At 41.7% G+C, this 72,089-nt stretch overlaps 2 protein-coding genes across 4 annotated transcripts; one reads left to right on the forward strand and one right to left on the reverse strand.

The window, feature by feature from the left end:
* The first annotated feature begins 10,236 nt into the window (after nt 1-10,236).
* Nucleotides 10,237-20,707, forward strand: LOC308103152 (reticulon-4-interacting protein 1 homolog, mitochondrial-like). The gene is made up of 9 exons (XM_080453036.1): nt 10,237-10,875; nt 11,388-11,539; nt 11,995-12,063; nt 12,958-13,082; nt 13,448-13,496; nt 15,241-15,377; nt 15,937-16,120; nt 18,253-18,348; nt 20,062-20,707. Exons 1-9 carry the CDS (start codon nt 10,575-10,577, stop codon nt 20,266-20,268), a joined length of 1,320 nt encoding a protein of 439 aa, XP_080309162.1. The 5' UTR covers nt 10,237-10,574; the 3' UTR covers nt 20,269-20,707.
* Nucleotides 20,708-20,881: 174 nt separating this feature from the next.
* On the reverse strand, nt 20,882-59,137 carry LOC308103487 (uncharacterized protein). 3 transcript variants are annotated; one of them, XM_080453462.1, is made up of 23 exons: nt 56,894-57,105; nt 56,641-56,706; nt 54,715-56,180; nt 49,486-53,143; nt 48,826-49,143; nt 48,376-48,414; nt 47,240-47,358; nt 46,513-46,663; nt 44,405-44,547; nt 42,205-42,331; nt 41,215-41,250; nt 40,707-40,867; nt 38,906-39,035; nt 38,048-38,193; nt 33,045-33,171; nt 32,097-32,126; nt 31,837-31,949; nt 30,685-30,817; nt 30,049-30,188; nt 28,603-28,726; nt 24,628-24,786; nt 22,575-22,734; nt 20,882-21,505 (listed from the first exon to the last, which is right to left on the reverse strand). In XM_080453462.1, the coding sequence occupies exons 2-23, from the start codon at nt 56,680-56,682 to the stop codon at nt 21,417-21,419; spliced, it is 7,611 nt and encodes a 2,536-aa protein (XP_080309588.1). In that variant the 5' UTR covers nt 56,683-56,706; nt 56,894-57,105; the 3' UTR covers nt 20,882-21,416. The 3 variants fall into 3 exon arrangements, with proteins under 3 accessions (XP_080309588.1, XP_080309590.1, XP_080309589.1); XM_080453464.1 differs by having other exon boundaries at nt 48,826-48,960; nt 49,030-49,143; nt 56,641-57,105; XM_080453463.1 differs by lacking the exons at nt 56,641-56,706; nt 56,894-57,105 and adding an exon at nt 58,919-59,137.
* Nucleotides 59,138-72,089: the final 12,952 nt, after the last annotated feature.

Below are 72,089 nucleotides of genomic sequence, written 5' to 3' on the forward strand. Positions count from 1 at the left end.
TGTTCTGTGATTATCTGTGGGGGCAAAAAGAGAAAGGATGCCGGTTCCTCCATGTTCTATTTACCTGTCAAAAACACCTGACAGAAGGCTGCTCGCATAAGCCTAGCACACGTAACAGGCTTACAAGACATCTCTGAGCAGATTGCTCTAAATTTAGAAATAACATTCAGAAATATAACCATCATCAGCACAGAATGTCAGATTAAAAAACATGCTATAAGAGCATCGCCTATCCCAATAAGCTGTACACCTGTACTTTAAGCACCCAACTGTGAGTGACAAAATGATAGATAATGATGATGGCTCAGGCTCATCATCATTGTACCATGATGTTTAATATATGAATGTCAGGAAAAGTATTCAAAAAGATTGAGTATTCAGCAATAAATACTGACGTTTATGTTTTGATAATGTCGAATACATTTCAGTTTACCTTCCAATAGTATTCTAATGGACTGAATCTATAGTTGAAAATATCAGTAAAATTATGTTGTGGGAGAGTTTTAACATTTAATTAATTGTCTGTGTGTTTCTTTGTGTTATGTGTTGTGTTATTTCTGTTTATTTGACTTTTGTGCTGTTTGTTTTATTTTAAAACGTTTTTTATGAAACTTAAATAAAAGCAGTTGAAAGGAATCTATTCATTATTTGTGATTCAGCCCACTGATTTGTCAGTGTAAAACAACACAAGGAAGTCATTTTTGCCTTTTCATATTAATTAAATGCTTCACTCAAGACTAGTATATTATAGTATATTACAAAAGGTGCATTCCACCAAAACAAATATCACAACAATGAAGACCACTGATTGCATACATCTTTTACTTTTACTATTTCCCCAATTTAGTCATTGCCAATTCCCAGCATGCCACTAATGCTAACCCAGAAACCCACAACTAATTGCCTTTTCAGTTCAAGAACGCTGTATTCAACATGAGGAACACAACAGACATGTCAGTGTAAAGCTTTCATCAGCGCCCATTTATATCTGGCACACAGTGTTGATAAACACATTAATCCTAGTTAATGAAATCTTAGTGTGAAATTGCACAGACAACAGCTTTTAGAGACGACATGGCCCCATTACCACGATGTGCCAATCATTCACCATAGTCTTGCTAAAACAATGCTTGTCAGCAGTTCTAAGAAACACCATGGGAGCAGGAGCACAACAGAGAAGACCATTCAAGTGACATAGCAGACTAGAGTGTTTCTCGAATTCCAACTCCCTGCAGTGTTAGAAACAGAGACCAGTTGGCAATATTGCAGACAGAAGTACCTCTGACTGATACACAGCCAAGGGAATTCTCTCTCATATTTGCACTAGGTCAAGGATTGTAGGTTGACTACTGCATTTTAAGACTCTCCACATCTCTGAATCCCTAGCCGCTATAGTTGAATCACTACCTCCCATGCCCTCCTCTCGGCCCGTTTTCTTTTCAGACATCCGTGGAAGGAAGTCCTGCATCATTGTGTGCTCCTTGTGACATTCTGCAGGGCCCTGCTGTGTATGTGGGGGCCACTGTCTCAGCTCCAACATGGCACAACACTTACTGTACAGCCGTATGCTGTAAAGTATAGGAAAGTACTTTAAGAAATGTTTTGGTCTGGAAGTGAAGGCATGTTGGCTTGCAAGTGTGTTCTGCTGCTTATTGTCTCCGCCAGGCCGAAAGGCATGGCGAGGGAGTATGTTTTACCCCCTGTCCGTCCGTCCGTCCGTCCGTCTGTCCGTCCGTCCGTCCGTCTGTCCGTCTGTGGACAGCTAATCTCCCGCACCGCTGGCTTGATCGCAGCAAAACTGTGCACACACACTCCCTGGATGCCAATTCAGAACCTCTGCCCCAATTTTTTCACATGGCCCTGTTATAGCGCCACCAGGAGGCCGCTTTTTGCAAAACACATTTTTTTCACAGTACTCCTACAGATTTTGTCCAAACGTCACGCAAATCGGTACACAGTATCTCTATAGTCAATAAACGAAATGAGTCTTTCAGATTTTTCATATTCCATCCTGATTGGCTAAAAATGGCTTCCAAAGTTTGCAGGACTGCTCCGTTTTGAACAAAATGCCTCAAATTATGAACACAGCATGCAATTTCCGTGAAACTTTGCATGCACATTCCCACTATGCCGAGGAAGAAATGCCACTTGAGATTTTTCTAATGAGCCTCATGGTGGTGCTATAACAGCCCGATTCGTGTTTTTACCTATAACTGCACCAATCTGTGTAAAACTTTGTATGCGCACTCCCTAGAGGTCAAGGAAAAACCTTTGCCCTGCATTTTTCACATCTGCCTTTTATAGCGCCACCAGGTGGCCGACTTATCTAAAACATATTTCTTTACATTACTCCTTCCGATTTTATCCAAATTTCACGCAAATCGGTACACATGATCTCTATAGTCATGTGATCAAGACGGATCTGTTTAATTTTTTATATTCCATTCCGATTGGCTAAGATTCACACCTAAAGTTTGCAGTAGTGGCCCGTTTTGAACAAAATGCTGTCAATCATGAACGCAGCGTCCGATTGCGGTCAAACTTTGCATGCACATTCACACTATGTTGAGGAACAAATGCTACCCTTTTAACATTTGCCTGTTATAGCGCCACCAGCAGGTCTAATATAGCAAAACACATTTTTTGAACAAAATGCCTCAAATCACGAATGCAGTGTCCGATTGCCGTGCAAGGCCTAAGAAGAAATGGCACCCTTTTCACATTGGCCTATTATAGCGCCAACAGGAGGCCACAATAACCTACCTGACCTGGCGGAGACCTGTGCTCCGAGGAGCACTTTTTCTAGTTAGTATTCAGTTTCTGATACACACACAAGGAAGAGGATACGTTTTGGATCCATATACAGTACACACACACACCCTTCAGGCTATGTACTGATGATGCTCCCTATGATAAACAATGTTGCTCTTGGGTGTACATGAGGTGAGGACAAACATGATTTTTCAATAATTTGGGCAGCAAAGGACAGTACGTTCTATTCTATTCAGTCATGTGGTTTATAGAATAAGTTCACATTAAGTTTGGGTGAATAGGTGAATGTGAGACAAATTGTTACTGTAAGTGCTTTGAGTAAGTTCATATTATACATTATGTGAATGTGACACACAATTACTGTAAGTGCTTTGAGTGGTCAGAAGACTATATTTAAGCCATAAATGCTTACCATTCCAAGTCATTATGACAGAGCCCCACTTCCTGTTCAAGCCTACAGAATCTGTAGGCGGAAGGCTCTGTCATATGATGTATCTAATGGTACAGATCACCTACCATCTTCAAAACAGGAAGTGAGTATGTGAGATTTGAATGGTAAATTAGATACCTGATTGGCAGAGGAAACATTGGAGCGTTCTGAAACTGGTTGTGGAGTATGTGAAATACAGGGGACTGGCTACATTTGAGTGGCTCCAGATGAAAATCTGCTATCTGCACATGACAATCAGGCTAGTGGTAACTTACTCATCTCAATGGTCCACAGCTCATCATCTCCCTGATTAGGGTGTCTCTGAAGGTGATTGACCTGGTGCACACTGGAGGTCAGAGGACAGAGGAGCCATTCGTCTTGACGAAATCAGTAGTAGGTTGCCTGCTCCGCTGACCACCTTGTGTGTCCTTCCCTGCTAACACCACTCCACCTGTAAGGCAGTGACATTTGTTTAATGAAGCTGTTTTCATTTCAGACGTGCCCATATTAAGTGTCATACACCGTGGCCTGTGGCAAAGGTTTTGGAGTGTGTGTGCATTGCATAAGGTTCTGTAGCTAGTCTGGAAGGTGTGGGTATGGATCCAAAAGATATTTACTGGTGTGTGTGTGTACTCTAACAAATACTACAAAAGGGTTTTGTTTTATTCTTGACGATAGGGTGTGGCGATATATTGACATCTTAACGCATGGTTGAGGCATAGCAAAGATCGCTTTCAGCTTATTATGTGATACAAAACGTACAATAAATGACTTACATTTATTTACATCCAGTTATACAGTTATATACAGTACATTCAATATCCACGTGAATTCAATCAACATTCCATGTAGTATAATTGTCCCCCACTTAAAATCACAGAGGGAGTATCAATTCACTGTGGAGAGATAAGGGCAACGCACATAAAGGTGACTTCAGGGGCACAGCCAGTTAAGTCAACACTCGCTCAAACCTGGATCCATTCCACTTCCACTGCCTTCCTCCATTCCTCATGTCCAGATGAACTGGACACTTTGTCCCACAGCCAAGCAGAGAAGAGTGCACGCGTAAAAACTCAGCCTCAGGACTGGCCCACTTGCATATAGTGGGCCAAGAAGGTACCAAAGAAAGGTACATGAGAGAAGAAAACTAGACCTCACACTCACATGTAGTTTGGGAGGGTGTGTACTGTGTACTGTAGGTATGAATGTCGTGCACATGTTTAGTGGGTTTGTGTCTGCAATGCATGTACAGCATGCTTAATGATTTTGGGAGCAGGTTGTCAAAGCTGGAAGTTCCCTCGGCCTCTGGACTTTTCAAATTGAGAGCAATAACTCAGCCGTCAGCATATACTGGTCTCCATAATCCCCAGGATAAACAGAGACTGGGCTGTGTGTTGTATATCTGATGCTGCCTTTGCAGTATGGAGGAAGCCAGTAGATAAGATGCTATCTGTGCCGTGAATGACAGAATGCCCTGTGCTTCCTGTGTCACGGACTCCATCTGTGCGGTGACCGTGACGCGCGGGTCGCGCGCGCATTTGTGTGTGTGTGCAGTCATAACAAGACTGCACCAGGCAGGCATATATAGTGGTACTCCACTATGTTTTATTTGGACAAAATCATTAATAATGTCAAAACCTCCTTAGATGCAGTACAGGCTGACAGACATGAGAAAGGTGGATGCGATAAAACACTCACTAACCACAGGGGATGTGGAATCACATCCCTACAGTATTTTCCCTGTAGTCATTTATCTGAGCCATGTCAGAGACTTTATGGCATCGGCAAGTAAAAGGTCTCATGTTTGTTACTTGCAGCGGCGACTGTATCCACTCCGGCACACTGGTAAAGTGTCCTTGGTGGTCACTGACTGAACCCCTGTCTGCACCCTGTGCTGCACTCAGGTGCCTGTTAACTCTGACCTCTCTGGTGCAGTGAAAACATGCACAGGCTATGTTGGTGTAGAGCAGAGACATTTCTTGAAATGGAGACTGAGGTGCCCTCAAACGAAACTCTTTGGATATGGCTGTTTGTCGAGCAGTGAACTCTCCGTAGACGAACAGAGGAAACAATGTGCTTCCTCTGTGTGACCAGCAGGCACGGCTACCAAAACAACAGGTCTGTTAACGCATAGTTCTCTTGCCAGAACAAAACGGTGCAGGGTTGATGTCACAGTGACAATTCATTGTCCTGTAATGACGTTCTACAAAGTGCTCTATATGCAGAGCTCTAACCCTTTGGATATCCTCCCTCCAGTCATCCAGATAAGCTGTCGTGAGTTAAGTATCCAAGGCACTGGACCATAGTGTTAGTCTGACCTAATCAAGAACAAGTGGGGCAGTTTCCAAGGAGAGCAACCACTCGTTCGTTCTAAAAATATCCTCCCAGAGCCCAACCAGCGAAAGGTAGCGGTGTGCTGCCATCCTTTCCTTTCTGTCTTGGCTCAGAAGCAGCCATTCAGTCACATTGTAAACAAGATTTCGGCTCATTATCCTCCCCTGCTCAGGGAGCAGTGAGAGGCTAGCCATTATATAGCTGTGGCCTGCCAGGCATCTAGAGACTTGATTGATAATTGGTTTGCCTGATTTCAGAAAGAGAAAGAGAGAGAGAGAGAGAGAGAGAGAGAGAGAGAGAGAGAGAGAGAGAGAGAGAGAGAGAGAGAGAGAGAGAGAGAGCGAGAGAGAGAGAGAGAGAGAGAAAGAGAGAGAGAGAGAGAGAGAGAGAGAGAGAGAGAGAGAGAGAGAGATGTTAAAGGAAGGATGGTTAAGACCCGGGAGGGAATGAAAAAGGGTGGGCAGAAGAACAGAAGATAAACAGACATTTATGTATGTACAGTAAGCTGTGTGCATTGCTTATCAAAGACACTGTAGGATAGAGGGAAAATAATGAGAGATGGACTGCCAGAGAGAGAGAGAGAGAGTGAGAGAGAGAGAGAGAGAGAGAGAGAGAGAGAGAGAGAGAGAGAGAGAGAGAGAGTATTGCTTGCACAGGAGAGATGTGGCCAGATGCCCTGAGGGGAGGATTAATCCATACTCCCTAAACGTCAGGTTTAGCGAGTAGGAGTCATTCCGGCAGCTCTCATATTGGTCAGACGGTGACAGCGCACATTTGCAGTCTTTTCTGCCTGACCATTAAATTAGATAAATTAAGAGCCTTGCTTTATGTAGAGCAATTATGCGATTTGGGGCACTGGTCCCAAGATGGCGAGGAGGCCCAGATAACCAGCTATAGAGAGACTTTCTAGGAAGCAGGGCGATCCAAACACACAAACACACTTTTTTAGATAGATGTTACTCTAAAACATACTGTATGTCATAGGACAATGTCACTAGCTAGGCTGCAACTCAAACTAAAAAGTCAATATATATATTGCTGAGGAAAACAAACTAAAGAACGCAATGCGATGCATTTAATGAGTTCTTTCCGGTGAGCAGCTCTGTCATATGACAAAAGTATCAGGTGAGTCTGACCCATTCTTGCTGGTGGGGGGAAAACTTTCTGATCAATGCTGGCTATGGTTATCAGACTACTGACAGACTGCACCCCAACTCAGAGCAGCATCAAACTGAGGGCTTGTTTGGTCGGATTTGGCCGCATACATACTTCATTAGACAGGCCCACTGTAATGAGGCTGCAAAGACAAAGCACACAATAAGTGGTGTGTCCTCTGGGTGCTGTGATAATAGTGGAAGTTCTGTTTGTTGCCCGGTGTCATGCTGAATCATGATTATAGTCTACTGTTACAGCCCCCCCCCCTCTCCCTCTGGCTCTCTTATTCTTTCCTTCAGCAACCAGCCAAATTCATTGCAGTGTCACTGCAAAGTTGCCAAGAGCTTTGACAAGCCAATGTTGATAATGTTGATTGATATGAGATGATCATGAGAGTGATTATATACAGTATCGGTACGTATATATTTTCACCCACAATTAATTATGATGGGGGAAAATATATACATATGCCAGAGATCTTCTTGCTCTAGCATTATTAGGGGTTCAAGACCGAAACCCTGAAACCCTATAGTTTTTGTGCTTGTTTTTCTTCTGCTGTGTTTTCCAAATTCCTGTGAGATAGTAAATGTTATGAGTTGAAACCAAAATCTGCACACCAAATAAATTATTTTTTATCCACACTCAAGCCTCTGGACACAGTTTACCACTCAGCTCTGAGATTTATTACTGGTGATAGCTACAACACCCATCATTGTGCCCTGTATGATAAGGTGGGCTGGTCTTCTCTAACTGAGAGACGCAATAGTCATTGGCATCTTTTTATTTATAAAGCCCTGGTTGGAAAGTTACCACCTTATATCTCATCCATGCTACGTCTGAAACCTATCACATTCTAACCCGCTCCAGCGATTGGCTAATCCTGCTGGTTCCTTTTGCCAATTGGGAACAGGGAAAGGCTGCTTTCAGCTTTGGTGCACCTGAGTCTTGGAACCTCTTGCAACAAGAGCTTAAATTGAATACCCTAGTATCTATTGGCCATTTTAGGAATCTATATAATAACCGTGTCTTACCTGTATGCAACTGTTTTAACTGATTGATGTTAACATGCAATTGTTTTAACTGTTTGTGTCAACTTTATTGTTTTCTCTTGTTACTCTTATGTTATTTATATGTGTGTTATCTCGGCATCATTGTAAATGAGGGTCTCCCTCAATTGATCTCTCCGAGAATCTTAAATAAAGGTTGAATGAATGAAAATATAAATGTCTGCTAGTGTGTCAAGATGAGCAACAAGGCTCTACCTTAGACTTCTGTTACATACAGAGTCACCATCTTAAATTCCCATAGTTCCCATTACAAAACAATACAGTAAGACATCTTCTGTACATTGTCATCAGTCAAATTATAGAAAACACTATTTAACTGTGCCCTGCCAAGGTAAAGTGCAGTAACTACGAAAATAAAAATCACTGAAAAATGGGTTTAAAAGTGATTCAACTGGTCAGCCAAATGAGATATCGGCATATAAGTGATATTACACTAATTTTACATCTGTTCTTGAGGTAATTGTTTATCCCCCAAAATCACAAAGGCTAATTTGACGTTTGGGATACACAAATAAGTCGGTGTGTCCAAAAACGTAGTTACTGCACTTTACCTTGGCAGGATACACAGAAGCCGAATGCGTGCACACACATTCCCACTAGGCCAAGGAAGAAATGCCACCCTACAGTTTTCAAATCGGCCTCATGGTGGCGCTACAACAGGCCGATTCACGTTTTTACCTGTAACTGCCAAGACTTTGCACACACACACCCTAGAGGCCAAGGAAAAACCTATGTCCTGCATTTTTCACATCTACCTTTTATAGCGCCACCAGGAGGCCAAATTTTGAAAAACAATTACTCCCACAGATTTTGTCCAAACATCACACCAATCGGTACAGGTTACCTCATGTGATCAAGATGGATCTGTCCGATTTTTTATATTCCATCCTGATAGGCTAAGATTGTCTTCCAAAGTTTGCAGGAGTGGCCCGTTTGGAATAAAATGCCTCAAATCATGAACACAGCGTCAGCGTCCGATTGCCGTGAAACTTTGCACGCACATTCCCATTAGGCCAAGGAAGAAATGTCACCCTACAATTCCTACTTCAAATCGGCCTCATGGAGGCGATATAACAGGCCGATTCATGTTTTGGCCTATAACTCTTGAACTGTAGGTCATACAATCAAAATATTTTCCCCTTGGATTCCTTGGATCATTACGGAACTCTCCAACTAAGTTTTCCACCATGTTGCGTTTTCTTTACAAAACACACTTTTTGCTACTACTCCAACCGATTTTGTCTAAACCTCACCCAAATTGGTACACATTATCTCTGTAGTCATCAAAATGAATCTGTCAAATTCTTCGGATTCTATTCCGACTGACTGCGATTGGCCAAGTTTGCTGGAGGGGCCATTATCTCTGGGATCATGTGATCAAGATGTATAAGTTTGATTTTTCAGATCCCATTCCAAGTGGCTATGACAAAGGTTTGCGGGCCCTGGGTAGGCACCCTGGCGGAGACCTGTGCTCTGAGGAGCATACTTTTCTAGTTGGCCATGTGGCACTGTAACCAAAAGGGTCAGTTGGGGTTGGGGCAACATAATGTTTCCTTATGGGGACTGGGGAGGGCTCCATGTCATCTCACCGGCCTTGTGAGCTCATCAAGCCCCTAATTACAGTAACAAATAGCCAAATTACTTTGGTTTTGCAGAAGCAATTAACAGTAGTAGGTCTGCTCTATGGTTTATTGGCCGGTGTAAGTTGCTATACGCCATGTGTGCTGGGTAGTATGATCATTTAAAATCCACACTTGATGTTCATGTCCATGAGTCACTGATATTAGGGAATAGGGATACAAATATTGTTTATTTTCTTAGAAATTATTTCATCATAATCAAATAATCGAGAAGTGTTTTATATATTTTTTATATTAACAAATCTATTAACCACTTAAGCTGTATTTTATACTTGGTGTCCTGCACAAATACTGAAAATAGGAGATCTACTAGCTCACAACACATTGCTATGTAATGCGTTGTGAGCTTGTAGATCTGCTATTTTCAGTATGTTTGTTTGTTAAAACATTTTTTTTTTTTTAGCACTTGAATTTTATTTCCAATTTTCATACATTCTGTAATCACATTATGGACATACATAAAATAAAACAGACAAACAAAACAAAAACAAAACAAAAAACAATTGCATCACTTTGAACATCATCAGACAAATCAAAGAAATATACAAAGGCATCACAGGCAATCAAAGGTCATTGTTCCAATTTCCAACAGTACCAATCGTCCATACATGTCCTTCAGGACAGACATCCAAGTCTATATATAGTATCAAGTCCAGTCAATTTGACATTAGGGGGGGGCCGAATTGTTAAAACATTTTAAAAGCAAATCTCGGTCCATTGGCTGACTTCATGCATTCCCTTCTCCATCTTCTCTGAAGAGTGCACGTCTTGTTGTCCTGTCCTATTGGCTAAAAATCTCAGCCCGAGCACTCTGATTGGCTGTTGCAGGGAGTTCAAAGGGTATACACATACAGCTACAGCTAGTAGTATCAGGCTGTATCACTTTATTTAGAAGAGTTTCATGCTAATTGCTAATTAATAGCACACGTTTATTTGTGTGACGGACAGCGAAGAGGCTCTCGCCCAATTTAGGATTTAGCGGATCTACATAACACATGCGCATGCCATGCATTATGTGTCCTAGCTTGCATAACATCCAGTGGAGCCAACCTTGACATGCTAACAACATTAGCCGGATAGCTCGCTAGCTAAGTGTCCTCCTGTCTGCTTCCTAATGTCTGTGTACGTTTAGGTGTTACAAGATCACTTAGTAGACCAGACAGAAACAGCATTTAAATGGGGTCTGTGAGACTACTGACATCGATAAGGCTTTTATGTCCTTCCTACAGGACGGCAGTAGGTTCGACCAAAACATTAGCCCGTGCCAGAGGCAATAATGTGCACGTTTGCAGAAGACATTTGTGCAGGTCGTCCTCCAGACAGCAGAACTGTATGTCAGCCTGGGTTATTGACGGCTATGGCACCAACGCCGTGTTGAGGTTCACAGACGAAGCCCCGATCCCCACTGTGACTGACAGTGATGTGATGATCCAGGTCCATGCTGCTAGCCTTAATCCCATCGATACATCTATGAGGGGTAAGTGGTAGTGATAGCTACTACTGTACCAAGTTATGCATGCATGCTTATTAAGATTGAATGTTTAATATCAACACATATGGTGGTCAGGTTTGGTGCATTTTGTAGTCTTAATTCTTGTGTAATTGTATCAAATGCATTAAAACAGTAAGAATAAAATAAATTTTAAAGGAACCATTGAAGTTGTGACAAAGGTCAAATGTTGAACCAGTGAACTGGTGTGTTCTGAGGTTCTGACTCCCTCTTTCATTGGTGTGTGCCAGGTTGCGCCTCAACCCTGACTGTTTTCTTCACAAATACTATGCCTGAACCTAACCTTAACCCTAACCTCACAAACACTATGCCTAACCCTAACCTCACTGAAATTATGCCTAAACCTTACCTAACCTCAAAACCACACCGACTTTCGGTGAAACACCGGGAAAAGTGAGTCTGTGTTCTGAGTGCCTATGGCATGGTGACCCAGAGCGCCTTTACTACGTTTTAAACACAATGCGTTGCTTTGATTTCAGGTGGGTATGGGGCCACACTGCTGAACCTCAGGCGGGATCCAACGTTGTTCATGCAGAATAACACTGAGTTCCCTCTGATACTGGGCCGTGATGTCTCTGGCGTAGTGGTGGACTGTGGCTCCGGAGTGACTCACTTCACTCCAGGAGATGAGGTAAGGGCCTGGCCTGTCTCCTTGTTGGAGCTACCCTGCAGACTTACGGTTGATCCCATGAAAACCCGAGGCCGATTCTACAAAAGCCTTCTAAAATCAGTAGTTCTCACACTTTCAAGATGTTTAAAAAATGTTCAAAAATAGCAGATGTACAAGCTCACAGCGCGGCACGAAGTGACGCGCTGTCAGCTTGTATATCTGCTATTTTTGAATAGCCAACGCAAGAATCTAAAATGACACTAATGCTTTCCCGGTTTTAATGGGTTTAAACAAATCTTTTTGACCCAAAGAGGAAATGTGACGATGCAAAGTGAACAAGAAATTTGCCTAAATTCTACAATATAAATATTTATCTGACATTATTTATATTATTACTTATTTAACCCCAAACAACCAAGAGTTACCAGCCAAAGTGCCTGGTGCACGGTCTGTTGAATGACAAATGTGCGTTACAGGTGTGGGCTGCTGTCTCTCCATGGAAACAAGGAAGCCTTGCAGAGTTTGTGACTCTTACAGAGTATGAGGTACAGTATATAGAGTTGATTTTATCTATCCATCTATACACACACACACACACACACACACACACACGCACGCACGCACGCACGCGCGCGCAGTACATCAACAATAAATATGGCAAAAAAAATACCTTTACAAATCCCAAAACAAAGTGCTCTTTGGTACAATTGGGTAACAAATGTTAAATGGCAAACAAGGGAAAAGACCAAGGCACTAGAGGGGAAAAATAAAGAAGCCTTAATTGAATTGGCTACTGCATGGCAAGAATAAAAAGTAATACAATCCCTTTTTTGCCAATAAATGTGGCAATTTTAATCGTACTACTGTAATTTGAAATCTGCCTTTATGTAACCGTCTTTTTCGTTTTTATTTTTTTTACTAGCAGACTGACCTAAATCCTGCAGGACATGTTGTTTATTGTCAGACCTTTCAACCTTGAATGGAATGAAGTTCCATATGATTACGCAGTTTTCGAACAAGCAGCAACAAGGGCATGAGTGTCAGAGAACTGTGTGTTCGTACGAACAGTATGCCCTGTTATGTTATCCTGCAGCCGTTTACGGTACATTAATTAATTGGGATTAAGTTATTCTGGTTGCGTGAGCCTCTGAGGCAGCAATTAGGCAGACAGACAAACTGCCCTGTGTTTTCCTCTGAACCCCCTGGCTTGTTGGAAGCTCTGTTCACTTGGCAGCTTCTAGCTAGTTCTCGTCACACACAGTAGAATCCTCAGCATTAATTTAACTCTTGAGAGTGTAGCTATTTGGTTACATTTGCATACTCGCTGAGTTACACATGGATGAAGTAACACTGATGATTTTACTGTGGCCACTTTGACTATGCTTGGCTGTTGATGTTGAGCTGGTGTTTGTGTATGCACGTTTGTATGTATGTTACAGGTCTCCCACAAACCAATATCGCTGAGTCACGTGGAGGCAGCATCCATTCCCTATGTAGCCGCCACAGCCTTGTCTGCCCTCGTCAATGCGGGTGGCCTTTGCAGAGACAACTGCTCCAACAAAAGGTAACTATCGCTCCAGCCATGGTTACTTTAGTTAGATGCAGTACCCTCATTTCCAAATGATCCCAATTGGTGTATGTGTTCCCAAACGTTTCCATTTCAAAGACCCCCCAAAAAGGCCCATAGCCTCTGGCTGTGGGCCCCCTTGTTGCAAAATGACTTAAAAAGAAACAACCCAGGAAATGGCCAATCTACAATCTCATTTTTGACAGTAATGACAGGTTCAAAATGGCTACACCAGGTTGAAAGTGTTTGCCCCCACCCGACTCGGAAAACCTGTGTTGTAGTGTCTGACTGTATTTGTCATCACGCATGCATGCTACTGTACTGTAACTGACTCTGTATTTCCCAATTGTTTTTTCTTCCAGAGTTTTGATCACTGGAGGATCAGGAGGTGTGGGAACATTTTCTATTCAGGTAAGGTCATTACATTACCGTAATTTCCGGACTATAAGACGTTACTTTTTTCCCATGCTTTGAACCCTGCGGCCCATACAATGGTGCGGCTAATCTATGGATTTTTACAGCTAACGGCCACTAGGGGCTTCACACCTGCGGCTTATAGTCCAGTGCGGCTTGTATATGTACACATTTGCTTTTTTACAAAAAATTGGCTGGTGCGGCTTATATTCAGGTGCGCCTTATACTACGGAAATTACATTACAGTCATTTAGCAGACTCTTTTATCCAAAGCGACTTACAATAAGTGCATTCAACATAGGTAGGGAACGAAACTACTAATCACCAGAAGTCTTAAGTGCATTTTCTGCAAAAACAAGCAACCAAGAGTATACCTAGCACTAAGGTAAAGGTGCAATATATCAGCTACCTACTTTCTTAAACAGATGAGACAATATAGCAAAATCAAATTAGCAAGAGCTAAAACAAATAAGTGTATCGACTAAACAAGATCCAATAAAACAATACAACAATAAAACAAGAGTTCGTACAACTAGTTAACAACAAGTAGGCCAGGCAAAGAGGAAGGGTAGTGTTTTCCGAAGAGGTGGGTTTTCAGCCTGCGGCGGAAGATGGGCAGTGACTCTGCTGTCCTGACATCAGTGGGAAGTTCATTCCACCACTGTGGGGCCAGAACAGAAAAAAGTCGTGACCGTGTAGATCGACCAGAAGGACCCTTGAGTGACGAGGCAATCAGTCGCCCGAGGTGGCAGACCGAAGTGGCCGGGCAGGGGTGTAGGCATTAGGGCTGTCAGTTCTCCTCTATAATCCCATTCGAATTTCAATGCTTTATTATTTTTAATATTCGAATATTTTCGAATATGTTATATAATTTATAATTAATTAATTAAAAAAAAATTTTTTAAACGTAACTTTTTAAAACGTAACTTTCTCTGTTACTATAAACAAGTGACCTTTATAGGGAGAAACATGATGAAGGCATTTGTTTTCGCATTGGTAGGTCAAAAAAAAATAATATATATATATATGTTTTTCTATATACGAATGGGAATTTTAGCATTCGAATATTATAATTTTTTTTCACATTCGAATTATTTTCGAATAGTGAAATTCGTTCTGACAGCCCTAGTAGGCATCGACCATAGCCCGGAGGTAAGAAGGAGCTGTTCCTTTCACTGCCCTATAGGCTAGCACCAGGGTTTTAAACTGAATGCGAGCCGCTACGGGGAGCCAGTGTAGTGTCACTCTCCGCAGTCAAACTCCATCAGCATTCATATCTGACCATTCTAAACTCAGCGTGAACATGTGCCCACAGCACTCGGGTGGAGCAGTGGTAAAGTAGCTGCCCACCACCACAGAGTCGGGGGTTCGAATCCACCGTGGCGCATACGGCTTTGTCGAGTGTTTATACGAACACAATTGGCCCGTGTTCGGGGGAGGGAAGCCGGGCGGGGAGGGTCATAATTGTTACTGCAATTGTTACTGTACTCCTACGGGTTTTGGGGCGGTGCCTGTCAGCAGGGAGTGTTGGGCGGGAGGAGTAGGACGGAGGCTCTACGTCCTCCCGGTGGGGGCTCCTCACTGGCAGGTGAGTCGGTAGGATACAACGGCAGTAACGACACAGGAATGTGTGTGGGGAGGAAATAATTGGCATAACAACTAAATAGGGGAGAAAAAAAAAAAATAACATGCGCCCCACTGATGGACATGTGTATTTCTTTACCCCTGTGTGTGCTGCCAGTTACTGAAGGCTTGGGGCGCCCACGTCACTGTAACCTGCTCTCACAACGCGGAGGGACTTGTTAGAGGGCTGGGGGCCGACGAAGTGGTGGACTACACATCAGGGGACTCGGCTGCACAGCTGGACATGATGGAGAGGTATGTGTGATTTATGTTGGAAATGTCCCCTCGGAGCGTGTCTCTGGAGAAGACCGGAGCAACAAACAGATTAAACGATATCCTTAAGAAGAGTGAATGAAATGGAGCAGAGAATGTTCTCTTCCAGAAATAGGCCCCTGTGTCAGTTTGTCTTGACCACGGAGTGTGGAGGACAAGTACAAAGTAATGAAAGAGTCGTGTGTGGCTCTAATAGCGGTTGGAAGTGCGTGTGAGTGTTTTTTTTCTACCTTCTCTAAAAAGCGAGGTAAACATCTGATTCATTTCCTGGTGTTTCCATGGAGACCTGACTGGATGCTAGATGCCCCTGTTCTCCACCCTCCCATCTTTCTCAATTGGGAACTCTTCTCAAAATAAAATAATTTAACCATTACCATGACCCAAACTGAATTAGCACATTAACGAGCGATTTGTCATACTGAATTCAGTGCACGATCTTGTAACTCGTCAACCCGTCAGGATGTTTTATTTATATTCATCCATGCTGAACAATATTTTGCCTCCCAGATTCCCCCCTGTTCATAAAGCTGCCACTCTGCAGGTTTGATGTGATTCTCGACAACGTGGGCGGTGAGATGGAGCAGTGGGCTCTGGGCCTGCTTAAGTCCTGGGAGGGGGCCAAGTACGTCACCCTGGTATCGCCCTTCCTCCACAACACTGATGCCATGGGCCTGGTGGATGGAGTCATTCGCTCAGGGTTCTCCCTACACAACAAGGCCGTACAGGTAAACGAGCCATTGAGCTTACTTAGTGAATTTACCCACACAAAAGCACACAGGGGAGTGATGAAGTGAAGTGATAGCTAGGTAGTGAGAGAGACACTTTTTTGTTTACTGACTTGTCTAACCACCTGCCAGAAGAAATATTAATTTACACCTTGAATACGGTTCAGTGAACTTTGGGAAAACAACAAGCAAGTTGTAAAAGCAATAAAGAAAATGGCTGAAATTGGCTGAAATTAGATAGTTATCTCGATCTAAGTATTTTAGATACGTTGGATTGTCCTATTGGCATCAATGTAGATTAGAAGATTAACAGATGTCTAAGAATGTATACCTATATTTAGGAAATAGAGGTTGGACTGAATAGAATCTTTAAACAATTAATGAGAAATAACAGCTTTTTTTCTGTCCAATTTAACAGTAACCAGCCATTACTATTTAATGCCCCAGAAATCACCTTTTATGTTGGAATTGGTAATCGACGATTAACAGTACACAATGTCAAGAATCAACAAGAGTACCACACCTCACATTTAAGGTTAATGACCTCAACAACATGAAATGACATCACAGTGAAATGGGTGTCTCCACCTGTTGCAGCTGGTTGCTTTGATGAATTTCCAGTCCGGCATTCAGCCTCCACATCAGATGGACTGATGTTCCCTTGTGGTGGATCAAGGCAACAAAGAGGCTTGCATGAACCTGACTCTGGCTTTTGTAATGGATTCTTTATTCATGAGAGTTTATGCTTGATCAGCTATAGCATGCGCTTAATAAACCTGACAGCAAATGTGCAGAAGAGGGAACCTCAAGACTCATTTGTTTTCGGTTTCTGTGTGTGTGTGTGTGTGTGTGTGTGTGTGTGTGTGTGTGTGTGTGTGTAAGCTCCCTGTTTTTGTGAGTGTGTTCCCTTTAATTCCAGCTGCTCTTGTTTGCGGAGCCCGTGTGTAATAGGTGTAGTGAGTTGGACTGGACTGAGTGGATGAATATTTTGGAACAGGGTGGGGCTGCTTTGGGGACTGAGTCAAGTTATCCTTGGGTTGTGCAGGCATGGCTGACGGCAGAGCTGGCGGCATTAGGGTTGTGTGGATGTGTGTGTGCGTGCGTGTCATTTGCTGAAACAGCAGTATTTGGGCAGTTTGTGGCTGACTCTCTCTCCCCCTGCAAATACCAGTGTTTGTGTGTTTCCCACCAAGCCTCCGGAGCCCATTGTCCCCCCAGGAGCAGTCGGCTGGTCAGTTTGGCGGAGCTCAGACATATGAGTCAGTCACACCCAGCCCAGCCCAGTGCAGTCAACACTGGACAGTGACGCTTTGCAAATTGGGGATATTTTGCCCAACTGCACCCTCTGGTGGATAATTTGAGAACATTGTTGAAAGAAGCAGAAAGACATGAGAATGACTGTTTGGAAACTGGCTGCTAGTGTTACAAAAGCCTAAGAGGTGGCAAAGTGAGGCTAATAATTAGCATGAATTATTTAATAGTATTAGCCACTTAATCCCTATATACTTCGTACATCAAATAGCTCACCTTGCTTCTTAAAGCCTTTCTAATTCTGTGGACAGCTGTAGCTTCAATGTCAAATGTTTTTTTGTTTGTTTTTTCTTTCAAGGAGCTTCAGTATATGTTATCAATAAAATAATACTCTTTGCCAGGTGGGACAATTTGCCTAAGTCACTGGTGATTTGTTCTGTTGGTTGACATCTAGTATAAAATCCCTGTATTTTGCCTACATTCATGTATTTTGACTTACTGCAACATTATGTTTTCTCTGTTACCTCTAGTTAGTTTAATAGTCTGGCAAGTTAAGTCTCTAGTGATGTGAGAGAACTATGTTAAATATGCATGAAGGTTTGATTGTCTTACTTTGGTGGCAAATGTATTAATTGTTATTATTATCCCCAAGCCCAAGACTATTTGGGGATTTAATGAATCAGCTTATTGTACTTCCTTTGTTGTATATCCAAGGAACATTGATTGGTGTTTTTCTCCAAAAAAATCCATACAGAGCAATACCCAAATGATGGCAGCTATCCAATGACATCCCTGTTGTTGTGCAGTGTTTCTTAAGTGACATGACATAATCTATCTTGCATCTTTAGTATCATCTCCTCTCCTCTCTTATTGCCTCACAGAACATTATGTCACGCGGAGCGTTTTACCGCTGGGGATTCTATGCTCCTGATGGCCCTGCCCTGGACGAGGTCTGCCAGCTGGTGGATGCAGGAAAGGTATTACAATTTTTTCCCCATGTACTGTATATAGCACAACATCTTTGCTCTCGACCAACCAACACTGATAGACAGCGGAAAAGATGTTACATTTAGTCATTTTGCACACCATTCCCAGTCAGTCTGCGGCATGTAAGAATGCAAAATCGATGCAGCTATGGGAGACTGCACAGCAAACTGAATACAGGAGCGTGCCAGGGATGCCGTGCATTGCTGCTGTATTCAGATCCTCCCCCCTGCTGTGCTGGTTGGTTGTGGCTGGTTTGCCGGCCGATGAGTCAGGCGCCGGCAGGCTATGAATGGGTTTTCAAACAGTGCTGAGCAGCCATTCGTTAAGCGCACGGGACCTCAGACCCTTTGTCCTAGGGCTTTACAGCAAGCAGCATGCTCGGACCCTGTGTGTGTGTGTGGGGTGGGCGGGGTGGGGTGGGAAGTCATATTGATGATGACCCTCCCCCACACACACACACACAAATAACTCCATATCTCTGGTTCTCATTCAGACGTGTGGACGCTCTGCAGTGTGATGCTGCTGTGCTCCCCATTCATTGTGAATGACAGGAGATGCTGACAAGAATAACAAGTCCAGTTAGGGTGGTGTGTGTGTGTGTGTGTGTGTGGTAGTGGGGTGGGGTTGGGTGGGGCTGGTGTAGTTTAGTATTGTCCAGCCTCATCACATTCTAAACCCCTCCCTCCCTTTCTTTTTCTGTTTGGTTGAACACCATGAATGCAACGGTGAATGATTTGCTGGGGATGATTTGGCATTAGCAGGAAATGCAGGAATGTTGGCCATTCTTTCCCCAGATATTATAAAGCAGTGTTTCCCAAACAGTGTGCACACTTGTGTGCCATGAGACAAGTCCAGGTGTGCCTTGGGATTTTGTGACAACCGCACAATATTATTGCAGTATGCAACTATACACAAAGTTTACAGTACGACTGTACATCAGCACTCATTTTCATTTCCCAATTTTTTAATCTTTAAGATTTATTTTAAAATAATTTCTGCAAGCTTGTATGAAATATGGTGTTTAATGGTAGGGTAAGTGATATTTGTTTGTTAAAATAAGAGTTAAATTGCTTTGCATTCTAATAGTACTCATTGGTGTTTGTTCAGTAACAGTGGTCTCCAGAAAATGCGTTTTCAGGTTGGGATACCAATTTTATTCAATAAGGCAAGTCAACGCACACAAAATAGATTAAACAAGTGAAGTTGGAAGTGGTGACACAAAGAAATGAGCAGACCGAATTGGAACTGGAATACTATAAAATGTAAGCTTTCTCCTGATTGGCTGAAGATTTGCCACCCAACTGAAAATGTATTTTCTGTTCATTAAAGAGCTGGAGAGATGGGGAGACCACTGTTACTGAACAAACACTATACCAATGATTACTATAACAATATAGGGCTTTAACCTATTAACAAAAAAATGTCACGTACCCTACCTTTAACTTTACTTTACTTACTTAAACTTTTTATTTTTCATTAGTGAATAAAAATAATCGTTTACCGAGTGTCAAATTATAGAGCATATTTTGCACGGATATGAATACAGGTGTTCCCTGATATATTGACTCTGCTAGCCTGTTTTCTATTAAGCGATTTGACAAACTACAGAGCCAACTCGGGTCAAGTTTACCAAGTACGGAGGTTTTAAGTGGTTAATGATGGAGCCAACATCCACGTTAACACGTCTCCTGGTTCCACCTCAGATTCTGCCGGTGGTGGAGGCCCAGTTTCCATTCTCCCAGGTGCCTCAGGCCTTCCAGAAGCTGGAGCAGGGCCACGCCAGGGGGAAGACGGTGGTCAGAGTGGCAGAAGAGGATGAAGGTCTCACACAGGCCAAAGAGATGGTCGAGGACCTTCCCAGAGAGGCTGGAGACGCAGAGCATGTCATGGAGCGAGCCACAATAAGCTAAGAGACAGAATGCAGAGCACCAATTTTTTTGCGATCTCCCAAAGACAACTACTGAATGGGAGTGAGCTGTCCAGAGAGACAAAGGCCACATGGGGATGTGCAGTCAACAGCATGCATGACTTCACCTTACCGTAAGGGTTCAACTTGTATCCAATGGCTGAGGGCTGTGGACCCTGAGCTGTCATATGTGACAGTTAGCCGCATACACAGTAAAATCCTTGGTGTTAATTTAACGACGGAGGGTGAACAAATGTAAAAAAAAAAAAACACACCCTCATAGTTTCAAATGGATGAATTTACACTGAGGATTTTACTGTGTAGGAAACGACACCTCTCACAACCTTGCTAGCCTCCATCCAAGCTACACTTGGGGAACAAAATGGTAAAAACATAACTTACAATGTTTTAATTGTTTTTTGTTTTTTACTGTTATGTCTGTTGGTAACAAAAATAAAACAAATAAAAAATACTGGATTATTAGATTTATTATTATTAGACTTTTTGGATTGGGTTTTTCTTGTACTAAGCGTGGCTGAAATCATCCTTGAAAATTTTAATGTGTTTGAAATATTGGCTGATAATACACATGATAATACACATTTGATTTAATTTGAAACGACAATTTGTTTGATTGTTTATTTTTTTTTACAAGGTACAGAAGCGTCTTTTTAACAAATTAGGGTTTTTCCATCATCTCTGATGTTATTTACACATAGAATGGCAACAGCAGGAGTAAACAATTACTGTACCAAAAGGAAAAAGAACATCGCATTAACAAGGTGTGATAGAGGCATTTATAATATTACACTTGCAAGCAGCTTAATTCATGGGAAAAGACTATATAGACCTCATGGTATATTACTGAATGTGTAAAACAATGCATTTCAAGTTCGAGGTCCTTTCTCGTAACAGAGTAATGAATGCCACTTCTTTGTCCTTTTCTTTTGGTGTGTAAAGTGGCAAGTAATACAATCTTATGGATTTTTCCACAACTCCCCCATGTTGACCTTCTCATTGGAAACGATATGGTCCTCCAGCAGGACATGTCCTGCTGACGCCATCATTGCATCTCATCCTGGCCCCAGAGCCTGCACGGGAGCTCTCTTTCAGAGAATATCAGGGCTCCAATAATTGCTGCTTCATAGGTCTTCAAAGAATCACCACTGTCCATCTTTGGGTGAGTTTCTTTGGATCAAATGTGTTGAGAATCACTTGGTTTTTGTCGTAGTTATGACCCCCTGCAGAAGAGGGAGAAGGAGATTGTTCACCAGTGAGTGGGTTTACATGCACATGAATATTGCTTGCCTGATAATCTGACTGAAGCTCAGTCCACTTAGTGAGTGGGTGGAGTCTATGGTCTGGAGCCAGGCTAGAATATTGCAGTAGGTTTAATAGTTTTTGTTTTGTGTGTACATTTCCTAGAATGAGCTCATATCCGTGTTATTAGAAATGTTTATTTTACACAGACATTATTACGGTATGCTATAGCTTTAATGGCTTATTCTTTGTAAATTTCTTAGTCTTTAGGCAATAATATATTCTTTTTACTCTTCTATAAAGGCATGATTGTAATTGGGATATAAAGGTTATTAAAAAAATGTAAAACAAATATTTACTTGGGAATGATCTAGTGTCCGGAATACAGTGTGAACGTAAACCTATTAAATGCTACTATGGCTCTTACACTGGCATGGTTTAGTCCACAAGGTGTCACTAATTCACAGTGATTCCAACGTAAGCCTCCTAACATAAATACCTGCCAGTGTACAGTAATTGTAGCTCCAGTGTGTAGTCTGTAATAATGCAACAATGACTTTGGTTCCTGTGTCCTGATTCTAATTGTGTCACAACTGATTTAAGGGTCTAAATGACTTCTGATACAGAGACTGCATTTAAGATTCACTCTGTAATGTACCATAGCTGAATTTTGAACCATAGTGTAATTTCATATGTAAAATATTAATATATTTGGAAATTATTTGTAGAATTTATTTTAATCTGCATGGAGTATTAGATGAGTGGGATTTGCAACGTTACGGCATTGAAGAAGATGGTACTGCAACAAACTGCAACTGCAACATATCTGTTGACTTTTAAATGCTGTCTAAACCTTCAGGCACGCATTGTATTATGCTAAGTGACAAACCCAACTTGTCTACTAACCAATAGCACACACACATCAAACATCAAAGAAAGACACGCATCAAAGAAAGACATTTGCACATCACACGTCAAAGAGAGACATTTGCAGATATATTTAACACGACATCGAATCTTGGTCAATATGTCACAATCACTCCAGCCCACCTTTGGCCTCCAGAAGCAGATCAGGGGAGGCATTGAATCGGATGAGGCCGTCGGGAGTGATGCTCCACAGCTGCTGTTTGCTGGGCTTCGGAGAGAGACCCATACGGCTCCCTGCCATGAACACACTCCCAATGGGGCTCAGGCAGCACTCCTCCACCAGCTACGCACAGTACAAACACAGGGGGGAGAACGGTTAGGATGAGACTGCTAGGGTTTAACCATCTAAGTAAGAAAGTAATAGCCAGCACTCCGAAGTCCTTCTGGTACTTTGAATTCATAGATGCACGGACAGCAGACACGGACGCGTTTCGGCGTCAAGCCTTCCTCAGCGTGTAACCATCTAAGCCCTATAAACTTAGTTCTATGATGAATAGCGAAAATAGCCGATCTATAAGCTCACATAGAGACACACGGCCGGAAGCGGAAGGCCTACAAATTCACGCCCACTTTTGAGACAGCGCCGCTACTCGAGGTCCTTTAGAACGATGAACTGCACCTGCCAATGCATTCCCTGAGAGGATATGAGAGTTAGCCTACTTTTAAAATTATCCTGCATTAACTGAAGACGATATTGATTTAAATAAAAATATGTTTCCAAATGTATGGAGTGTCAACATATCTTCTTGTTTTCTTAATAGTTGATGTGTTTCACATTTAATTTGCCACTTTAACGAGTTACCCATAATGTTAACACAGCAGAGGCGAGACGGCAGACAGACAAGTTTTCGCATTTCAGTGACATCACTGTCTTTACGAGCGCCGAGCGGCGACCAGTGGCGTACCCACTGTAGAGGCACCCCAACTACCCAACTAAGATCTCGCCTCCCCAAAAAAAAACAAATAACCCGAAAAGGTTTCAATGGTGTCAGTTTTCTGGGTATTGAAAACCTCAAGGGATGTGTCCGTGATGTATATACCATGCGACCACTTAAACTCTAGATCGCCGATGCTAGCGGTTTTGACATACTGATGGAGTATATTATAGTATATTGTGGGTAGTATATCGAGATGGCAGATATGGGACATTAAAAAGGATAAATTAAACAAATGGGATACTTTATTAGAACACAAAAAAAATCGCTACAGCTTCAGTAGTTAACCAGTGAAATTACGGTATTTTACAATGCCTCTCATAGAGATTGCATTGAGAGCTGCAGTTCATCGTTCTAAAGGACCTCGAGTAGCGGCGCTGTCTCAAAAGTGGGCGTGAATTTGTAGGCCTTCCGCTTCCGGCCGTGTGTCTATGCGACGGGTTGTGAGCTTGTAGATCTGCTATTTTCGCTAGTGGTTACATTTCATATATGAAAATGTTTGGTTGAGCTGAGGCATAGCACACTTCGTAGACAGGGAATTCAAAGTGTTTTACATAAGGAGTAAAAAGGCATTTAGGGCTGGGCAATACCTTGATATATTGATATAGTAATATGAGATTAGATATTGTCTGAGATTTTGGGTATCATAATATTGTGATATCGCATAAGTGTTGTTTTATCCTGGCTATACTACAGTAAAGTAGTATAGCCTTCTCATCTCATATTTTGTGACAGTAACCCCCAGAAGTAAAGATTTGAGTTAAACATGTTTGCTTTAAAAATATATGCATTCAAAGATTTGCACACATTTTCATGATTTTTCAAAAATAGCAGATATACAAGCTCATAGCGCTATGAGCTTGTATATCTGGTATTTTTTAATAGCCAAAGTATAACATAATTATGGTTAAAGTGGTTAAAATGATTGTGACGCTAATTTAGTAACTAATTGTAACTAATTTAGCTGGGGACCCCCTGGTACCCCCCAAGGACCCCTGGTGGTCCCCAGACCCCACTTTGAGAACCAATGCAATGCCCTACAGGATATATATATAGTGTTTTTGCTTAGCCTTGCCAAGCACCACTTTGTGTGTGTGTGTGTGTGTGTGTGTGTGTGTGTGTGTGTGTGTGTGTGTGTGTGTGTGTGTGTGTGTGTGTGTGTGTGTGTGTGTGTGTGTGTGTGTGTGTGTGTGTGTGTGTTGTATACATATATATATATATTACAGTTATGATGATGGTACCTTGCAACGGAGATGTCCTTCACTGTAGTACCAGACCTGCTCATCTCCTCCTGTCTCCTCTGTTTCTTGGATGCGCATGAGTTCCACATCGTCCAACCCCCCGGTCACTGACATCAACATCCCAGTCGCATTGCTCCTCAAATGGATGAGCACCAGTTTCTGTTCAGGGGACACGTGCACAATACACACACACATGTTATTAATTACGGTTAATTTGGAGTCTCTAAAGGCACATCTATAGAGTCTGTCCGCATGAAAATATTACATACACCATTTTCTACACAGTTAATATTTATTGCAGTATGCAGTCTGTGTGAGAGTTTGAGGGAAATAACTTATATAAATAACATCCAATGTTACCTGACTGCCAAGTCGAGTCCCTTGCATTATAATATAATGCAAGGGACTCGAATATTATTCTTACTGCATATTATTCTTACTGCAGTGTTGTGTCATGTTTAACATTTTAAGAGATAGTAATTTTCAGCAGCAGACGTTCATCAAGTCCTTGAGCAGCCCAATGACAGCCCATAGTTCTGCCAACACATTACCGTGTCCATACACAGTGTTGTACAACTTTCTAAGTGGTCCGAGTTGACCCTTATTATGGCTTGATGGCTGTTTTTAAATGCTTAACGATGAAAATTGAACATGGCAACAATTAATTACACTTGTGGAGACATCGAAAACACTGTGATTGCAGTGCCTAACGACCAGTTTGACAGTAAACAATGGCGTGTGCAACCGAGGCGGGAACGAGGTTTAAGCTCACACAGCAAGAACATTATTGTACCACAAAAGTAATGCTTCCATCCTGACCTATCTCATAATTTGTATGTATGGTACCAGTGAAGCACAGTACAGCTCTCATCTCTAGCTTCTCCAGATGCATGTGTTCATTGCATTCATTCATTTAACTCTGAGCGTTAAGAACGTTTTCGAGTATCTATGCGAAGTGGCGCCTGTCAGCGGGGAGTGGTGGGCGGAAGGAGTAGGATGGAGGCTCTGTGTCATCCCGGCAGGGGCTCCTCACTGACAGGTGAGCCCGTAGGATACAGCTGCAGTGACAACAACACACAGAAATGTGCGTGGGGAGGAATTCATTGGCATAACGACTACATTGGGGAAGAAAAAGCATGAAAAAGCAAAAAGAAGAAGAAAAATAAATCTGAGTGTGCAGGTGTGGTCCATTTGGTTACATTTGTACACTGTCAAATTAACATTGAGGAATTTACTGTGTGGCACTGCAACATCAATAGTTCTTTGTGTAGTTAATTAAATGGTCTAAAACGTAAAAATATCTACAGGGCATTGTGTTATATCATTTAATTTGTAATTCATCAGCAGCCTATTTTGATATGTTAATGATGTTTGGATAGGCGCTGTTATAAGCAATGTATTGGCTAATGCCTTAAATACTGTGGTGTAAATGCTACAGTATAAGAATATCTGTCTGTGTTAAGTATGCTCTATTGACAGCTGGGCCAACCGGTTTGGCTAAATATGCACTTATCATCCATTAACCATTGATCAGCAATCCTAATGAAGCTTTGAGGTGGAGCTTGTTTGCTCAAGCAGTTTGTTTTGCTCTTAAAACAAACAAACAAACAAACATTCAATATAGGAAAATATGAAATGGGTCTGTGAACTCTATAATCTCTGCAGTTATTCATGTTGCTCAAATCTCAATATGATTATTATAATTTTTCATATACACTGTTATATTTACACAATATTAGGTTGAGCAAGGCAAAGCTTTGTCTAAACAAGACTGGGTCAAATCCCAATATGTGAGCAATTTGTTAGAGGGATAGGGATAGTCAGCAGGATTGTCTCATGTAAATTCCTGGATATAAAATGTTGATCTCCGATTTTTGTAGTGGTCCAAGTAATATTTTTTGTTAGTAAATCGTCGCTGTCAGGCAGAAACCTCTTATCTCCATATTTCAACTTTGTATGGGGGTTTGTTTTTCCATAAATTGTCACACAAAAGTAGCAAAAATAGCCAATCAACAAGCTCACAATGCGTCACGCGTTGTGAGCGTGTAGATCTGTATTTTTTTTGCTATATTGGAAAAGCTTTTAAAGTGGAAGTTAAAGTGTTCAAGTGTGTCTGTGGAATTTATAAATATTGAACCAAATAACAGGAGCTTGACTACATTGGATCCATTGGAACACAGGTTTCCACCCGACAGCGACATTATCACATAACATGGATCAGCAGATGTTGATTTAAAGATTTAGTCGCAAGAGCAATACTTTCAGTCTTATCTGTCACATTTGATTTGAAAACAAAGTTATTAAAGGGTCTACACCATGAAAATCACTTTTTTCTTGTTTTTTTGTATTTTCAATTTTTTTTTTAAATTCAGTCATTCCTTCTCATTTCATGGATTTCCAGAAATGTTTATGAGGTCACAAACATTATTGATGGCAAACCCAATGTTAAATGAAAAGTGCCCGAATCGCTCCGAAACTTTTTCTACCCCCCCTAAGTGGGGGTCTACGAACAAATAATTCGGGCTCTGATTTTGGCTCCGCCCCCCGGAAGTGGGTGAAACAGGCACCTCAAACACTTGGTGGAATTGTTCAAAAATGTTCAAAGTGTTTTTTTTTCGATTTTGTATTTTTCTTAGATGCTTCTTTTTATGCAGAATTTTTCCATTTATTTTTATTTATTTAATATTTTTTTAAAATAATTTTTTTTATTAACAGACACAATTGACTTGGGATGAGTATATCTGAGTGATGATTTAGGCTCAAACCTTTTGAAAAAGGTTTGAGGGACATACACCATATGATATTAAATATAAAAAAATAAAAATAAATTCATGGTGTAGCTCCTTTAAATAATTGTAATTATCGTTATGAATTCCTCTGCTCTTTCATGTGTTTCTATCTGTGGATGTGTGTTGTTTTTCTAAAGACTCAGTCTGTACTGATTGTTATTTGGTGTGCTTTAACAGACTCATTCAATCCGGGAACGCATCTGTGTCATTTTAGATTTCTTTGGCTATTCAAAAATAGCAGATATACAACTTGTAGATCTGCTTTCTTTTTTTTTATCGTGAAAATGTGTGCAAATCTTTGAATATATATATTTTTAAAGCTAACATTTGTAAAATATTTTGTTCCAGGGACCGCCAGAAGCAAAGATTTGAGTCACAAATGTTCGCTGTAAAAAATATATATTCGAATTTAATTTTCACGATTTTTCAAAAATAGCAGATCTAACAAAAATAGCAAGTTCATAGTGCGGCACTCGGTGCCACGCTATGAGCTTGTATATCTGTTATTTTTGAATAGCCAAATAAACAAGGTTAACTGTCCTCTCTCATGCCTCTTGGCACATGGAGAGCTGTTGTTTTTCATCAAAGTAATTGGATGACCTTTACAACACAGCTGTACATATAGGAAAGCTTTGTCCATGATTGGTGATAATAAATACCCCCTCCATACTGAGTTTGATCTGCTGCCATCAGAGTGACGCTACCGAGTACCCCAGGCAAACAAAAAGATCTCTTAGGGATCTACAAGCTCACAGCGCGTCGCAACATGACACTAGGAACTAGTGTCATGTTGTGTCATGTTGTTATGTCATGTTGCCATAATAGGGACGCTAGGGTTCAGGTGGGTAAATGGCTTGGATCGGGAGCAAAGAAAACTTGACCAGGACAACCTTAGATTATTACTAATACATTCATTTGAGGGAATTAAACGGAACGTAATTTTTACTTGGAAAAATGCACAATATGCCAGATGTCTGCATTTTCTGAAATGTGAGAGTTTCGGCAGATCTCTTAAATGACTCAGATTGGGAGAAAAGAACGACGATTATGCTGCTATTGGCTAGTCCGTAGCAAGGCCAATGCTGTAACTTGATCACTCAGTCAGTCAGTAACATGTCCATCTGATGGGCTGGCTCCTTTCATGCTCCGGCCAAAAAGCAACCTTGAAGTGCATGTGACCTCTTACCTGGATAAGAGGGCGCAGGGATCCAATTCGCTGCCAGCTGCAGAACTTGCGCCAATCAGGTACTTCACTGGGCTTCAGCAGAATCTGAGCTCCCCGATAGTTTATACCCTCGTATAGAACCCACCTGTTAATAAATGAATCATGTCAAAACTCAAGACATTCAAAGGAGATATTCAGCGGCAGCCCACACTCGCCATATCTAGCAAGCCTTCCTTTGCTCTTTGATTGGCATTTGTGCTGTGTAGTTAGACCTGGGTCATAGCATTTGCTAAAAGATGTGGAACATGTGTTACCCACTTAGGTGCCAGATGGGTGGGGTTTGTCAAATGTACAATACAGTGAGTGACTGCCAGACAGTTCAAGCTATTACAACGAATTCCATTGTTTAGTACAAGTAAAGATCAACATTAAGTATTGTTTTCAAATGAATATTTCTTTTGTAAATCATTGACATTTTTGTTTCAATGCTGCCATGCAATTCCTTGCCCACAAAAGGTCTCCCACAATGTTTCACACATTTTAGGCAAATGGATATTTCAGGGATGCCTGCATGCACTCAATGGCTCCATTCTCTGGCTGAATCCCCATCTCCCTTGTGGTTGGAATTTGACACTCCACAGACAGGTCTGGCCCTCTGTGCGTTCTTTATTCCCTCGGGGTGAGCTGACAAGTGCCATCTGAATCTCGCACATCACCCTCATATTTCCACTGGAACGGTATCCAAATCTGTCACAGCATGAGATAATGCTCTCATGCTGACGTAGCATTCTACATTTTAAAAACGGTCAGGTTCCAGGATATACAGTAGTCCAAAATCTGCTACTGTAATTTCAAATGAAGCAATTATGTGAATGCATTCAAATGAAGTTTTTTTAAGGAATTCTGTACATCAATAATGCACTTGTCCTCTGTGCCTCAGCGCTCATGAATGAAGGGAGGAGTTCCATGCACTCAAATCCACACAGAAAGGAATTGTAGGCCTATCTCCTGACTCCTAAAAAACGATTAGTCTTAATGAAAGAACTTGAGTGACTTGAATTTGTGTGCTCCATTATTCTACTTTGGACTAAACCTCTGAAGATTGCTGATGATGCATTTGTTGAGAGCTATCAAGTCTTTGTTTGAAGGGCATGTGCATGTGCAAGATAATGGATGTTCTGTTTCACACCTAACTGCCAGACAAATAATGGCTTCAATAGCATAGTTCTGTTCTAGCCACCCCACCACACACACACACACACACACACACACACACACACACACACACACACACACACACACACACACACACACACACACACACACACACACACACACACGCACACAAATGTGATACATTCCTAATAACGTCACGCTGGCAATCTCAAACTATGGGTCGAAATTGTATTAGCTTGATAGCAAAACATTTAGTATTACATTAGTCAAACTGCCAAGAATGGTACTCACATGCCCCCCTCCACTTGGACAGACTGGACTCGGCCACAGCCACCAGCCAGCTGGAGGTTGACGGAGCCGGCCGTCAACACCACCCTCTTTCCCCGCAGGCCACAGCGCTCGAACAGAGTTATGGACGGCAGTGAGAACTCCTATAGAGAGTGAGAGGGACAGTGAGAGAGTCAATTCTGTGGGAGAAAGATTGGCCAGCCCCATGATGCTGCTTTCTTGGCCGGACCTCTTTAGATACAGACTCTCTTTTTTTTAAATCTCCATCTGGAACACACCATGTGGTTAGGACAGTCACGATTTAATTGGGTGTCTTTTAGGCCTTGTAAACAAAAGTTGCAGGGGGCAGATATTTAAAAACTTAAATACACAAAGAAAATGACTGACAATGACCAATAATCAATACCAATAATGCCTCTTTTTCTGCTTATTTTGACAAAATAGTGGGAATAGCTCACAACGTATATCTGCTATTTCCACTATTTCCGAAAGTGTTTCAAAAGGTATGAAAATGTTTCAACATGGAAACGATTATGACGATTATGCAAAAATGATTGCGATCATCTCAAATAATTGCGATTAGGCGATTATGTAATAATTGTGACAGGCCTACATGTGGTTAGATGAAGTCAAACTTACAAAGCCAGTCGTCTGCAGAGAGAGGATGGAGGAGGTGGGATGCACACATCCCACTGATCTCAGATCAGGGTAGTTCCCCACTTCTAACACGTACATCTTCTCAGTGAAGTCCTGGCCCTCGTATGCCAACCAGCTGAAAGTCATTTGCACGCACGCAAGCACAGACGCACACACAAACACAAACAAAAGATAACAAAATGTGACACTAATTTTAATGCAGTACATCTTATTGATCTAAATGTTAAATGACAGTCATCACACAACTGATTAGTTGCACAGAATGCCACAGGAGAATGTAAGTGATGTATGGGTTGGATGCATCAGTTATGCCCCCAAGGGACTGTTAATGAAATGAAATTTGAAGTACAGAAATGTCTTGTTCCTCTTATTTGATCTAGAATATTTGGCTTAAAGTTATGTAATTTAGAAGGTTTTAATACAGCACATTTCTCTTGTATAAATTGACATTTCAGGCATGTCTATGCATCAGCATTGGTTATTTTTTCACCAATAACATGGCTCTCAGAACTTGTAGATCGCTAATTTCTTTTGACAGTTTTTGTTTTGTGCTTACAACCAGGAAAAGACAATACTTATGCCATATTACGATATTATGACCAAAATACCAGACAGATATCTAGACTCGTATCACAATATCAATATATTGCCCTGACAGAATGTACTTGACAGTGGCGGAGTAGTTGTAATGTAAGCTGCCAGGTTAGAACAGTCAGGTGAGGATCATATAAAGCACACACACAACACTTGATGCAAAGTGATGTTAACGTTTGGCATTTCACGGCTCTAACTACTGTATGCACACCTCTAGGTTCGTATGGATCCTTGTCCTTCTACTGTGTCCTAAGTTATGTACTGTATACGCTGTGTTTTCCTTCAAACTGTAAATTAATATAGATGTATGTTAATGTATATTAACATACAAAACATGGTGATGTATTACTGTTTATACCAAGTCTAGCACATCATTGCCACCAATTGGAAGACCACATGAAAACCATTATATACTAATGAAAAGTGTTTCAAAATCCTGACAATGTAATGTGAAAAAGATGTGTTAAAAATTTGTTAAAAATCACAATTGAAGTGACTGTGAACAGTCCTATTTTGTTGAAATGGTGGAGCCGTACTCACTTGCCAGCTAGCACTCTGCAGGATGCCACAGAGAAGCTGTGCTGCAGGGAAGATGCACTGTCCTCCAGGATGAGGCCGGAGCCCTGGAAGTTGGGCTCAGAGAACAGCTGCACCTGAGATACACACAGCGACCCACAGCACAACAATTAGCCTTAGTCATCCAGCCTGACTCATCCCAGATCAATAACTCCCCAGATTTAGATAGATTTCCCAAGAACACGATTAAAAGTGAAGCTCTGCACTTATTTTGTATTACTCACCTTAAACTTGGCTGCATTCTCATAGGCATCCTGAAATAAAGCCAGAAAATGTAAGTGAAGAATACAAATCCAACCTTTAGAGTTGGATCAAGATTAGACCAGTAGAATAAAGAAAGTTTTGGCACATATTTTTAGACCCATGGACGATTTTATGTTACACCTGAGGGGTGATAAAGGGCCTCTCATTGGCAATTTAAAGGTAAGGCGATGTTTACTTTTTTGTGCTTTATGTTATGTGCTGTATTTGATATAACTTATAGGCAATTGTCCACAATGTATCGTGACCGAACTTCAGATCTTGCTCATTCTTTTATTATAAGTCAAATTAATTTAGTCTATTTTCCTAAATTACGGCATTGACGATCTTTGACCTAAAACTCCCCAATGTGTTATGTCTCGAAAACCTGAGAGCTGCAAAAACTCTGTCCTGCCAGCTGAGTCCAGGTAAAATGAGTCATAAGTGTTTTGGTATTGTGGCGCTACAGTGCCTGCCGTTTCCAGCTGGCAGTATGTACAGTAGGTAATATTGTTTAATTGGTCGTTATTAATAAATTGGTCGCCATTCTGGAGAGTGATCTTTCTGTGCTGGGGGCATATATGTGGTGTACTGTATGAGGGTAATTGTTCAATGCAGTGTTGATTTCTTGCAAGCTGGTTGTGTGGTACAGTGTGATGTAGCCAGGTCCAGCAGCCTACAGTAAGACTAGGTTGCACTTCATCAGCCAGATATTGCACACAGTATAACTAGTGCTGTGGCACTTTCGAAATGTAAGGCCACTTACAATTTTCCACCAGAGAGCTCAGAGAGGTTAAGTGTCACAAGGATACAACAGGACACACTGATACAACAGAAACCTCACATGTGACCTTCTGTTTAAGGGCCTCTATTTAATTATCAAGCCATCAATTGGTGATGTGTCGGGGTTACGTGTGAATCATCACTCTTACCAGCGTGACAGGCATCAGTGAGGCAATTCTGGGACGCAGCGACCCCCAGTCCTCAGGGCTTCCATACAGGCCTTTCTCCAAGACGTAGGGCTCACCAGAGAAGCCTGGCTCTTCAAACACCACCCATCTAGGGAGAGAGAACACAGGAATGAAGATGAATGCAGAGATATGAACGACGGCAATTACAAGCCAAGGGCTGTTTTCTCACACTGATACAGTATGTCAATCCGAGGCCAGATAGTTGGATCAGAAAACAAAGTGTACCAGCGTACTGCTGTTGGTGTGGACCTACAGCAGTGGTGTAAAGTGACTAAGTACATTTACTCAAGTACTGTACAATTTTGAGGTATTTTTACTTTACTTGAGTATTTCCAGTTTTCAGTACTTCTTCTTCTACTCCACTACATCTCAGATCCAAATATTGTACTTTTACTACATTATTTGAAAACTTTAGTTACTAGTTTCTTTGTAGATTTTGATTATTATTACAAAACACAGCTACATTAACCACCTTATATATATTTCGGCCATTTGAAAATAGCTGATCTACAAGCTTGACGCGATGCAACGCATTGTGAGCTTGTAGATCTGCTATTTTTAAAGGATTTTTTAAAAAAAATAAACATTTGAAAACTTTTGAAATGGGACATTTTGCATAATGAGTACTTTCTACTTTTGGCACTTTAAGTACATTTTTTACCAATACTTTTGTACCTTTAGTACATTTTTTATTCCAGATGTTTACTTGTAACAGAGTATTTCTATATTGCAGTATTGATACTTTTACTTAAGTAAAGAAATGTAGTACTTTTCCCACCACCGACCTACAGTAGTATCAATTTCTGGGTTTGGTACACCGACTTTCATGCCTGGACTTTCATGCCTGTATTTCCGTCTGCATGCATGTTTCATGTCATGCATGTGTCCAGACTCGCTTAAATACAATCAAATGAGGCGAAAGACATTTGTGATGAGAGGCAGAATTTGTGTCGGTAATTCACTGTTCTAGTGCAATGTTTGGGGTGTGCCCGCTATTCAGAACGTGTGCCCATCCGGAGCAGGCTGGTGCTAGAAAAACGGCTCATCTCGTCCAAGGACAGACATAAATACAGAGAGACAGAGATTCCAGGAATTTATAGATGGATGCCAGTGGTTTCACAGTTCTCTTGAGCAGAGTCTAGACGTGAGGTTACTCTCCCTCATGACAGTGTCTGAAGAGCTGTGCACAGTACAGTGTGTACCCCCTCATAAGTGATGTCGTTGCTGTCGGGCGGAAACCTTGTATGTCCCAAAAAAGTTCCTTTTTTATTATTACTTTAAAACACATTTTAAAATAGTGAAAATAGCAGATCTACAAGTTCACAACGCGTCGCATCACTTGTAGATCAGCTATTTTCCACTCCTTTTGTGTGACACTCTTGTACGACGAAGTAGGGCATTCATTTGTGAAAAAAAAACATAAAACGTTGAAATATGGAGATACAAGGTTTCTGCCCGACAGCACAGCAATGATGTGCAATTTCTTTGGCACTGGAATGTGTGTTTGTGTGTGTGTTTCCTTCCCATGTGAGCAATTCCACTAGAAAGACAAAAACAAGCAGAGAAAGCACATTAAGTGAGTGTGTGTGTGTGCAAATCAGTATGAGGCAAGAAAAATAGAAGAACTGCAAGACAGACTGACAAAGATAATATGTTTGCATTCATACAGTAAGTCTGTGGTGGTCGTGTGTGAGTGTGTGTGTGTGTGTGTGTGTGTGTGTGTGTGTGTGTGTGTGTGTGTGTGTGTGTGTGTGTGTGTGTGTGTGTGTGTGTGTGTGTGTGTGTGTGTGTGTGTGTGTGTGTGTGTGTGTGAGTGTGTGAGTGCGCGCACACACACACGCATGTGTGCATTTGTGCGCACTCACGTGCAACAAACGAGTCTCTATCTGCCAGGCTGAGTCAACAGACTGAGCCACACAGATTAGTCAAAAGCTCATTGGGGCCGTGGTATGAAAGGGCGAGGTTGTATAATGTAATTACAGGCCAACGGCATAGCACAAAATACTTCAAGACTGCTAGAGCCATGCCTCCTAAAGCAGGGACAATGTTTACACTCCATGTTATCCACCATTATGAGAGTTTCATAATATGGGTACTTTTGTCTGTACTCCATAGTGAAAGTCTGTTTTTATTTACTGCTGTACAGTGTTTCCTTCAAAATTCATTTATAATGAGGAAAGTTTGATTAAAAAAAGAACATGCCATTGCCGCCCTAGTCAGACCAAGAATGAAGAATAATAGAATCATTATGTACTTACATATTCTACAATACAACAGCTATATGTTACAATACAACGGCTCTGCTTTATTACACCAGGCTCAGCACATAAAAATACAACCATTTAAGAGCAGGTAGATCCAGTATATACATATATATACCGTATAAATAATGTCAAACAATCCCCCCAGGGGAAAACAGAACTCTTAAGGAAAGCAGAGCCCTAGGCCTTTCCTCTAGTCTAATCCAAAATGTCCACTTGCACACAAGATAATGCAAAAATAATCTATAATGGGTAGATTGCTATGATACTTGTCCTTCCCAAACAATAATATTGTCATCTTTCGACCACGACTCTCTACTCTCTACTTGGCCAACACAATGAAAGATTACGTAACGGTTTAACGGAACTATAACGGGGGGAAAAAAACGATACGCCTAAGCCTATAGTTTGTGTGTGTGTTTGTGACACATCCAATGTCATACACGTAGGTGTGGAAGAATTATCTGGTGCCTAACCTAGGTGGTATGAAAACAAATAATAAGCAAAGCTTTCAATGCCAATGTTGTTCCCGTGACTCACCTGGCTTACCAAAGTCAGATAAAACTGCCAAACTAGGCGTTGCAGATCAAATATGAATCAAGGTTCATCAACGGTATTGCATATTTCTCACCTCAAATGTTTTCACAAACATATTTTAACAGAGTTTTTCTTCATCTTCATGGTTATTCAATCACATATGTTGGGTCAAGTTTCTAAATAATTTAATTTAATTTTGAACTATTATTCAACAGTATGCTCACCTGCATCCAAAACAGATCTCTCACAGTATCACAGAACAGGGTCGCTCGAAATGTTTCAGTTGTATCATTAATTCAATGATACCATCATTTATATTCGATCAAATAGTTGACTGTAATGACACACATAACCACAACACCAAATTTGTCGGGAAACGTCAAATTGTGGTATCCAGGCTCAGGAATTTGTGCTAGTTTTTGATATTGTGTTCATAAACATAGATTGTTTGTTTTTGCCATATACATTTTGGCGAAACTTGGCGTTGTATTTTTATATTAATGTATATTGATTCAATTGTAATTCACTGTAAATTAATGCAATTTCATGTTTATTATGTAATGTGTTATGTATACTATGTCAGGTATAAACCCCAGGAAGACTAGCTGACTGCCATGGCATCTGCTACTGGGGATCCTTATAAATAAACAAATAAATAAACAAATGTGACTCTAGGAGGACTTGAGTTCATCCATAGATTGATCGTGTGGCAGACACATGATGCCAATTCCGATTTGCCTCATTTAGTCCAGGTCACTGCAGTGCTGACCCCTATTGTTTAGACTTGGCAAGGGTGCAGACACAAGCGATGTCGCCAGCCACTTCTTTTCACCTGACAGTGACGAGTTTCACTGGGACAGTAAAACGCATGCGGAGGAAAGGAATATCCTTCCAGTTATGCTCCCTACTGAACAGGCTCTCCAATCGGCTTCCCATCCATGAACACGGCCAATTGTGTTAATTGGAGCTGGATACACACTGGAGGATTTGAACATCTGTCTCCACAGTGGCTTTTAGGTTATTTATTACATTGCTGTTGTGTGCAAATGTGCCTTTATTGGCTTTTCTATTTCAAGAGCACATTGTATAGCCTGGAGGGTATACAATGTGTGTCAAAGTCAATAAAGTGAACCTACCTTTATTATTGAGCACTTGGTGTTCCTGTCCTTACAACATCTTCTATTAGTGCCAGAACGCTTTAGTAGAAATTTGAGTTGTCTAGTTACCTTGCCACAATGTAAGTGAATGAGGAGCATAATTTGAATTGGGAATTTCTAATCAATGGAGCAATTACTTTTGATTCCTTGCCCACCTTTGGAGTTACACCAAGATAAATACACAACCCAAACCTCTACCAAAGTGTTCTTGCACTTTAACCCATGTTGGTCTTAAGTCTGATTTCAGTAAATGAAGATATATTAAACATGGGGCTGCATTGTTTAATCTTATAATTAAAGAACTATCAAGATATTTTCCATATTATCTGATTCTTCCACCATTCTTCGTACAATACATGATAATACAAAATGACAGATAAACTGAGAAGCATTTTTCATTGGCGGCTTTACCCAGCTAATCCTGGCTTTATCACTGATCTGTGAACGTCTGTCACCCTTGCGCTGATTTTATATACATGCATGGCCACGTGTACAGGGCGTGGTACAATCACACGGCCTAAATAATAGTGGAAGAAGTTGACAGACCAAACAAGGGAGTGGCAAACCGGCAAGTCATTAGGCAACTACACACCTGAGCTGCAGAACAGCTAACGCTTGAATGAGCTGGTACTATAACTGAATGAAAGGGTCGGGTAGAAGAAAGCAGGATATATACCATATTTGTGTCTATATTTGTCAATATAAGTTTTCAGTAGCTATAGCTAAACAACAGACAGGCAGCGGTTTTATGGGTGGAGTTGAGCATACCTTGGCACAAGAAGGTAGAACACAAGCAAGCCTCAAGTATGTAGAAGTGGGAAGAGAGACAGGTGCGCCGAACACACAAGCAGAACTGGCGGATAATATGTAAATAACCTCAAACCACAGAAATGATAACAGGTTTTGAAGACGACCGGGGCTTTCAGTTCCAGAGGAACAACCCGGAGGCGTTTGACTGTGTTATCTTCCCTGATAGCACACATGAACCCATAAGAGAGATGAGACTTACACGCTCTCCATGACATCGACAGACTGCGTCTTCAGCCCGTAGCCCGTTTCCTCCATGTTGGGAACAGGAACCGCCAGATCAATGTTGACGCCCAACTCGCTGAAGTCTCTGTCACCGAACATTTTAATACGTGGTGCCATGAAATCCTGCAATAGAGTCAAACAAACCAAATAAGCATTATATTATACTGTTATACTGTGTTGCATACTGTACATACAGCATCTGGGTGTCTACAAATGTTCAAACCTTATAACTTTACTAAGGCTGCAACTATCGATTACTTTATCTATCTAATTACATTTTTATTAGTCAAATAATCGATTAACACTTAGGCATTATTTTATAGTTAGCCACACAACAGTGTCGTGCAAAACTTTTGAAAATAGCAGATCTACAAGTTCACAATACGTCACAATGCGTTGTGTGGCTATTTTCACTATTTTTGACATTTTGTTAGGCTTTTCGCTTATAATGACATGCCCAAAACCGGGATAGATTATGGATCGTTTATTTAATTAACCTATCAATTATTCATATTTCTTCTAATCATAGATTAAATCAATTAGTTTGATTAACCCATTAAAACTGGGAAAGCATCTGTGTCAGTTTTAATTATTATGTTTAGACATTTTAGCGTTGGCTATAAAATAGCAGATATACAAGCTCACAGCTTGTACAGCTTGTCACTTGTACATCTGCTATTTTTGAACATTTTTGAGAAATCTTGAAAGTGTGGAACTACTGATTCAGAAGGCATTTGTAGAATCGGCGTCAGGTCTTAATGGGTTAACTGCTGCATGCCTAAACTTTACCAACAGACCAGGCATGGATGTATTGTGAGCCCAGTGTGATACTTACTGCCATTACTGGTCGTAGAGACAACAGAGGCTGCTCTGAGTCTCCTCCCCAGTCACGCCAGTCGACATATTCTCCTTCCTCCAGGACATGCTGTTGGCCTTCAAAGCCTGGCTGGCTGTAGCCCACCCATCTGAAACAGGGGATTACATCAGATGTTTGAGATATTGCTAATTATGGAAACACTTATTTCCGGGCAAGTAACTTGAATGGACAAGAGGCGTTCCATAGTGCTGATATACAGTATACGATACACGGCAGTGATTCTCAACCTTTTTTACATTTCCAGGACCCCCAGGTTGATATGCATCAGGCCATGGACCCCCATTTGATATATTGTTTTTAATCTCTGGGACACCAATCTGCATTGTAAAAATCCTCAGTGTTAATTTTAATCTTCATTCCATTTGTACACTCTCATTTGGTTCAATCATTTAGCTGGGGACCCCCTGGTACACATTCAATGATCCCTGGGGGTCCCTGCACCCCACGTTGAGAATCACTGCTATACCGTACAACAGCACTGGATGTTTTTTACTGTCACCTAGCTTGTATTTAACCAATACCACACTTGTGATGTTATACTGTATAACTGCGCAGCAGTGATTATGGTGGTTTCGTGCCTATGACCAATTGACAGCCATGCTGATATATGGCGCTTAAATCACATTTCATTACTTTGATTTATCCATGTTTTTGTTGTTGACATTTTGCTTTTGATTACTTAGGGCAGAAACATGCCCAGAATAGAGACGTCAGGCTGAAAGTAGTTAAGTCTGTCTGTGGGGTTTAACCAATGAAAAGTATTAACAAGAGCTTGTGTCTAAATAATAACTACATTGGATCCATTGGAAAACAGGTACCGGTAATTTTTTCCATTTGCTGAAAAGTAATGGTTTTGTACAAGGTTTCCTCTCCGCAGCGATGATATACTGTACTGTATCGTGAACTTCTGTCAGTGTTTGAATGCACACACATATACTGGTACTGTGTTTGTGCGGTATACTATGCATTGTGTGTGTATTCCATTGTTTCCATTGGGGTCCTTGTACTCAATTCATCGAAACATTTAATGACAGACAAATATACACTACTATGCAAAACACAATAAACAGTACAGTAAACAGTTCGGGGGGGGGGGGTCTTTTACAGGGGCCAGTTTTGAAATGCAGCCACCTGTAAGTGGTTTTGAAGGAGAGTAGGGATTTACACTCCTTTACGACAGTTGATAAGGCATTCCACATTTGTAGCATAGCAGGAGAACGAATTTAACCCCTTGTTTGAGCCAAATCTGGGTTGAACGTGATTAGTGGAGCTTCCTCTGGTGTTGTGATTGTGGACTTCATTGACGTTTGTGAAGTAGTTTGACAGGTACATGGGTGTCTTTGTGGTGTAGTGTATCTTGTGGACCAGGCCCATTGCAAGTTGCTGTACTCTGTCCTCTACCCTGAGCCATCCGACCCGAGCAAAGTGAGCAGGGGTTAGATGAGTTGTAGATTTAAGGCCATGAAGTAGCCTTGCCAGTTTGTTTTGGGATGTCTGGAGCCTTGTTTAACCCAATTGGGAATGGCAATAACTGGCAATAATAACTGGCAATAACTAGAGACATTGCGAGATGTTACAAACATGTCTATGTTGTGGTAGTTTCAAGTCACGACTGCATTGTGTAACCTCAAAACATCCTGCTGGCATCAAACCATCTCCTAAATAAACACTATAAGTTCTCCAGCTCTGTGGTTGGCAAAATCAATCCAATACAAGCAATCAGAGTAAAGCATAGCACGATGAAACGGTAACAACTCACAGTCCTCCAATGATCTTTAAAGAGCCCACAGATTTCAGTTTGTTTGAGTCGAGGCTTGTTCCATCTGTAACGTTGTCTCTTTGATCATCACCAATGCTGAAAACATCACAGTCGGTCTCCAGACAGATGCCCTCAAAGCCAGGCTTCTCATAAAGCACAGCCTGGACAGAAAGACAAAACAAGTATTGGAAAAGTTTTGTTCTCCCCTGCCAACACTGACAGATATAACAAAAATGTTAATAGTAACAATAACTTTAATGTTTTGTTTTGATATCAGTATTTAGAAATATTAAATGAAGAACTTTTTAATGTCCTTATTGCAAAGCATTTTGTAAAGCAAGTGTTCAGAATTAATAACATTATTAGCCAGAACAATAGAAACAGTGATTTAGTTAGCTGCTCTCAGCCCAACTCACAATTTTAATACATTGTAATAAATAGAGTTGAACTGTGGTGTACTTCAAAATAGTAGAGCTATTAATTATTCAGAAATGTACACTGAACATACCTTGACTTCATCAGGATGCTCCACTTTCAAACCCCCCTGGAAGGCACAGACATTATTATTAACAGCCAACATCCTAATTTAAATGGATTATGGCACAATGGACTCATATATGTGCAGAACAGCACAGGAAGGTAAACAAGGTTGCTTGATTGTAATGAAGTGGGAGTAAAATATGAGGCATTATCTTTCTGCTGACCTTAACTTCTGTCCCTGTGTAATATTGATTCTGAATAGCCTTGATACCACGTAATTTATAAACAGGGGTTTCACATAATTAATGTCTACAAAATACAAAGCGCAATCATGTCCTTTTGAAATGTAAATGGCTCCACACAATAGCACATTCATGACATTGTCATGAATCTATTATTTTCCATCTGTTATTCTCCATCTTTATCTTTTTTGGGGGTCAGCACAGGAACACACATTTTGTGAGGAATATTGAGCACCAAATAGGGATCCATGATTATGGCTAAAATAATAATCCCACATTTTTTGTGACATTTTACTTTTTAATTAGTTTGTCTTTGTTGCTCATTGTGCTTATCGGTATAATGGCCTCTGTGGTTTTATTGTGTCTCTCTGAGCCTGATGGAAGGGAAGATGGGTTGTACAATATTCTGCTTCTAATAACCATTGTATAATAGTGAGGAGATGAGGGCAAGGTGCAACAGCTAACCAAATAAAATGTATGAATTACCCAGTTTCACAATGACATAATTGCAAAACATAAAATCATAAATACTTTAGATGACTTCAGCCTTAACAATTAAACAGCAGATTGACATGATTTAGCAATAGTCTGTCAGAATCATAATGCTCTCTCCCCTGCAGCGTACATTCTGACACTGGGATTTAGACCTGGAACACCTACAGTATACGCTGTTATACCTTAGTTATAACTTTAGACAGCGTTTTTAGAATTGGCCTCAGGTCTAAATGGATTAATGAAGGCTTATCTTATCTTATGTAATTAATAATGCTACCCACCATTTTGAGGGGTCTAAGAGATCCAATGAAGGGTGAGGTGAAACCCCAGGCTTCGGGAAAGGGGTACTCGCCCTCCTCCAGCACCGCCAGCAGGCCCTGATACCCTGGATCACTGAACACCAGCCATCTGTACGTCGGAGAAAAGAGCAGGCATCACACATAGTGTACTGTCTTTTCATGTTTCCAAAGCTCTTTACAGTTGTAACGTTCATTTTTAGCATGGGTAGGCCCTGTTGGGGATTGAATCCCTAACGCTAGTAGTGTAAAGACCAAGCTGTATAGTCTTTTAAAGTTACACAGGATGATGCACAAAGGTTCACATACTGTAGGAATGTACCAGTCATCAACTACAGTAGGAGATATCCACCCAGCTCCTTCCATCAGTTCCAAGAGCCGATGTAAAACTGACTGCACACATTATAGCACACTGGTTTGAAACTTAAGATGATGAACGCGTCATAAACAATGAGGCAATAATAGTAATGTTTGTTCAGTATTCGACAGTGTGTGGAGCTGTCCAGGTCCTCAAAACTATATCTGTTGCCTTTCTTGACATTTCTTAAATCCAGCTAATCCCCGATCACTGAATGATTGAGCCCCCCACTCTCACTCTTCTCCTTTCTTTCTACCTCTCCTTCTCTACTTCTTTTTCTATTTCTCTCTTTCTATTTGGTCTTTGTTTTAATATTCTTTGTTCTCAAAAGCAAGATTATGTGCCATGTTCTTCTCAATATTATTTTATTTAAAATGTTCTTCTCCCTGTCTGTTTTTTATGTGTAGTATGTTTAAAAAAGTTAAAACATGTAAGGAGGTAGGCAAGACAAACGATCCTGGGTTGAAGATGGAAAGTTGTCACTTCATGTATACCTAAATAAGCTTGATATATGCAGTCATGCAGATGTGAACTGATTTTGTACCTAACTTCTAATAGAAATATTAATGAACTACATCTGTTGAGCAGACATCACACAGATAGCTCAGTGTAAGCGTTCTAGGAGACGTGGCTGATGCTGATTTATTCCTGGATGTACTGATGAATTCTGCACGGGCATCTGGGAGTAGTTGACTTTCATTTGAGCTTGAGGAGCTAAAGATGTATTGGGCGATGGGAGGAGGCGTTTAAACAATTTGTGAAATGTGGCTTTTTTAGCAGAGGTGCCAAGGTAAACCAACAAAAGGCGTGACTGGGCTGCGAGAAGAGGTCAACTGTCATTAAAGTTCCTTCAGGGGCAGGGCACAAAATGTCCTGAATACCTCCCGCTCACATGGAAAAACATGCTTTCCTTTGCCAAAACCACCTTTGTCTGAGAGAGCACGAGAGAGGTGGAGACTGTGGTAGAGCCACAGTCTCCACCTCTCACTCCCTCTCTCTTGCTCTCTCTCCCTCTATATCAATGTCTGTCTCTCTCTCTCTCTCTCTCTCTCTCTCTCTCTCTCTCTCTCTCTCTCTCTCTCTCTCTCTCTCTCTCTCTTTTTCTGTCTTTCTCCCTCCCTGGTCTAACATGTAGGGGCAGGAGGAACATTCCTCAGAAGTCAAATGAGTGAGAGTGAACTGAGGCCACAGAAAAGGATCAGCACTACAAAAGGCGGTAATAGTTATCTGTTTCCTCCGCCTCTCAGTAGCTGCCAGGTGAAGGGAGAAAATAGAAAGAAGATGTGATCCAGTGAAAACAGAACAGCATCGACCTGATGTTTTTCGTGTCTCTTTCACTGAATTGGGTCACTGTGCCTTTCCCACCAGTAGCGGCAAAAAAGTCACGACAGAGAGTTGAGATTGTGTAATTTCTTGCCACAGTGACATTCTGCTACTTCAGGACTCTGAAATAGTAATCTCTAGCTCACTATCAAAATAGCACTTTCATCGAGTACAATATAGCAATCATTGAGTCATGTATGCAAATACATACATGACTCAATTTACGTTGTTTTTAGAAGAGTTTAGAGCAGTGGTTCTCAAAGTGGGGTCCAGGGACCCCCAGGGGCCCTTGAGGGGGGGGTTCCAGGGGGTCCCCAGCAAAACTATCTCACAGCAAAACTTGCTCACAGCGCCGTTAGCTTGTAGATCCGCCATTATTTCTTCTGGGGGTCCCAGGCACTAACTCTTTTGAGATGAGGTTCTTCGGCCAAATACTTTTCAATTTGGGGGTCCTTGACATGAAAACGTTTGAGAACCACTGGTTTAGAGATGGGATACACTTACACTCCTGAGTGGACTTTGATCGAGGCAGTGTCCTGTAGGATGCCGAATGAGCCCGAATGCTCTACTGTGTCATCGTGGCATGGTGTTACTCCGCCGTGGCCCTCTGGCTCAGTAAACAGGTCAATATGGGGAATGCTATAATCCTGCAGAAGTAGGGGAAAACACCGGGAAAACAATTAACCGTGGTGGAACAAATTATCCAATTACCCAGTTAACCAATATTCATGCCTTAATCACATGAACCCTAGCGTCCCTATTCTGGAGTTAACATTTGGCAAAAAATAGCAGATCTACAAGTCGGAACACGTAGTATGCTTGTATATCGGCTATTTTTGGCCAAGATATATAGGCTAGAGGGAAAACAGAAGGGGGATTGTGGAGCCCTGGGGCACTCCGGTCAAACTAGTTAAACTAAAGGCAGGGCAACAGATATTTTTTTAAGTTCAAATAATGTGAAGGAAAAAAAAAACTATATTTATGTTCTTCTCATAAACAGAAATGTTGGAAATCTGTATTTGTGCAGCTAAAACTGCCCCACCCCAACATTCAGTAATTATGCAGTTGAGCAGCTTTGTGACATCAGGAGTGGAAGACGTACACTCTGGTCACGCTGGGCGAGACCTGATAGACGAGTGTCTGACTGGAAGTACCGGAAGTACCGCCCAAGGAAGTTACGTGCTTTGCAGATGTGACAGATCTGACAATCCCGGGCATGAAACCCATGTTGAAAAAAAAGTACATACAGCGGCCGTTCCGCCCTACAGACACGTTCTGACAAAAGTCATTAGGCCTACCAGGCGTTTCTCCTTGTGAGATGAGAAAAGCCTGGGAACAAGGTTAACCCTGGTAAACTCATTCTAAACTCCCTATAAACATATACAAGAATGTTTATGTACATCATAAATATACATTTAATTTCACTGTTAACAGTTTAAAGACTTCCATGCGCATTGCAAATAGGGCACATTTTGGATACATTGATAGGCCCATGTTGTCCACTAAATACAGTATGCACAACAGCCGACTTCCTCCAATTCCATTCGGCTACCTGTACAGTCATCTTTTCAGAACTTCTCAGTCGCCCTGAGACTGGAACATTGATTGGGGGTTCAATTCTGTCCGAGACTATACAAAACGGTACCCAATGCCTCTCTGCTTGGCACTCAGCATCAATGGGGGTAAGTCCCTGCCACATACGTACTAGCATCATGTCCAGCGGGTGTATTTGTACATCAAGCTGCCTTACGCTATGGAAACAGGAGATAGGCTCCTGACCTATGGGCCACAAGGCTTGGGAACTGTTGGTTCCCAATAGTCAGGGGATATTAGCAGATTATTTTCCAATCTTGGAATAAATTCCTTACCAAAAAAAATCTTCACCAATGTGTTTGTAAAGGTGTCTAGTAACACATCTCACAAAGACTGAAATGCAGTTTCCCTAGGAGAATTTTTGACAGCTCCTTAAAGTTGGGGTACCCACCATAACCTTGGCCGTTTTTTGGGCTAAAAACGGCCCAATCTCAATGGGCTTTTTACACAAAAAGTATACCTGGAAAAGGATGGCTATGGCCGTTTTAGCCCAAGGAGTGGTTTTGGTGCAAAACAAATGCTTGATTCAGAATCATAAAAACACCCTAGTTTGACCACTCACATGCTACTTAAAACAGAATTAAATTTAGATTTTTTTTAAAATATTTTTTTTTAACCAAGGTTATGGTGGGTACCCCAACTTTAAGGAGCTGTCAAAAATTCTCCTAGGGAAACTGCATTTCAGTCTTTGTGAGATGTGTTACTAGACACCTTTACAAACACATTGGTGAAGATTTTTTTTGGTAAGGAATTTATTCCAAGATGTTTTTAATATTCCCTGACTACAAGGCTACTTACTAATATATAAAAAAAAGAAACTGACATTGTTGTCTAGATATGGACTAGTATGTAAATATCATAAGTTGTCCATTATCTGTTACCCTACCTTTAAGTGGTTACATTCAGAACATGGAATCTATTGTATTTACATATTTACACATGCAATCTTTGAAACCCAAGTGGATGGTGTTGGTGATATATAGACAAAGGAGCTGAGAGTATTTGACCAGAACACTAACCCAAACAGCCAGTCGAATAGATCCAATCACCATGGGTGGGTGTGGCTCTGTCCCGGACCCTGGCTCTGCCCACACGTTTGTCAGTTCTATACAACCCTCCTCCAGGCCAATGGAGCGCCCCTGGAAGCCAGGTTTCTCATACAACACCCAGCTGCAACGGAGAGAGACAGACAGGCCAATCACATGTAAAACATCGAATGAGGAACTGAAAACATGTAGAACACAAATAATAACGTACTGAACAAATATGAAAAAGGATGATTGGCATAGAAGAACATAATGTACAGGATTCTATATGCAAGTTGTTTTTCTTTGATGTTACCTTTTGAAGTCAAATGTGATGTGTCGTATAGGGTAGGCATTAGAAGCTGTAGCTTCAGCTTACACAAGTTTCAAACTGCATGTGGTATTGTGTTGTTTTTTGTGGTATTTGAGAATCTACCTCCTTTTTATATAATGTGAATTTGTATATTTGTTAACTTATGTTATTACTGAATGCAGAACCAAAATACATTTAATTGATTTTCTTTCACAAGACAAAGAAAATGATGATGAAACCATGTAATGCAAACAAAAAGGGATCTCATGAAATGTATAAAACAACGAAAAGGATCAAATCAAAAAACATTTCAGAATGTTTTTTACATTTTTTATCATAATGGCTTATTATAAGGCTTTTATCATAATGGCGACTGTAACAGTCACCCCGGTGGACCATGTCACTCACCATCCTCTGACAACCTTCACAGAGATAAGGTGGGAGAAGTGGAGAGAGGTTGCATCTTCCAGGTCCCTGAAGACCTCATAGAGCTGGCCTTCAAACGGAGCTTTCTCAAACAACACCACCTGCATGGAGATATCGAGGCAATAATGAACTTAAGACTTTAACTAGAGCAGAACTTCAAACTGCTCTGTCACCGCAAAAACAATACATTTCACTGTGCTGTGCTGTGACGAATTCCAAGGAGAAGATGCACGATAGCTCTCTTAATTGGCTGCCTTGGGGACCAGCCAGTGGCCCCCAGAGCAGCCAATTAACTGGTTTGTTTTCATTCCATAAACTTGTCAGAAGAATTTCGCTTGTAACATTATACTGTATGCAAGCATTTAAGAAAAAAGTAGAATGAAGTAGTATTATCTAATCCAGTGTCATGGATCTAACAGTTCTTCCTTTTCCCCTGTTTGTAATTATTACCAGTAAAAACAAAAAAGAAACCCTGAATGTCAGTATTAACGGATCTGTGCATGCTGAAGAGTGCATACTGTAAATTTTAGCAGTGTGAAATATGATTTGAGCACTCTCCACAAACAACTAGCCATAATTACATAATCACCTACTCGCAATTATTTGAGATATAAACAATTATATTGCATAATCACCATAATTGTTTCCATGTGGAAAGAATGTCATAAATTTTCAAACATTTACAAAGATTTTTGGAAATAGCCGATCTACAAGCTCAAAACGTGTCACGATGCGACGCTTTGTGAGCTGGTACGTCGGCTATTTCCACTATTTTATTGTATTTTTTGTTCAATGGAAACAAAAAATACAATGGAATGTATTTCCAATGTTCAATGGAAAAACACGATTCAATCGTTAATTGCAATTTAATTACAATTAATTGTCAAGTAAAGTTTCATGATCGTGACAGTCCTACAAACAATGCAGCAATGTATCACAAGGGCTGCATTGGACTGCCATCTTAATCATAAACAGCTGAGCATCAGTACAGTTCTTTTTCCTGTGTACTCTGTTTACCCCTGGAAGAGAATACTTAAAACAGATGTCTTAGCAGAACAATACGTTCTCCATTCAGATTCCGCTTTCTTTATTCTCTGTGAGGGTAGAGATGTGACTACCTTTCCAGGGCGCCTGTGAAGTCCTTTGACAGCTCTTATCTGAAATACAAAAAAACACAGATATAGTTATTATACCACTGAATAATGCTAAGCATGATAAGCATTCTTGAACTGCTAGAGTAGCTGATCAGAGTGTATGTTTACTATCTTTGTGTTCGACATTTACATTTCCTTTGTGTTTAATATTCTAGTGATTCTAGTAAATCCTGCTAAATAAAGTCTGCCAAAACACTGTTTCTCTTTCCCACACAAATACACAAAATTTAAATGGGAATTCATTCAGACATCGCACGCACTCACGCACGCACGCACGCACGCACGCACGCACGCACGCACGCACGCACGCACGCACGCACGCACTCACTCACTCACTCACTCACTCACTCACTCACTCACTCACTCACTCATCTAATATACTAAAGCTTTACTGTACATGTCTGGCACACATACATAATTTCTCTGCATCGGCTGTGGGTCCATCAAATGCTGTTTGAGTCCAGGTAGTGTAGGCTGGGAAGGTAGAGGAACCACAGGCATTCTTGGAAGTGCTCCATCAGACACTAGAAGACCTGATGTCACTTTTTTGTCTGCTCCAATACCAAGTAAGCTTGAAGTTGCTCCATCAGACACTAGAAGACCTGGCTTCGCTTTCTGGTCTGCTCCATAACCAAGTAAGCTTGGAGGTGCTCCGTCAGGAAATAGAAGACATGGCTTAACATGCAGGTCTGCCCTGCCATCAGTGACTGACAACGCCATCCCTCCAACAATCTAAACAGGAAACAATCAAATAAGGAACGAAGCAATTACACTGGCCTCTCTACTCCCAACATGCAGTTGATTTACTGGGTTGTACAGTAGTAACATTTTACAACAGAGAAAAGTGTCTCTTATGAGGAATGCCTCTGTGAGGAATTCCTCTGTTGCTACAGACAATGCATGTACATTCTTGTATGTTAGCATGATACCCTTGCTAATCGTGCTAACATGTTGCACTTGTTGGAAGTATATTTTATCGCAGTTAACTTATAAATGGATGGAAATTCCAAAGTGTTATGTAACAAGTTATTTAAAAACATTTTACATGCAAGAACAATACGTGGCTAAACTGACCTCTGTGTTGAGCTGTTCCTGCTTTTCTCTGCTCTGCTCTGATTTCGCTGGCTCTCGGGGGAGGTATTTCTCTAAATAGTCCGGCAGCTTGATGTCGTTAAAGGAAGGAAGTGGAGGGCCTGAGTCACTGACCACAGGCCGGGCTGCCTTGCCATCAGCCAGGGCAGAGTTCTGGTTGGCCAGCATCTCGTGGAACGGGGCTACATGAGTAGGACTAGGCAGCAGCGGTTGGGGTACTACTGGGGGTCTAGGCTGGGGAGCTTCGGTAGGTGACACGTCTTCAGTGTCTGCCTGGTCATGAAACTCATTCCTCTTCCCCCTGGGAGTCCGGAGGCTACTGAAGATGCAGCTCCCCTCCAAGCGAGACTTCACCTTGGGCTGCTCATCTTTCGTCTCCTCTGCCGACTCTTCCTTTTTCTCCTCTTCCTCCTCCTCGCCTTCTTCTGTGGTCATCCCCCTCAGCCTAGAGCGAAGGTCCAGGCTGTTCAGCAGCATGCTCCTGTCCGCTACACTGACTCTGGCTGGCTTCAGGCCGGCTTTAGTGCTTTTGCTATGGAGCTCGTTCAAGAAGCTGGAGGCCGCGTCCAAGCTGTATTCCTTCCTCTTCCTCAAGCCAAACTTGAATTCGTCAGGGTCAAAGGTTTTTTCAAAGCGATCCTCCTTGATGGCCGGCAGTGCAAAGGGGGGCTGGGGGGCGCGTAGGTGGCTATGTTTACGAGGCGGCAGGGAGAAGGGAGAACACAGTTTCTTGATTTTATCGATGAAGTCGTCATCGTCGAGGTCACCTGACACGTCCAGAAGGTCACTCTCACTGACAGAATAACTCAGTTTGGGCTCAGGGAACTTGAGCTTCTGTTTTGGAAAGTCCACATCTAGCCAGCTGGAGGGGGCATCTCGTTGAGATGAGGAATCACCTCCACTTAGCCTTCGCGATGAAAGTAGCTTATAAGAACTTAGAAGCTTAGAAGAACGCTGGGCAGAGTCTGAGCTCAGTTTTGTGGTCTCGCTCAGTTTTGTGGTCTCTGTTGGAGTGGGTGCTTTGGTAGTTACAGCTGTGCCCAGGAGTGACCCGGGCTTATCATTAACTTTGTGGCCTTGTGGGAAGGGGTGGATGTCACCATTTACAATGGGTGAAAGTTCATTTGCCAGAAGAGCAGGTTTCTTATCATTTCTCCTGTTCTCCACAGTAATTGTGGTGGTGGAGTACTGTGCCCTCTCTATCATGTCCTCATTGTCTGTGCTCATTTTCTGTGCCCTTTTTGACATCTCATGCTGTTGGTGGATAGCAGTAGCTTTCATTAAATCCCCTGAACATTTGATTTCTGGGGACACGGTATTTATAATTGAACTTTTAGTCACAACATGTACATCTTCTCCCTCACTGCTTGTGGATGAGGGAATGGGAGAAGGAGGAAATCCTTGCTTTTCTGCTGCAACCGGTGCTTCTTTCCGCTTAATTTGGTGTGTTTGGACTTCATTGGCAGAGTTTAGTGCCAGATCTTTATTCACTGTTTTTACACAGCCTCCTCCAACCGCCATAGATGCTTCAACAGGCTTAGAGTGGGAGAATTCCTGCATAGCATCACAAGTTCCATGCGTATGTGAGTCATCATTAGATTGCTTTGTTTTTGCCACAGACACAGGCTTAGGCTGTGGTTCCCCCGTGACCGCTACTGGCAGGGTTTCTGTTCCAGGGCCTGTTGTAGCTTTTATAGCTGCCCCTTCATTAGGAGGTTGTTTGACAAGCCCTTTATCACTGTCTGTCACGCTAACAGTGTGATTTGTCTGGGAGCCATTAGCAATCGTGTTATCGAGTTGTGCTGTAGCTACCTGACTGCTGGGCTTTGTCTGAGAAGTGACGTCTAACGATCCGATTGTTTTCCCCAAACTTTGTACCACTGGCTCTGGTTGTTTGGGTGCAGGCTTTGATATATCTTTAATAAGATTTGTTGCTTCTTTTCCCTTCATATAAGCTTTGCTGCTACTCTCTCTCTCCAGGGTGTCCTGTCTACTGTCTGAGGCTGTGCCATAAATCGTATTTTTATCCAAACTCACAGAATGTTGGCCATGTTCATAGACCTTTTCCATGTCTTTCTTCTCAGCCTCCAGGGTTTTTTCGGTGTCATTCTTTATCGGCTTCAATGTTTTCTGTTCGTCTTTGCTTTTAGGCTGATTTGGGTTTGGTGTGTCATTCTTTATCGGCTTCAATGCTTTCTGTACATCTTTGCTTTGAAGCTGATTTGGGTTTGGTGTGTCATTCTTGACTGATTCTGATGCATTCTGAATGTCTTTATTTGCATTCTTATTTCTTATTGTTGTGCCTTTGCTTTCTGGTTGTGCCGCTTGCTTTATGTCTGTTTTCTCTGGCTGTTTTACCTTCACTTTTGTTTTACTTTCAGGCTGCCTTGGCTGCTGGTTATTTAATTCAGCAGGTGCACCTGGCTCCTCAGGAGCTGGCTTTTCAATAAGAGGCTGTACCAGAGGCAAGGGGGAGGGGGCTGATGTTCCACTGTTCTCCTTGGAAACATTTTGCCTCTCCTCAACAACAGAGACACTCTGCTCCACAGCTCTCTCCCCCTTTTGGGGTAAAATATTCAGATTCCTATCAATAGGCTCCTTTGTTGTTCCACTGTTGCAAACAGCAGTATCCTGTCTGGCACCTTTGTTAACAGGGGGCTTTATCAATACCCCCTTCTCCTTTGCTGGTTTGTCAATGTTGTCTTTTTTACACAACAAATGTATCTGTTTGTCTGACGCATCCAGAGCTTTACTGGTTTCAGTGGGTAACTGTTTCTCCATATTTGATTTACTGTCTAGGGATTTATCTGAGGGTAATGCTACGGTCTCTACAGGCTGTTCTGTGAGTAAGGCAGGCTTCTCAGTGCCACCAGGCTTCTCCTGCTTACTGACTGAGCTGTCTGGTTTGATGTCATTATTTTGACTGGTGGGGCTGGTTGGCTCTCTACTTTTCCTTTTCTTAGAGCGGGAGCCTGTCCTGCTTGGAGCTTTGGATTGAGCACTAATCTCTGGCTGTTTGCATCGACTATCTGTTTCAACAGAGTTATGTTTCATAGGTAACTCTGTTTTTGAGGCCTCTTTTACCTTTGTTTTAGAAACAGCCTGGTGTTTAGCAAGAGGAATGTTATCCACTGCAGTGGTATCTGGTCCTGCTGGTTTAGAGCTTGTCTTTAACATATCTGTAGTTGGTGTTTTGTCTTTACTAGCAGGTTTACCCTGAACATCCTGTTTTGATGACTCTGACCCAACTGTTGTGACAGAACTGGAGGATTTTGGTGACATTCTTTTCATTTCTGTCTTTTGGTGTGCTGTTTTGTCCTCTAATGTGCATGCCTCCGAAAAATCCCTTGCACGCTCTTTTACTGTCTTTAGTCTCTCTGTAGGTGGAGCAGAGCTGGACCTGGCATTGCCATCACGTTCGGCTGATTTTGACCTGTGACCCAGCAACCCCATCTCTCTGGTGACATCTGCCTTCAGCTTGTTGGTGACTTTCCGGGCTGGGGACACATCTGCACTCCTGGGGCTTTGGGCGGCCTTCCTGGGACCCCCAAAGGCCTGATGCTCAAAAAGACTTATCTTATCAGCAATCCTTCCAATGACTGGCTTTGACTGTTCATCCATTTTCTTCAGGTCCAGTGGTCTGAATATGTGAGGAGATAAAATGTTTTAATGCAATGAAAAATGTGTATAACCAACAGTATATGAAACAAAGTAAACTTTTAAGCTAAAGTCTGTGAATGTGACACATTCTTTGAATGTGTCAAATAATGTGTCATGACTCATGAGCACATTTATCAACAATTATCTGAGCTTCATTTTAGTACACTCATATAAACAAAACAAAGGGTTGCTATGTTTACATTATGACTCACGCACTTTTTCCTCAGTATGTGAAAGCAAAAACTTAATCTTAGACACCAGCTTGATACACAAAATTAAATCTTAATCCTAATCTTCAAATTGTAAAATGGTGCATTTGTTCATTATAACAGCTGACTTTCATTTGTATTGTCTTTTTGTGTTAACTCATTCACTGCCAGAACTTTTTTATTTTTGCGTTTGACAAACTGCCAGAGATTTTTCATAGAAAAAGAAAGTACTCAGGAGCCAAGATACAAAATGTTTAAGTTTTAAGTTAACAAGGAAGTGGATTGGAGTCTAGATCTTCAACAAATCATATCTCCTTGGTCTTTAGGTTAAAAATTAAATAAATAAATAAGAAGAAAAAAAAGAAGAAAAAAAAGATTTTTTTTTTTGAAAAAATTAAAAGTCGTTTTAGTCGTTCTTGGCAGTGGGGGCTTAAAGGACAAAAGTCGTTTTAGTCGTTCTAGGGATATTTCGCTTTCAAAAAAACGTTTGGTCATTTTATCGTCTACTCAGGCTTTTGTGAGCCCCCCAGACCGTTTTTAAGTTGCTTGATTTAGTATTTAGATATTTGATAATCATTTTATCAGACACGCCCCCTTCCTATACAAACCCATTATAATTTCAAACTCCCATTTTTAACCTGTTAGATTCATCAAAAACCTTGTCAAAGTCCTTGGTTCTGGTGACTCACCCTGCCCTCCTAATACGCGAGGGGGCCGTGTTTTTTTTTTTTTTTTCATTTTCCAAAAAACATATTAAAAATAAATGAAAAAAGTTATCGAAAAAACACGGCCCCCTTGCGTATTAGGAGGGCAGGGTGAGTCACCAGAACCAAGGACGGGTGTTTTTGACAAATCTAACATGTTAAAAATGTTTTAAAAAGTTTGAAGTTATAATGGGTTTGTGTAGGAAGGGGGCGTGTCTGATAAAATGAATATCAAATATCTAAATACTGAATTAAGCAACTTAAAAACGGTCTGGGGGGCTCACAAAAGCCTGAGTAGACGATAGAATGACCAAAACTTTTTTTGAAAGTGAAATATCCCTTTAATGGTACAACAAGATACCAAGGTTGTGGCTCTTCGGAGCTCTTTCGGAGCGGGAACTTTGGGGGGTGGGAGGGGTAACATACACTGTTTTGTATGCTTTTGTCTTATTGACCTGTATGTGAAAATAGAAAATACCAATAAAAAAACAAAAACGTCTGACTTTCATTGTCTCATACACGTATTGTAGTTGATAGAAAAGTGACTATTCATTGTTTCATTTATAAACAAAAGACAGTCAGGCACTTATCTTCCTGAATCTGAACAGGCACCTTCGGGGGGAAAAACAAACACCAACCTTGTGTTTATGTCAGGTTTGGTCTTCTCAGTGGCTTCTTCTTTAGTATTCTCTAGTCTTGACTGAAAATGCTGAATGGGGTCCACAGGCATGTCTGTTGGTGGACGCATGTCTGTTGGTGGACCTGTGGATTCAGTATTCACCAGCAACTTCTTTGAAAAAATCTTCACCTCACTCCGAGACACCTTCACACTCCTGCGTTTGGACTCTGGAGTCTCTGTCTTCCTCACCACCTTGTAGGGGTTGTCAGCATAATCCATGTCCTCCTGACCGTCAACCACACAAGCCACAGTGGCTACAAAGGTTGAGTCTGAGTCCTGAAAGTCTTCCAGTGGCATGCCCGTAGGTGTGTCCTTACTACCAGCGTGGGAGGCAGACTTGTTTTTCCCTCCTTCAGGTGAGGCCTCAGAGTTGGATTCCTGTTTGAAGGAGGAGTTTGCGCAAGTCTCTGCATTTGCAGCCTGGGGACCAGCCAATAGGTTATCTGATGTAGGTGAGACCGCGGGGGCCTTAGAAGGTGTGCTCTCCAGGGGACTGTTCCCGCCATCTCCCTGGATGTTCTTCCTGGATTTCCTCCGGCTCGCCGCATTTTTACGCCCCATGCTGTCAGCGTCTGTCTCCTCAGCTTTAGGTTCAGGTTCAGGTTCAGCTTTAGGTCCTGACCCTGTGTCTATGCGCGGTTTCAGTGACACTCCCGCAAGGGCGCTGTAATGAGTTTGTGCACCGACAGCAGGCCGCAGAACTGCTGTCCTTTTCTGCTCAGACCCCTCTGACCGGAAGACCTTTGGTGAATCAACAACACCCTCCGATGATTTTGATTTGGAGATAACTTGGAAGCTCTTCTTGACCGTTGTATTGACGACTTCCTGTACAGTGCACGTGTCATCCCCGCCGTGAGTCACGCTGGTCTCCTCCAGGTACACCTGGATCCTCCTGCCTGCCGGGGAGTGAACTTGACCGTGAGCCTGGAGTTGGGTGTGAGCCTTGTCAGGGTGCCATGCCTCTCTCCGCTCAGAAGAGGAAGACAGATGAGTCAGATGACTTGCATTCTTCCCAGAGGCGGGACTCCAGCTCGCCGAAGGACCGTTGCTCTCCTCTACAGCCTCCACAAACTCCTCCTCTGAGAGACTTCCTTCTGTTGGCTCGCTGCTGGCCGCGGGTGGGCCGCCTCTGTGGGCAGACTGCGCGGCGTCCTGCCCTTCGCAGGAGAAATTATCCCTGGAGAGAAAGAGGAGCTGTTGGGGCTTGAAACTTGGTCCCTCCTCCTCCCGTTGTTCCCCTGCCTGGGGGCCTCTCACACGCTCCTGGTTGTCCTCGCTTTCTCCCTCTGACCTGGGCTTCTGCTCGTTGGTTGGAGAGTCATCCTCGCCAGTAGAGCTCAGGGGACTCCGTCCTCGCCAAGGGGAGAACCAGCTCCCAATACGTCCCAAGACCCCAGGACTCGGTGGCTCCTCTGGGCTCTGGGACTGAAGACAGAAAGTGAATGAACTCAATAGAAATATCTCAACTTGAGAAATATGAATTTTGGCGTGTGACTGTGTTGCAATGCGTCACATTTCGAAGTTGAAAATCTGTTATTTTCGGCAAGCAACACGGTCATACAAAATGAAGTATAAAGTACAAACCAGGCCTTATTAAGCATGCATAGGTTTCAATTGTATTATAAGCACACTTCAACTGAGCTGATCGAAGCGCAGAGGTTAAATTAACTGTATATGCTATAGACCATATATATACCATATACTACCATTTAACCGTTAAGTGGTAATATAAGTATATGGTATATAGTATATAGTATATACAGTATGTCACAGATGGTGCACAATGATGATCCATGGATTATAGATACTGAAATTACAGCATATGTTGTAGCATAGCCGTGCATCTCTCAGCATTAACAAAAGTGTGCAGGAATGCTTAACTTACCGTAGGAAATACCAAATCATTCAGACTCTTTATGTAGAACATGTTTTTGGTTTAAGACAAAAACACCTACAGACCATAGGAAAAAAACATAGTCATTCCTCTTGCGTAAAGAAAAGAAAAGAAAAAAGGGGGAAAAGAAAAAAAGAAAAAAGAAAAAGCACAAAAAAAGAGCAATTCTACAAAAAGTTGTTCTGCCTTGGTAGCGTGAAAGACCCGAAAATATTAATCTGGGTAAGTAAAAGAACAAACTCACCCTCAATTAGAGGAAAGAAGAAAAGTTTTTTGTCTTCTCCAGCATATAAACGGCTATCCTATCAGAGTATCAGCATGAACTGACAAAAGTCCCGCACATTAGTGCACTGCTCTCAACACAGTGCAGATGCATGCATGCCTAACGGATAAACCTCACTAATGTGCCAAGTCAGATCCAAGGATTCCAAGTGCAGAGCAGTTATACAGAACGACATGCGTGCGGTTGTCTGGAATAGAAGGTATGTGCGCTGTGTCTGGTTGGTAACCGAATGACTCGCCCCAAAACACGCTCTCCCCCCACTTATTTCGCGGACCGCCCCCTCCCAGCGGTTCTTGAATTTCTTGTATTTCTTTTACTGAGGATAAGGTTAGAAATAAGTTTAGGGTTAGGCATAGTTTCACTGAGGTTAAGATTAGGAATAAGGTTAGGTTTTATTGCGCTCTCTTTTCTTTATATCTTGTTACGTTTTCTATCATTATTCTATTGTTCTTATTAGCCTACATATGCTGCTGCATTGTCTGAAGGAAGCCAAACCAAAATAAGTTTTACTCTTATGTACCTGTACACAAGATCTAACAATAAAGTACGAACCTTGATAGATTACTGAGGTTACGTTTAGGAATAGGTGGAATTCCAGGTGGCGACCGTTCCAAGGTCGCCGGATTTGCCCCAGGGCGACTGTGTTTTGGGGCGCGCGTTTTGGTATTCGTCTGGTTAAGTTCTGCCCTTACTTTGGAGCGGTGCGCACACGCAGCCTAGTGGTGGTAGCACAGCTCCATCCCATCCCAGCAAAACTTTTCCAAGGGAAGAAATGACCAGTGTTGCCAGGTCTGCTTATGATAAGCGACTTTGGGCTTGCCTTGTTTTGTCTGGGAAGTTGCTTGTAAATTATTGGTGGTTGCGTGTTGCGTTTTTTTGGGGCTTGTAGTTGCTTGTTTCTAAAGTGTAGTTGCTTATTTGGGCTTGTTTCCTAATGTTGTTTAAACCAGTGTTTTTCAAACATTTTCAAGTCACGGAAAATATTTTATGCCAGGGATCCCCATACAAGATTTGTGTTGTTCAAATGTTTTCTTCAAGATTTTTTTGGTTGAAAATAGCAGAAACAAGCTCACAACGATCGCGACGCGTTGTGGGAGATCGGCTATTTTCAAAAGGCCAATGTATTGTAGCGACCCCGCAAAAGACCCGGTCTTAACTTGCTCCTCCAAAGGAACTTGCTCTCTCTCTCACCGTGGCTTGTTGTTACCTACCTGTCTACCGAGCTAGAGGCCGGGGCTCGTCTCCAGCTTCGGTCGCGAAAAGCGATATAGTATTATGTTTAAAGGGCAATGGGCTCGCTTCTTTTGGGCTTGTTTTCATAGACCTGGTTACTTATTTATCTCACAACATCTGGCAACACTGGAAATGACGCATGGACTTTGTAGGTCTTCATACTGTAACCATAGTGCTGTAAACTGCTGCAGAACACTGTCTGGTTTCAGCGGTCTTTCATTTGGCGGGCCGCTCAACGGCTCAAGTCACATTTTCCATGCAGCGTCGAGGAACTAATTAACCCTTTAATCAAGGGTATAGGAGCGAATCGTTTCTTCTCTTTCTCGTCAGATAAAAACGGTTTAAGCTCAGACACATGGTGGCACAGAAAAATAAGCTAAAATGCTGGGTTGGCCAAAAAAAAAGACCTTTTACAACTTCACTTTGTTTTAGGTTTTCACAGAGTCCATTTAGAGCGCAAAGGCTTTAAAATAAACCTCGTTTTATGATTTAATTAGCTATATAGCTCTGTGAGCCGGTATCAAATTGGCTTCATTTGGCTACTGTAGTGTTTTCCTTATTTAGCTTTTCATTGGACCTGTTAAAGTCATTGGAATGAGCAAAACGTCGAGGAAAAAGTAGGAAAATACTACATGAACAGTGCCATACATGCATAACCTGCCCGAGTCTATAAACTGTAACAAATGATCTTGCTAGCCTATCAGCGACTACATAAAAGGTTATGCAAAACAGGTTAACACAAGGGTATCTTACCATCATTATAGGCTAATGTGATCCTTTCTCTTATAGAATCTTGTCCAGCAAGTTGCAACACGCTACAAAAAGCCACTTGAAGTCGAAACCCCTCCAGCAGTGCCTCCGCCTCTCTGGGGTAAGTTAGACCTGTGTCTGTCTGACGGACGGAGGTAGTGGTGCTTTATGAATATTTATTGTAGACCCACTTTAACGAGAAAGACAAGTCTTTGTCAAAGCTTGAGACAGCAATGTCTGAAGTAGAGTTGCAAGCTATTGATCGCACTGTTAGGGCTGGCGTAGGTATGGGCTACAGGTGGAAGGAATCTGGCCGGACCAGTAGCACACCCATAGCAATAACCCAGCCATGGTGGTGACTCAGCGCGGTTATTGTGCAACAAGCTGTTTACACAAAACTAACGGGAGAGACAAAACTATGGGTCTCACCCTCACCCTACTTTTGACCAGTGGTGGAACAAGTACTCAAGTGTTTAACTTAATAAAGTATCAATACTGCAATGTATAAATACTCTGTTACAAGTAAAAGTCCGGAATTTGAAATGTACTTGAGTAAAAGAACTAAAGTATTAGTATCAAAATGTGCTTAAAGTACCAAAAGTAGAAAGTACTCATTATGCAGAATGTCCCATTTCACAAGTTTCAAACCTTTAGAAAATAGTAGATCTACAAGCTCACAATGCATTGCATTGTGAGCTGTAGATCGGCTATTTTACAAATGGCTGAAATGTGTATTGGGCTGAAGTGGTTAATGTATGTTTTGTAATAATAATTAAAATCTACAAAGTAACTAGTGACTAAAGTTTTCAAATAACTGTAGTGGAGTAAAAGTACAATATTTGCCCTTGAAATGTTGTGGAGTATAAGTAAAAGCACTGACAATTGGAAATACTCCAGTAAAGTAAAAGTACCTCAAAACTGTACTTAAGTAAAGTACTTGAATACATGTACTTGTTAATTGTTACTTTACACCACTGTCACACACACAGTTTTATGAACAATTAGGCTACATTTATTCTGACAAATGTAAATGTGTCATTCTGTTTCTGTGCCCCACTACCCCTCCCCCTGTGTGTGTGTATTTGAATTATTCATCTGCTGCTGAAGCTGAAACCTGTCTTCTTCACACCCATGAAAAATTCACACATAGCAGGTTGTTTGTGTTTTCTTTCTCTTAACAAAGTGCCTTGGAACTAGGCCTATAAAAGCAGTGGGCTTATCCACAAATATAACCTATAGCGATCGCAGAATTTACCGCATAATCATCAAAATGGCGCATAATTATGCGGGGGTAACGTTTTTTCAAAAAGGCCGCATCGCATCGCATAATATGCGCGTCGCATCGCATATGTCCGCATATTTCGCAACTTTTCACATATTTAGCATTTTCCGCAACTTTTCGCATATCGCATATTTCGCATATTGCCGCATATTGCCGCATATTTCACAACTTTCCGCATATTTCGCAACTTCACGCAATTTCACCGCATAAAATTGCAAAAAAAAACGCATATTTCATCGCAAAATCAAGGATTTTAGCCCGCATAATCAAGGATTTTTGCCCGCGTTTTTCTGGAGGGTCTACCTATAGGCTATTGACACCATCTGGCCAAACACAATCAGTACAGACTTGTGTCTAGCTAGTACTGAATTTTTTACTCTTATTGAAACACTGCTGTCTGTGTTTAAAACGATACTCCAGTAAAAAAGATGCCAAAATAATTACTTAAAAATTGTGTGTACCAAATATGTCCCCCCATTCTTTAATGTGTGTGTGGGTTTTGGTACCCATCAAGTCCCCCCTCTCTCTCTTTCTTGCTGATCAAGCTAGGTCTGATGTAACATACACCAAAAACCATTGCCTAACCATGCAGATTTCCCTTGATATTTGCCGGTGCCCAGCAACGCCAATTTGTGTTGATGTCTGGCATTTTCAGTCAATATTGTCATGCCCTGGGTCTGGCCCCATCCCCTCTCTGCTCCTCTTTGGTCTCTGATTGCCTAGAATAGACTCAGCTGCGGGTGGCAGCCGTGCCTAGTTGGTTAACGAGCCTCAGAGACTATTTAAGACTGTCTGTGACTTCACTCTGTGCTGGATCATTGTATTGTTGTGGGGCTTGTTTCCTGGTCCCCGTGTTTCCCCGTTGTAATGTAATTCCCTCTGTTTCAGGTGTACCCATGTTTGTTTGCATTATGATTTAAGTAAAGTCGTCGTTTATTGTCAACCTTGGTCTCCTGAGTATACTTTGACGTTGAGTTCTGCATATGGGTCGCAAAACATCCGGGTCCCTGACAGAATGATCCAGCCATTCTGGACCCGGCGGAACTCCCAGCCAGAGAGAGCCTCTGTTCGAGACAGTTTCCTTTCCCCACCCTGTGGCCTCGAGTTCTCCGTTCCTGCTCCTAGATGTGTCGCCTATTCCGTGGCCAGCTACACGAGACGTCACTGTGGCCGTCGGATGGGTGTCGACAAGTGTTGACGCCAGGGGGCCCTGCCTGGTGGGCCGTTTTCCGGGTGCCCTGTGGCCCAGCTGATGTCGCGGTGCCGCCTCTGTTCCGGCGTCGCATCTCCTACGAGTGGGGTCTGAGTTCTCCCGGGGTCCAACGACGACGAGACGTCGCCTGCCGACCGGGTCGTTTGTTTCCATAATGGCTTTCTGGTTCGTCGCTGGAGGCGGGTTCCAGTTGGAGAGTAATTCCCGGTTGAGCTGCGCATTCTGATGTTGTGGACTCGACGCTGCCCAGTGCCTGCTTCCTCCCCGGAGGTCCTACTCCCTACTCCCATGTGACGTTCTGGCCTTGGGGCCCATCTGAGTGGCCCGGGTGGCCAACCTGCGGGTCCTATGCCAGAGGGGATTTCGCCCAGCGTCACTCCGAAGATTCGTATGCCACGGATGTCAACTTGGAGTTGGCGTCCTGTCAGCGCTGCCAAGGTCTTCGGGCCGGCCGGCGTGCCGCGCCCACGTCGTCCAGAGGTATTGGCGAGCGGTGTTGGCGGTCCAGTCGGCACCTTCCCCGGCTGCTTGTGACCTCTGCTCCACTCAGTGCCAGAGCCCTGGCAGCTAACCCTTCCCCCCAAGGACCTCCGCCCCTGGGGTTAGTGGCCCTGTTCGGTACCCCCTGTCCATGTCTTGGGACGTCTGGAAGCCGTCCCTTAAAGGGGGGGTACTGTCACGCCCCCCTGGCCCCATCCCCTCCCTGCTCCTCTTTGGTCTCTGATTGCCTAGAATGGACTCAGCTGCGGGTGGCAGCCGTGCCTAGTTGGCTAACGAGCCTCAGAGACTATTTAAGACTGTCTGTGACTTCACTCTGTGCTGGATCATTGTATTGTTGTGGGGCTTGTTTCCTGGTCCCCATGTTTCCCCGTTGTAATGTAATTCCCTCTGTTTGAGGTGTACCTATGTTTGTTTGCATTATGATTTAAGTAAAGTCGTCGTTTATTGTCAACCTTGGTCTCCTGAGTATACTTTGATGTTGAGTTCTGCATATGGGTCGCAAAACATCCGGGTCCCTGACAAATATATGAGCATATTTGCTGATGTGTGTGACGGTGGGCATGTCCAGTCCATATACGGGCATACGAGCTGAGTGCCCTCCACACACACACAACACACCGCCCACCCGCCACAGACACTGCCACCACTTGGACTTTATATACTGTAGTAGCATCACTCACAGCAATATAGTATCTCTGGAAAGAGTTTTACTGTACAAATTATTGTATACACTCTTGAGAAGTAGAATGTTCTACAACTGTTACCTACTCAAGTACAGAAACTTCTGAAAGCTACAGATTTGTTGTAACTAAACTCCAATTGTGCTGACTCAACTGCCTGCTCAAGTGCAATGACTCACGACACGATTCCTCTTTATTGAGCTTTTTCTGACCCACCTATAGTAGTAGTAGTAGGTATAGTGGCTCAGGAGGTAGAGCGGCTGTCTGGGAGCCGGAAGGTCTCCGGTTCAATCCCGGATCCTCCTGAATCACAGCGTCCTTGAGCAAGACACTGAACCCATAACTGGTACTGATGAGCTTTTCCTCCGAGGTGGAAAGACTGGTAATGCGAGGTTACGCATGTGCAATATATGCATGTATGTACTGTACTGTATGTGCAGTGTGTATGCTTGCATGCATTTTTTAAATCTACTGTATGTACATACTGTATCTATGCATGTATGCATGTACTGTGTGTGTATGTGTGTTTTAACCTGCCTGTCCCCACACTTAAAACTAATACAATCTTACATTTGTCAAACCACATGGACATTTATGAAAAAGCACCATGTGGGAGGATTATTATTCAGCAGTTTTTCTTCCCACCCCGTTCGGTATGAAAATACGATTAGTTTCTCTGTGCATTTCTTCCACTCTTTCTGCCCATACAAAAGTTGAGGGACTTGATCCTTTTTCTAGATAAACCTAATCCCTGTTACTTGGGGCAATGTACCGTGAAATGCCTTGCGTCAACCAGGACCGCATGGATCACCATGACATGCCCACCAATCGTTTGGAACCAGCCACCTACGCGCGCCGTTAATCACCTTGATTAATGCTAACAATCTTTCATTTGGCTGGATCATTTGCTCTCTGACCTTGCTCACAAGAAACCACTGAAAATAATGTCTGCAGACGCAACACCTCGCCGTTGGGATGGTTCACTGAGGCCAGAGCGAGCTGCTCTGATGTGACATGTGGAAGATTATACTGTGTGCTGAGGCTTGCCATCACTCACACATAGTGGAGATGGTGCCACGCTACTGGAAATCAATAGCCTGCTAGTATGGGGGCAGCCTTCAACAAGCTGCCGTGTGATAGGGTTCGGCCCAGTTAGGGCTAGGCAATTAACCGAAATCACATTGAAAGAGACATTTAGAACCAATTATATCGACTTAATCTTGCTCACAGGCTATTCGTATAATCAAGTAGCAGGGTTAATTATATATACATTTTTTTTTTTAAATAATTGACTAAACTGATTAGTCTGATTAACCACTTAAGCTAGGGGTATTCAACTAGATTAGGCAGGGGGCCCAATTGTAAAATGACTTGAAGTCAGGGGCCACAAAACCGTGTTTGTGGTTAACCGTTTGACTGTTTGTTGTGTGTGCTATATAGAACACAACAATGGACATGTTATGTCCATAATGGTAACTTAATAGGGCCTGCTTCATACTGCACTCATGGCTTTTGATGTTTGATAGGATCATTTCTGTGACAGTCATTTATAATGCACAGGCTTTGATTTGGATATTGAGAAAATAGGAAGTAGATATGTCAGTGTTCTGTGCGCGGGTCCCTCATCTTTGTGAGAAGAGAATTGGAGCCAGGTTGGCAAGGTTGAAGTGTTTACATGTTCGTATGAAGGAAAGGTTCTGGCATTTTTTTGTTTTTGAGCATCTGGCTGATAAGAGCACAAGCTCTTATGACGCATTTCATTAATAGTGGAGAGTTAGACCATCATTCAGCCCAGGGCACTATTGAGGATGAATGAATCATACTGTGTAAAACCTACAAGTGGATGGAGATGTAGAAGATGGAAGATCAAACAAAAAGATCAAACAAAATCCACTCAAAACTAACCAATTGATTGATTTGAAAGCCACTCGAAACTCAGAAATAGCTACAAATGGATGCCAAGTGATGGATGAAATGGACTCAAAATTCATCTGTTGTGCTTTTTTATGTTGATATGCCACTGAAATGTAGTGATATAGCTACCTGAAAAAATAACTGAACTACTTGAAAGATACATTATTCAGAAAGTAGAGAGAAGTAGACAGCATTTCTGGCTGTTTGGTTTCATTGTACCCGAAAAGGTTTTTAATACTTCTACTTTTGATACTTAAATACATCTTAACACTTTTTCTTAGTACATACGATGAACCTGAACACTTTACAAGTGATTTTCTTAGGGGTGACTTTAACTTTTACTGAAGTAAAAATATCTTTCAGGTAAGATACAGTATCTGTACCTTCGCACCAAAAAATAAATAAAATAATAGCATAATAAGTGAACCCTTTAACCAACCAGTTACAAATTCCTCAACGGTCTCGTTTAACTATGAACATTTTTTTTTCATTTGTGTTGTCACGGTCTTGTGGCCCCCAACTTCAAGTCATTTGTGGCCCCCTGCCTAATCTAGCTACCCCAGACGTGCTCCAACAACACGCAGCACAGCAGATCTACAGTAGTATTTTAGGAAACATAACCGCCCAGAGTGGTGGATGGTCTCCACAATTTACTCACCAAAGATTACATTCACCCGCATTTGGGTTCTTGTAGCAGGGTTGTAGATTTGATTTGATTAGATTTGATTAGATTTAATAGACATTTAAATTGCTGCTATTGATTGACCCATACAGCACAACATTGACTGTAAATCAATTATAATCATTCATCAAACATCATGCCCATTTGAAGTCCCTGCCTGTTGTCCCTGCCTATGTACCTTCCTATTATCTGAAGTACTTTTTAAGTATGCGCCCGGCAGAGTCCTTAGAACCTCTTGACACTGGTCTCTTAAAGGACAACTTCACCCATTTTCAACCTACAGTATCTTCACATAATTGGTCTTCACTAATGCTCATTATAATATGGTACAATTTTTGTCTATTCACTCTGTTCTCAGAGGAGGGCTGTGGAGAGTTCAGCAACCCGCCTACCAGTGACATCATCAATGGAATTTAAACTGCAGGCTTTCTATTCCTGGAAAGTTAGCATGATAAAATGGAAGCCATTGCTCTCGCGTTAATGCAAATCTAAATTTAACAACAACAAAATTTGAAAAATTAAATCTGCCTAATGATGATGTCACTGGTAGGTGGGTTTCTGAAGTGTTCACAGCCCTCCTATGAGACACAGGCCGAGTAGGATTTTTACAATTGTATCATGAATAATAGTGAGGACCAATTATATGAAGATAGGTTGAAAGTGGGGGAAGTCTTCCTTTAAAGGGCAAGACCACTTTGGTAGAGGTTTGGGTTGTGTGGTTACCTTGCCATGATGTAACTCCAAAGGTGGACAAGAAATAAAAAAATATTGCTCCATTGATTAGAAATTGATAATTAAAAATATGCTCCTCATTTACTTACATTGTACAGTGAAACAGCTCGCAAGGTCACTCTTTTAGCCCGTAAACGAACGCAAACAAAGTTGATTCAGACAATATAGAACATCACCAAACCCAGCACTGTTTTTAATAAAAATGTTAACTTCCTGTTGAATTCGTCTTTTCTATTAGGAAGAAAACCCAGACTGGATCCACGGATCCGGATCTTCAAATAGTAAAATCAACAGGAAGTTGACATTTTTTGTGATGTTCTATATTGTCTGAATCAACTTTGTTTACGTTCGTTTATTTTCTTGTCCACCTTTGGAGTTACATCATGGCAAGGTAACTACACAACCCAAACCTCTACCAAAGTGGTCTTGCCCTTTAACTGTTCCAAAGGCTAGTACAGAAAGGCATGGAGAAGCAGCTTGTAGCTGATATGGTCCTAGGCTTTGGAAGAGCCTGTTGGGGGATGTACGGGTCTGAATCAATAGACCTTTTTAAAAGAAATCTTAAGACATACTTTTTTTTATTTTTTATACATTTTAATATATTTGTTTTAAGTAGTAGTAGCAGCAGCAGGAGCAGTAGTAGTAGTACTACGGTAGTTTCCTTTCTGTGAAGTGCATTGAGCAGTTCTTGCTGTATGAAATATGCTATATAAATAATGTTTGATTTGAAGTCGTTTGATTTGGAGCTGTGTTTCATAATTGTGTTGGGGAAATTATTTTGAAGAAGCCTCTTGTGTGCCTGCTAATTAGAAACTGCAGCAGAAACAACAATAAACCAATCAATGTTTTGTTTTTGGTTTTGTTTTACAATATGTATACCCATTCATCAAGTCAATAAATGTTAAATGTTAAACAATTGTGGGTAAATTGTGAATATAGATTTAAAAGCCAATATGCTCCTTTACCCATGGGGCAATGTATTCACACATTTACCAAAATACATTTGAAACAGTTGCCGAGTTAAGTGGTCTGCATTTACTGTACATATTTAAATGGTCTGCAGATATATGGCACCTTTTTCCAAAGCGCTGTGCAATGTAGGCATTACATTCACACTCATTCCACAACACATTCACATGGCCTCATCAGGAGCAGTTAGAGGTTCAGTGTCTTGCTCAAGGAGAACTTGGACCCTCTAGGAGTTGGTATCAAACCGTAAAGCTTTCATATTCCCGGACAACCGCTCTACCTCCTGAACCACTGAATGTGAGCAGAAACCACTGATCACAAAATTGCCAGGATCTCTCATGTCTGTTGAATTGCATGTCCAAGGAGCAATGATTAGTGATTACACATCATGCAGCCACTCTGCTACACATGAAGGTCTTTGGATGAATAACCTGATCATATAAAGCCCAGGACACCGACATTTAGAACCAATAACCGACTTAATCTTGCTCATATACTGTAGGTCAATAATCGAGAAGCAGGTTTTGTTTTGCTTTTTGTTTTAGTATTATTTCTTAAATATCAATGAATCATCCCCCCAAATTCTAATAGATTAATTTTTATAATCAACTAAATCAATAGTCTGATTAACCACTTAACCGTCTATTATACTTCATTGTACAATGGTAGCGTACATAAATAGCAAAAATAGCTGATCTACCAACTCACAACGCGTTGCATCGCGGTGCACTGTGAGCTTTCACTATTTCAAGAAATAACATTCATTCATTAATTGTAATCAAGGCAAGAGTTTGAAATAATCGCCTTACTGATGAGCAGGTTAGTGCCTTGCATATTTGCCTCTGCTGACTGTGTGTGAATGTTGGTTAAAGGCGCTGTAGTAGTCCATTGCCTGTCAATGGATATTTAAGTGAAATAATTTAGCTTATTTATTTGATTTTTGTAGCTGTGACTGATCCAGGTAAGGGTTTTGCTGGGTCAATGCATTTTCAACCTGGACTCGACACATGCATGTACATTATTGTTGTTAATCATTTCCTGATGACACATACCTAACAGTGATGCAAAGTGTGTTGTATGTCTTATTTTAAAATGACCATCTGATTGACGATGATGACACCCACAAGATTCCAGATCATTAGACCTCATTCTCTCTCTCTCTCTCTCTCTCTCTCTCTCTCTCTCTCTCTCTCTCTCTCTCTCTCTCTCTCTCTCTCTCTCTCTCTCTCTCTCTCTCTCTCTTTCTCTCTCTCTCATACTCTCTTGCTTACTCTCTTATTACAGAGATAGACAAAGAGAACCAAAGGAAGTAATAATGAATGATTCAGGTCAGCTAGGCTGGCATTGTAATCCAATAACAATGTTACTTGACCTCACAAATTGCAACAGCTGTTTTATTTGTATTGTACCCTGTGACATACAAAAAGTATTAATGAATAATGCCAAGGGAAAATCCCAGAAATTCAAAATGGCCACAATTATTTCATATTTGAAAAGGCTACACTGATTTATAATACCACAAGGGGTTGTGGGGATGAGAAGTACAATTTTTAGTTTAATTTGTAATTAATCTTGTACTTTTTACAAAATGGGGGAATATGAACAGTGTGTCTGTCATTTGCAAGCAGTTTGCAGACAGGAGGGCAGTCAGTAACCTCTTGGATGATTAGATACATAGATGATAGATATATGGATTGATAGATGTAGATGGATGGACGGACGGACGGACGGACGGACGGACGGACAGACAAACAGACAGACGTCTAAAAGGCGTTTTTGGTAGGATCATATGTATGCGATTTTCCAAAACCTTCAGACAATTCCTTAGGATTTTATTTTCTCTCATTCAGAACATATCAAGGACACAAAATCCATTGAGCTTGTTACCCACATTTTGGGATAAAATGCCTGGACTATTGAAAGGGATGAATTGGTAAAAAGATATCTCTGTTTGCTCCTGCACTCTGAACCTCTCAGGGGGGTGGTGGAGGGTGGTCGCTTGTGTGTGGTACATTGAAGTCTTTCGTTTCATGTTGCTTTTAGTTTCATCTGCTCAGCATTGCTCCAGCAACATGTGGTACATAACATCCTAACATGTTTTTGTTGTTAGCTGGTTCATTTCCACTACCACTGTGTAGGATTGAAGTTGGACTGGAGCAGCCTCATTCTATTTGTCATAAGGTCCCTAGAACCGTGCACACTTGCATTGTTGAGGCATTCGGTACTCTCTCTGACCCAGAAGTAACATGACACCATCTGTATCACTCTCATTATTGGCTACCTAAGTAAGTAACTCCTTGAGAAGTTACATGACCCTTCCATGTTTTATGACCCAGACCCAAAACAAAAGGCCCAGTATACACAGGTAACAAAACATTTAGGCTTGTGGCCTTCTTCAAGGGTACATGAAATGATAGTGTCTTTCTGTTCCTTATCCAGATGGACAACATGTGTTTGTTTATAAAGGGGAGACAACCATCAATCAATCAATCAATCAATCAATCAAATATGTTGCACATCATAGTATGCATTGCACATGGTCATGCATGAGCAGAGCATGCAAGAATAAATACAATTGTGGTAGTATACAGTCATAATATATACAAAACAAAGGTAATTTAAGGCTTCGTCCACACGTACACAGGTATTTTCATAAACGCAGATTTTTATTATGCATTTTGGGGGGTTCGCCTACACGCAAACGCGTTTTTGGTCCATGTAAACGCATATTTTTGAAAACTCCTGCCACAGTGAAGGAAAGGACTAAAAGGGCTAAAAGGGCTAACTCTTTATGTCAACCAAAAGGAGCAACTGTGTTAAGCCTGAGGATCCAATATAGGCTTCCCAGAAGTATTTGTTTAACACTCCTAATAACCACTTCAGCCCCTGGGTAATCGGGTGATTGCAGTCCATAAAATGTATCGCTATAGGTGAGATAATGCTCTTATTTTCTGTAATACGAGACTTCAATTGTCTCTTAGATTCAGCAATATAGGCCTGATCATAATCAATCATATAATCAATCATAATAATCATATATGTATATTGTTACTGATAATGCAATTGATCTCGCCTCATATTAATGTATTTACCAGAATGGGGACGTCTGAAGTGGTCAGTGCTGGAGATGTGTCACAACATCTCAATAGGCTGGAGATGTGTCACAACATCTCCAGCATGTGTAATTAAACCAGGGAGAATAGGATGATTTTTTTCTTCACATATTGTATTTTTTTACCCTGCTCATACATTTGAGTAATTCATTACCAAAGTAATTAAATCATCAGAGGTCATTTCATGTTGGTCAGTCTTTTCTGATGAAATCACAAATGTTGGCAACACTTCTGTTGATTAGCTATCCTTGCAGGTTTGTTCTTAGTTCCTGATGACACATACCTACTAGTGATGCAAAGTATGTTGTATATCTTGTTTTAAAATTACACCAACAAGATATTCCAGATTATTGAACCTCTTCAAAGGTTCTATAGTCGACCGGAGTCCCTCTGGGCCTCCTAATCTTTTCCCTCCAGTCAAATATCTTCACAGAAAATAGGCCACGCTTGGTTTCAAGTGGTTAGCATCAGTGATTAGATTTTGCATTTAGTGGAGTGAGATAGACTGGAACACAAAATGTGTCCCTACATTGCTCCACCCAGTGGTTGTTGATACTTATTATACATCCATTGAAGGCCAGTCCTCTCATTGGAAAAATGTAGTCAAGCCCAGTTTGGAAACATTAAGACCAGAGCTGAGTCACTGTGGCATGCACCCCTTTCATATGGAGACTGTATGTCATTGTTTTAACAATATGTCAAGTGAGATGTGGGTTGGGAGGGTTTGAGAGTACTAAGCAGCAACATAGACAAAACGAATAGAGACAAATTGTGTGTGAGGCACGTGCATGTGCGTATAACGCCCGGGATTCGGACCTGGGTCACCCACGTGGAAAGCCAACATCTTAACCACTAGCCTAAAGGGGAATTCTTCCTTGGCCGGGGGAGATATTAGGCTTTCGGTCATCAGGCGCTCTGAGACACTACTGCTACACACATGCGTGTGCAAGTCCGAAAAATGTAACTGCCCTCCACTGGCTGTGTATTGCACACATTTTAACATTTTATTCCACGATTTTGCAGTGACACAACACATAACACATAAATACATATGAATATGTATTACATGGCATAAATACATCTACCGGTAGGTTTACCAGCAATCTCAAGTTGGTCAGTGTTTTCTTGTGGGTTTTTTATTTTTTTAAACATCCCCTTCCGTTATCTAACCTGACTCCGCCAGCTGGAAGAAGCTTGCTTCACACATTTGTTTGAACCTGTGAACTCAATACCGCCCCATCTGGCGGAGTCCGGTTACCGGTTATCCCCCTTCTCCCAAATACCCCCTCCCCACCTTCCCACCCACCCCTAAAAAGCCAATAAAGAAGAAAAGGGGAAATGAAAAAGAAAAAGAGGAAAGGGGAGTATTTAAAAAAGGCAAAGGAGAAAAGGGGGAAAAAAATTTAAAAAGAGAGAAACGAGAGAAAGAAAAAGAGTGGAAACCGCATGTTGACTCAGCCTCGAATGGTGCATGATTGATGGTTTGAAGTGAGAGATGAGAGGCTGCCAGTGTCTATAAAGGTACCTCCAGACCAAACAGTTCAGACTATTTCAGACTACTTCAGACTGCAACAGACTGGTATTTGGTTGGCAAAAGTGGGCATTTAGTCTGTCAGCCGACTTGCCCCATTGAGATGCTAATCTGGGAACCAAAGGCCAAAAACAAAAGGAAAAACAGCGCCCTCTGCTGTGCGTTGCCAGGTCTGCTTATCATAAGCGACTGTGGGCTTGTTTCCCTGATGTTCCCAGCGTTCTTTCTTTTTTCTTCACTGACATGCAGTGGTGTAAACTAAAGTAACTAGTACATTTACTCAAGTACTGTACTACAATTTTGAGTTAATTTTACTTTACTGGAGTATTTCCAATTGTCTATACTTTTAGTCCACAACCATTATTTGAAATGTTTAGTTACTAGTTACTTTGCAGATATAAATCATTATAAAACATACATTAACCACTTTAGCCCTATTTTATACCTATAAGCTATTTGAAAATAGCAGATCTACAAGCTCACAACGTGTTGCGATGCACACGTTCTGAGCTTGTAGATCTGCTATTTTCAAACATTTTAGTACTTTTACTTTTTGT

This window comes from Gymnoscopelus braueri (assembly GCF_963280865.1).
Source record: "Gymnoscopelus braueri genome assembly, chromosome: 16".
Taxonomy (NCBI): Eukaryota; Metazoa; Chordata; class Actinopteri; order Myctophiformes; family Myctophidae; genus Gymnoscopelus; species Gymnoscopelus braueri.

Excerpts from the sequence above, each read along its gene's own strand:
- LOC308103152 (XM_080453036.1), top strand. The coding sequence starts at position 10,575 with ATGGGGTCTGTGAGACTACTGACATCGATAAGGCTTTTATGTCCTTCC. Across the intron at positions 11,540-11,994 it reads ACTTCACTCCAGGAGATGAG|GTGTGGGCTGCTGTCTCTCC; the intron begins GTAAGGGCCTGG and ends TGTGCGTTACAG. Across the intron at positions 16,121-18,252 it reads TACACAACAAGGCCGTACAG|AACATTATGTCACGCGGAGC; the intron begins GTAAACGAGCCA and ends ATTGCCTCACAG.
- LOC308103487 (XM_080453462.1), bottom strand. The coding sequence starts at position 56,682 with ATGTTCTACATAAAGAGTCTGAATGATTTGGTATTTCCTACG. Across the intron at positions 46,664-47,239 it reads GTGAAGGTTGTCAGAGGATG|CTGGGTGTTGTATGAGAAAC; the intron begins GTGAGTGACATG and ends TCTCCGTTGCAG. Across the intron at positions 32,127-33,044 it reads CACTGATGCCTGTCACGCTG|GATGCCTATGAGAATGCAGC; the intron begins GTAAGAGTGATG and ends GCTTTATTTCAG.